The 70,130-nt window shown below is 53.7% G+C and overlaps 5 protein-coding genes across 6 annotated transcripts; 1 reads left to right on the forward strand and 4 right to left on the reverse strand.

Annotated features, from left to right (window-relative positions):
• Window positions 1-1,345: 1,345 nt before the first annotated feature.
• LOC119100624 (uncharacterized) lies at window positions 1,346-3,068 on the reverse strand. The gene is made up of 5 exons (XM_037223701.1): window positions 3,057-3,068; window positions 2,135-2,359; window positions 1,916-2,062; window positions 1,656-1,837; window positions 1,346-1,583 (listed from the first exon to the last, which is right to left on the reverse strand). The coding sequence occupies exons 1-5, from the start codon at window positions 3,066-3,068 to the stop codon at window positions 1,346-1,348; spliced, it is 804 nt and encodes a 267-aa protein (XP_037079596.1).
• A 19,106-nt stretch (window positions 3,069-22,174) lies between these two features.
• LOC119100965 (uncharacterized) lies at window positions 22,175-30,130 on the forward strand. The gene is made up of 2 exons (XM_037224192.1): window positions 22,175-22,264; window positions 29,296-30,130. The coding sequence occupies exon 2, from the start codon at window positions 29,311-29,313 to the stop codon at window positions 29,866-29,868; it is 558 nt and encodes a 185-aa protein (XP_037080087.1). The 5' UTR covers window positions 22,175-22,264; window positions 29,296-29,310; the 3' UTR covers window positions 29,869-30,130.
• A 2,496-nt stretch (window positions 30,131-32,626) lies between these two features.
• Window positions 32,627-35,271, reverse strand: LOC119100967 (ubiquitin-associated protein 2). 2 transcript variants are annotated; one of them, XM_037224196.1, is made up of 3 exons: window positions 35,239-35,271; window positions 34,170-34,308; window positions 32,627-33,853 (listed from the first exon to the last, which is right to left on the reverse strand). In XM_037224196.1, the coding sequence occupies exons 2-3, from the start codon at window positions 34,233-34,235 to the stop codon at window positions 33,275-33,277; spliced, it is 645 nt and encodes a 214-aa protein (XP_037080091.1). In that variant the 5' UTR covers window positions 34,236-34,308; window positions 35,239-35,271; the 3' UTR covers window positions 32,627-33,274. The 2 variants fall into 2 exon arrangements, with proteins under 2 accessions (XP_037080091.1, XP_037080090.1); XM_037224195.1 differs by having other exon boundaries at window positions 34,164-34,308.
• A 2,524-nt stretch (window positions 35,272-37,795) lies between these two features.
• LOC119100625 (protein lingerer) lies at window positions 37,796-49,058 on the reverse strand. The gene is made up of 8 exons (XM_037223702.1): window positions 49,018-49,058; window positions 44,480-44,688; window positions 40,657-40,800; window positions 39,842-40,028; window positions 38,950-39,477; window positions 38,243-38,400; window positions 37,882-38,032; window positions 37,796-37,809 (listed from the first exon to the last, which is right to left on the reverse strand). Exons 2-8 carry the CDS (start codon window positions 44,615-44,617, stop codon window positions 37,796-37,798), a joined length of 1,320 nt encoding a protein of 439 aa, XP_037079597.1. The 5' UTR covers window positions 44,618-44,688; window positions 49,018-49,058.
• Window positions 49,059-51,233: 2,175 nt separating this feature from the next.
• LOC119100794 (regulator of nonsense transcripts 1) lies at window positions 51,234-69,428 on the reverse strand. The gene is made up of 21 exons (XM_037223932.1): window positions 69,021-69,428; window positions 67,115-67,213; window positions 66,051-66,200; window positions 65,331-65,503; window positions 64,618-64,830; window positions 64,183-64,355; window positions 63,492-63,699; window positions 62,779-62,938; window positions 61,602-61,730; window positions 61,093-61,247; window positions 60,575-60,677; window positions 60,148-60,303; window positions 59,179-59,392; window positions 58,214-58,521; window positions 57,442-57,551; window positions 56,927-57,062; window positions 56,215-56,368; window positions 54,095-54,256; window positions 53,476-53,651; window positions 52,547-52,738; window positions 51,234-51,322 (listed from the first exon to the last, which is right to left on the reverse strand). The coding sequence occupies exons 1-21, from the start codon at window positions 69,186-69,188 to the stop codon at window positions 51,314-51,316; spliced, it is 3,348 nt and encodes a 1,115-aa protein (XP_037079827.1). The 5' UTR covers window positions 69,189-69,428; the 3' UTR covers window positions 51,234-51,313.
• Window positions 69,429-70,130: the final 702 nt, after the last annotated feature.

Raw genomic sequence — 70,130 nt, forward strand, 5'->3', positions numbered from 1 at the left:
TGCGGCCAGCCGGCGGCCGCCGAGCCGCTGCCAGTGACCTACCTGTCGGCGCTCGTGCTGCCCGAGCCGACGTCCACGCTCTACTACCAGGTGGTGACGCCGGTGACGGCGGCGCCGGCCGAGAGCGAGCCGCCGGCCGTGGCTGCGCCGGAGGCGGACCGGCCGCCGGCCGCCGCCGGTCAGGTACTGGTGCCCTCCTACTGACAGGGGTCGGCGCCGGCGGTGGCGGGATGGTGCGCCCGGCTGCCGCGAGAGGATTCACCGCACAGACCTTCCTCGGTTGTGAATCTTGACCGCGACAGCGCGAGCGGACGCGAAGCTTCAGCTCGGGTTGGGGGCCAGCCACTGGCTTCTGGCTAAGGATGTTACAAACGTTGCAGCTATGTCAACTCGTATTTGGTCTTGTTGCTGATGCGGCCGTCTCTGGCGAGTGTGGGGATCTGGTCCAAGTGCATGTAGCATTGAGTCATTGCGTATTTATTGGAACGCTGGTAACCGTCTCAGTCGTTGGGCAGACACAGACGGAGGTCGCGAACAACAGTAAGAAAAAAGACGACTGAAGTTCTCAGAAGTTGTAAAGATTACGTCAAGGGTGGCGGGGTACGAGCCCGGATGCCAGACTTGACGCGCTGGCACTCGATATCGCACTATTTTTGTCGCATACCGGGCCGCTCGTTCGTTTTATTGCGGGCGTCCCGAGCTTCTCTGCGGCGAGTGTATCTGGGCGTGAAATATTGTCCTGCCGCGTTGCCCCCCCCCCCCTTCCGAAGTTAAGACGTGCATGGTCATGGTGTGTGAGCCGGTGTAAACACGCGACGGTAAACAAGCCTGGCTGCCGTGCTTGTATCGCTGAGGTATAAGGGCACATGATATGAATTATGGCTTTGACTTGTTGATTACTCTACGACCCGGATCAGACCACTGATTTGAGTTGTGAACGACTCCTGAGTATCAGCAGGGCCTTTGTGTGCAGGATTTATGACAGTCCTGAGCACAGTGACCGCGGCACTAACGGTCTGGAGTGATATCATGTGTTGACAACGTACATCTCACGTTTTTACAGGTCTTTTTTCATGCATCGTCACTCTGCGCAGTGCGAGTGCGAAATTCACCCACTGTCATGTCAATATATATTTTGTATAGAAATGGTCGTGTTAGGCAGACAATCGACGAAATCGCTCTCGAAAATGACGATTAAAGAGTCTTGCATTTTAAGCAGACTTCCTTCAGAGAAGTCCAGGTGTCATATAAGCATATCACACACGCTCACCCACGGACGTGCCGTCTTCCGGAGCTTGGCCAGACAGACAAGACGCTTCAAGCCACAATGCAGTCGCATCACTCATCACGCATTGTCAATCGATATTGGCCTATCTTTGCGCCGGAACAAGTTCCGGTAAAACTCCGCGAGCGACTTCCGAAGCCGCTTGTTAAAGAGTAGATAGAAGAGATAGTTGGAGCTGAAGTTGGCGATCTCGAGCAGGTTGGCCGCCGCGATCGCCACGTCGAGCGCCTTGCTGGGACTGGTGACGTACAGCAGGTAGAGCGTGGTGACGGTGCCGGGGATGAGGCCCACCACCAGACTGACCATGATGACCACCACCAGCCGGACGAGGGCGCGCTCCTCCGCCGCCAACTGCGAGCCGGGCTCCGGCATGCTGGCCACGCTGGCCTCGCGCTGCGCATGCGGCGGCGGCGAGAGTGCCGCCGCACGCGTCACCATCTGCTGGAAGCCCGCCGCGATCCGCCAGTTGAGCGCGACCAGCGCCGTCATCGGCAGCAGGCGTGTCAAGCACTCGCCGAAGATGACGTAGCCGTTCCAGGCGGCCGAGCTGGCCTGCTCCGCCTGCCAGCCGCCCGGCACGGCGCGCGCCGTGCCGCGGAAGAACCACGGCACCGCCGCGGCCGTCGCCACGCAGAAGACGACGACGACGCGGCGGAGCGCCACCTCGCGCCGGTGCACGAGCTTGAACTCCATTTGCCGGCAGACGGAGACGAAGCGGTCGACGGTGAGCGCCACCACGGTGCCGATCGACGCGCAGGTGGTGACGGCCAGCAGCCACTGCTCCACGTGCGCCGCGTACACGGCCAGCGCGTGTGAGCTGAGCAGCGCCGACGGCGCGGCCAGCCGCACCAGCGTCGGGATCAGGCACAGCATGATGGCCGTGTCGACCGAAGAGAGCACCACCAGGAAGAAGCGCGTGACGCCCCAGCGGCGCGGCGCCGCCAGGCACGGCAGGCAGACGACGTTACCGACGATGCCGGCGGTCACGAGCAGTGGCGCGATGACGCCGTACGTGACGTGGTGTAGCCGGCGCGTGAAGACCGGGTCGGTGACGTTCAGGTACGGGTGGTCCATCTGCGGGTGCGGCAGGGTTTGAGGTGGCGGGTGTAATCATCGGCAGACACACTCAGTTGGAGTTGGGAGGGGATGCAAGAAAACGCAAAGCTCCGAATGCAACGCCGTGGCCAGGGACCTCGGTTGGAGCTTCGACCCTCGGTCGGAACCTCGGTTTTCGGTCGAAACTTTGGTCCTCGGTCCTCAGTCTGTATGAGACTAAACCTTCACATTACTAATATTTGATTATTATTATCAGCTGTGCTGGTAAAAGCCTTTTTGGCTGACAAACTCTCAAATCAAAGCGGCGCACTGCTTCACCGCAGCGTAATGCTGTAACACTGGTGTTACCATTTCGGTGGTAAACTGGTTTGCGAGCTTGTTCGGAATGTCAGCAGTTTCGGAAAAGACGCGTTGCTTTAAGAGCAAATCAAGACCAATGGGTTTGATTGTCACGAGGCGTGCCCAGATTTTTGCAACGGAGGAGCAAACTTCTAAATTTTGTGTCGAAAATCCAGTAAGTCCAGTTACGGTCTAATTTAAAATCCAGTTAAAATCCACATTTTTAGATATTGAAGCAAGCATCAGTTATGATGAAATGAGCTCACTTATCACGGTTGGTATAACTTTAAGTGAAAACTGCTGTTTTAGACAGCACGATTTCGCTATTTAGTAAACATGCTCCTCCACACAACATCGTTGGACTATGCCATCGTACCTTGTACAACATTGTTGGCGAACCAATTGATGGCCGTTACGTCTGGAAATCATGCTCACGAGCGTCAGATATGGACGACTCGAAAATCGACTTGGCCTTGGTCGTCGCATAACCGACGGGGTAGCAAGACTTAAACGACGTTATTATGGGGTCATGGATGCCTCGGTGACCTTGAAATAGTCTCCGAGAAAAGTCTGCACATCTTCGTGGGCTGTAGCTCAGAAACTAGAAGGATTTAGGTCTTAAGAATGACAGATTTGTGAACTGCACCAAACGATCTTCAAGATTGCCATTTCATTTCAAAACCCCACGGAAATGTGGAACACTCTCTTTGGCAAGCCGCAGGTGCGTGTAGTTTATCGCGGGCCGTAAAACAGCATCGTGTGTTCTCGATCTTCTCATTTTGCGTGTTTCTTTCGCCTTTTTAAAATCGATCCATTCACACTAATTAGTAAATGCAATACATTTGAAAAGAAGATGGGGCACCTGAATTTTTAGGCCCCAGAGTATTCAGCGGCGCATAAACTAGCATGTGTCAGAAACCTTCCCAAAGTCAAATGACGGGGTCACATGTCACCCAAACTTTGCAGCCCGACTTAGGATGCGTAGGCGCCAGAATCTCGTTCACCACATCCAGCAAAATGGGCATCATTTTTGACGTTCGTGATATCCACTTTCGTCAAATCTGCAATAAATGACTCTCATGGTAAAAATAAGATCACGAAAAGTGTGGTATTTCGGCACTTCTTCGGTTCCCAAATTGATGCAAGAAATCGGTATCATGTTAATGCTCGTGATGTCCACTATTCGAGTGAGTCTAACTTACCTGCTCGTATGTTCCGCACTATGGTTGAAGTGCAGGGCAGACCCACGGGGCGGACAATAATCTGTTTACACCCCGTTCGCGTACTGAGATGGGAAAACGACGTTTCTCTATTCGCGTATCTAAGATGCACACCGAGCTCCCGCAAAAAGACATATGAAACACATGAAGATGGAAAGACCTGTTTGTACGGCGGAGTCGTGACTAGTGTGTCTGTGCGTGTGTTTCAGTGCGTTTGCTTTTGAATGACTGTCTTTGTCCTCATGACCTAGCCGTTCATCTACCTGCTAACCATGGGTAGTAATAGCCCTGAGTTTACTCGGAATTACCGAAATACACGTCAATCCATCAATCAACCTCCAAAGATGTCCTCAAAACGTCAAAGGTCCTTGTCAAGCAACACGGGAGGTACCCTGGTAGTCACACACACGAAAACAACGTACATGAACACCACGACAGAAGTTCAAGGTACATGCGGATCATGCTTCAACGGAGCACAAGAAATTAATGCTTTAATACGATACGCGTCGTTGTCGTAGATACCTGGCGACTTGAGACCACCAGGTGGTCCCTACTGCTTCAAACTTTTCATATGTATCATTCCCAGCCCCAATTCTATTGACTTCAAAATTGTTTCCCCATATCATACCAGCCTAAAAGCTATGATATACGCACCTTGCGTATATCCTTTAAACACGCTTAATTTATTTAAGTGCAGGCCAACTCATCAAACTCGCTGCAGCGTAGTACTTGGACATGGCTATTTATTTTATGATGATTATCTCATCAGGTTGTTTTGCTAATTTAAGGACAATGAAAAGCTGTTTTTGTTATCTGAATACGTACTTTATGATTAAATAGTGACCTTGGGCTGTATATAGCCTTGGGATGTCCTTGACGCATAAAAGCATTGCATAATTAGCAAATTTCTTGCAAATTTTAAAGTATCACGTTGTCAATGGTTTTTATGCCTTCCCTCGCGTTTTTTCCGCTGTTGCAAAAATGGACAGTGACCTGAGGTCAAACAGAAATAGTAAACCACAGCATTATTCAATTTGTCTTGTCTAAGGCCTGTGAATGCTGTTTAATTGTTGCTTTCATTAAAAAAATATGTGTTATAGGGTGTGCAAGATATGCCTGTCTTAGCATAATAGGTGCCGCGTAGTAAGATCCGTAGTGGCCTTGCGTTATTCGATTACATTTAGCGTTCAAGTCTTTGAAGGTGCATGATCCCCAGTCCTGTTGAATTGTACGGAAACTGAAACTACTGTTCCATCTCATTTCAGCCTGAAGTTGTAGTATAAGCACGGTGTGACCCTGATGACCTGCTTCTATTTCAACAAACCGATCGATTAAATTTCCTACCGAAAAGCTGTGTTATTTACATGCTGGTGATTACCTTTGGAATATCTAATATCAATCTTAACTTTACAAAAAAATCGTTTGCATGTGAATGCGCATCTGATAATTGTAAAGAACACTTAATTGTAATTGACCTTGTCATGTCTCGGACCCCTCATAGCACTGTTTGATAATAAATGCCTGTTTATGCTATAAACGCACAATCTGCTTTTTTCTTGCCGTAGCATGCACGCGTTTATTTTTCAACTTAGCAAACATCAGCTGTGACCTGAGGTCCATATGGTATTGCGTGCAGAGAAGCGTGACACTAACATAACATCGTGCGAAGCGTGACACTAACATTCTCCCCCCCCCCCCCCCAGCTCTAAAAGGGTTCCACGGTCACTGAGAGCCTATGGTAGTCAACTAATGTATAGGATTGAGCACCGCACGGAACGCGCCCATTGATCCGGCCGGCACGTGAGATTATTCGAGTGAATAGATGCCCCGAAGCCGTAGAAGCACTGGCCTGTTTTCTGTTCAAGAGCTGCAGGCTGCTATTCGATGTAGATCACAAGGAAAGTGGTTGGGGTCAAAGGCGTAGTTCCTTGTTCAGTTGCGGGGGGGTCGCAACTTGTGCTCCAACCCCCATTCGAGAGAAGAAAGTGGTCCAAAGACGAGGAGAAGCCCGTTTCTGACTATTTTGCGGGTTGGTTTCGTCATTTTTCACTGTTCGATTCTTCCCACACACACCCATTTCGTGAAACTAAGCCTCCGCTTGGAGGAACACATTTTCGCCTTCCGCCATGATCAGGTGGATAGATGGGAAGGGAAAGACAGGAAAAAGGAGGCGATGCACCCACCGCCGGCGCTGGACCGGCGGCTCAAAACTTCTCGCCAGTTAAAATGTCTCTTTGTCGCGCTGCTCCGTGTGTGAAGTGAAGTGAAGTGAAGTGAAGGCTCGCAAAGCCTTCTGAGACTTGGAACTTTGGGACTGGGACTTCTATACAGCCTTTTTATATTGGGATGCGCGCACGTAAACGGTAGCATAATCGATGCGGTCATCGGTATAAGAACAGCTCTCTGCTGCAGCTGCTACCTCTCTGAACTGTCATGAACGTGTCATGAAATAGAAGGAAATCTTAGGTTCTGAATGCCTGTGAGGGAAAGGGAGGCGACTTTGTACTTTCCGTTTCTGTAGAAGGTTATTTTTCCTCAGTAAACGTATGAAACAGCTGTAAGTTTACCAGAGGAACGTATATACGCTAAATCATTTGTTGTCCGCCAGGGATTCCAATTAACTGACCGACATTAGTTTTGAACATTGCTAAGTGAATGCCAATGCATACTGGCGAGAATTCGGACAGGCAGATTTTGAATTTGTAGGTGAATCGCTTGAGCACTTTGCGTTTAATGCTGATAGTCTGAAATGCCATAGAAATGTCCCACTATGACTTATAAGCTATGTCTTTGGGCCTTCCGCATCCAGCACGCATCAGCTATGCCATAGATGGGAACGAACAGTTGTCCTCCACCCCCCTCTCCCTCCTCCCGCCGCGGCATTTTTCGTTATGCCTAAATGTCATCACTTACAGAGAAAGCTTTCGAACCTTATGCTTCACGCTTTCCCGTGCTGGACACACTGCATGCGTAAGCAGCAGTAGCCATGAAGACAGAACGATATTCTCTAAATTTGAAATTTGAATTTTTAACCAGTGACAGCGGAGCCTCTGCATGCGGAGATTGTGATTGGGTAAAAGTGATTCTTTTGCCTCTTTTCTTTTCGTGCACCGCCATAACAAGCATGTTTAATGTTGCCCGGAGTTCGGCGGAAAGGAGAGGGGGGGGGGGGGGCGGCAGCTCCCTCCCCTCCCTTATACGCTTCCCCAGGACTTATCCATTAATTTCCGAATGTGTGCGCTCTGCCTAAAGTTGTGTGGAATGCTGGAACAATAATCTTCAAAATCTAGGCCTGTTAAGCGTTAGAAGGAGTCACGGCGTGTTGCGTGCGGAAGTAGCGGCAAAAGGCTAGTCTCGTGCGGAAATAATTTCTCAACTCGGTGTTTTCGCTAAGTGTTGTGTACAATTAAGCTGTTAAAAATATGCACAGTTAGGAAATGATCTTATTCCCAGGATGCGTGCCAACGTGTTACCTTCTCAATTTTGATTAAGTTATACAGATATAAACGTTGATCTATCAGACAGCAAAACTGAGCAAGACCTTCGTGGGTATGGCCACCTCTAAACTCCCGCACGCCTAGCACCCATCCGCGTTCGTGAACCAACCACGTGACGCACGGAGCAAGTACAAGATTGCAATATGTCCAGCATATTCTTTAAGCGACGGCTTACGGGACGAGACTATCGCATCAAAGTATTCCGTTTCGCTAAAAGATGTCAGATAACGTTGCAAGACATTATCACATCCGACACATGGAAAGGGAACTTTGACCAAGCATGCATGGAGACGATGACCCGAAAAACGGGCCGTTTCATGCCATTCGAGATGTTTTTCTCTCTTCTGTTGGCAAGCTTGCGTAACAACTTGTGCGATGCATCGCTAAATGTAATGACATTCCGGGATTTGCAAAACCTATTCAAGGACGAGGTCAATCCTACGATAGCGAAGCAGATGGACGAAGAAAACCGCCGGTACTTAATTCTCACCGTCAATCAACCAATGATGTAAGTAAGCTGAATAGATTAGCTAGTTAGTAGTAGCGTAGTTTCCTATGCAGTTTCGGGCTCCACCCCTCTCGCCCCCACCAACATGGGTTCTAGTTTGAGAAGCTACTTTGAGAAGCGCTTGCACGAAAAGAAGCCTTTTCAATGCTCAGCCCCCCCCCCCCCCTCCCTCCCCCGCCCAATTATTTTTGCGAAACCACGCTTCTGGTAAACTACCTATCTCTCGGCAAATATATTGAACGTCTCACGAAGATATGATGTCTTATTCATCCACCGTCTTTATCGGAGTGCGTCCTCAATAAATGGAGACTTCCAAATGAACGTTGCACCTTATCCCCAATCGATTCTATGACAACACTGTCGTCTAAATGTACGCTTCCCGATTGAAGAGTGGAGTTTCCTGCTCAATGAGTGAGGGATGGCTTTTTTTGTTCTTTCTAAGTTGGTTGGATAGGACGTATGGAGTCTCCCGCCCCCCTTCCCCACCCAGCTCTGAGATAAAATCTGCATGAATTAGAAAAGTCCGGTTTTTCGTGCATTTTGGAGCAGTTTTAGCCATTTTTATGCTCAGTTCTGAAGGATATCTGGAGAAACCATGTCCTTGCTATGAGCGGTACGTTGCTACAACTGTCATTTCAAGAACTAATGTGCAGGTCAGGTCAAGCGAGGTGCAAGTCACACCAGGTAAGGACTAACTAGACAAATACGATGTCCTTGAGCTGCACTGCGACAGACATAGACTTATCGTGTTGCTCCAATGATGCTCTTATATTTGACTCTGAACACGTGTTTCATCTTAACTGTGGCATGAATTGTCAGCCAACACCATCGCACGGAAGAGCATCTAAATTCCTCTGTTACAGAACGCACTACCCTCTACCGCTGTTGTTCTCCCAGCATCCCGATTCAGAGCTGAGCAGTATAACTAAGCAAGAACTTCAAAATAATATGGCTGAAGCTATCACCAACCAGTCAGCCTCTAGCCCTCAGCAGTCCCGACCCGTCATGAAACGAAGCATCCGGAGGAAGGAACGCGGGACTGAGCCTCCAAGGTCACGCTCCCGTAAAATCTCCTTCGGCAAGGGCGACTTCCTCGAGCGTGTAATGGGTGAGCAGATCGAGAAGGCGCTGAACGAGAGCTTCGGCCACGATACCGCCGAGCAGGAGACGGTTGATTCCCTGAAGCTGGAGCTGCGGGAGCAGGCTCGCGAGTACAAGCGCGTGCTTGCCCGGCTCCGGCGCGAGAACGAGCGACTCCGGCGGCGTGTTGAGGAGATGAAGATCCGAGAGATGGAGATGACATCCGAGATGGTCCGGCTGACGGAGCGTCGGCGGCTCAACCTGCCACTGCTGCCGGAGCGAGCACGACCGAGCCAATCCCGCTCGTCCTCGCCGAGCCAGCGTCGCCGCCGCCAGCAGGGATCCGAGAGCACCGCCAGTCTGCTCTCCTTTTCGCCTCGACCGACCTGCTCTATGTTCAATTTTTTCGAAACGGACGAAGCTTCATCGGGCCGGCGGCGGCCGGCGGCCGACCGGCGCCGCTCGTCGCCGGCCATGCGCAGCCAGTCAGTCGAGCGTGGTCGTCGCCTACACAGCCAGATGCGCTCCAAGTCGCTGGACGACACGCGCTCAGGACGTGGACCTGAACGCTACGTGTGCTCGCCCGGGCGCCGCTGCTACCGCACCACGGAGCCAGCGGACCTGCCCTGGGGCGACGCACCGCGGCCGCGCGCTTGGGCCCCGTTCGACCCGACTCAGTACGTGTCGGAGCGGCGCGAGGCGCTTCGCCAGCGCAGCCTGGAACGTGAGCTGCTTCACCAGCGGCCGCCGGTGCGCCCGCCCTCTCGCGCCAGGGTTCGTAGGAAGGGTGCGATCAGGGTGGCGCCTCCCCAGACCGACCCACCGCCTGAAGAGGCCTGGGAGGAGGTCGGCGACTCGGCCGTCGTTGGCATGCGTCAGCTAGAGACGAGGCTGAAGAACCTGCAGCGTATGCTCGCGGAGAAGCTGACCTGACCGGACGGAAGCCTGTGAAGCCTGTTTTATGTTAGCACTAGTCCGATGCTTTGGCTTGCGATGAGGATAGGAGAGCTCTAGAAATGCCAACGTGCGTTGAACGATATATGGTTCTAGCAGCCGGTCTTTCAGTGGTCATGTCGTCACACTAGTGCTGCTCAGGAGATGAATGCAGATCATCGAGTTAACTGTAGATTTTTCATATCTAACCACAGAGCATATTCACAGGCGAGATAGCGCAATACATGCACTGACAAGCTTTCAATATTTTCCTTTTTCGGCCGGAACATTGGCTTAAGTCGCAAACCGCTTTCATCTGAAAACGGCAACCTGTTTCTCGTAGTTATAGTATTTTTGAAGAAATTATTTGCTATTGAGATCTTTTCACACAGATTTCGAGTAAGTGAGTAGGAAATTGTCACCACAAGGTGCAATGATACATACATACATACATACATATATATATATATATATATATATATATATATATATATATCAAGTTACATATATGGATATATATTAAGTTATACCAGTGGTTATCAACCTTTAATATATGCCATTTTTGAACACGCACCCGAGTGGCGGGCTAGATACCTTTCGCTCGGGTGGGGATCAATTGTCCCCCTGAGATCTCGGAAACTAAGAAAGCTAGAGACCTTAAATTTACAGAGTGTATTGACCTGCATGTGAACTCACTTAGATCAAAGTTTTAGATTCCTAGGTCATGACCTTCGGGTCAAATAAGGTTAAACAAGGTCAATTTCCAGGTTAGTCTCCAACGTATCCCCAGAACCTAGATAACCGTTTCTAAGCAAAAGGTCACATGCTCATTTAAGATCATTGGTCTTGTTTGACCTTTTGAAGGTCAAGGCGACCTAAATCATGCAAGATTGCTGTGAGTTTTGCATCTGACAAAGCGACAAAGATTACGCTGGGCTGAATGTTGACCTGGGTCATTTTGGGTCAGTGACATACTCTGACCTCAAAGATGTCCGTGGATGATGTATAATGCGGTTCCTGCTATCAGTAAATTCGAAATGATCACAAGAAACTGTCCCATACAGCAAGTCCTAAAGTAACAAAACAGGTTGGTTTTGACCTTGGTGTGACCTTCATAACTGACCTTAGGCCAATACAATCCGCTCATTCAACTGTTGTGTTGCCTAAGAAAGCATCTCAGAGATGTATGACTTTGCCTAACACTCCGTTGTTGGATGAGATTAAAGGATTCCCTAGAAATTGCCTTCGCTGAAACCATGGTCTGACTTTGACCTGCCGTAGGTCAGCGACCTTACGAAGCGCATCTAAATTTTTGACGCCAAACGATCCGCTATTAAATTGTCTACAGTTAGTCAAAGCTTGGTGCGGCTGCGCAGCGCCGTTCGAAAACCATTCTGAAAAACCCTTCGGGGGTTCAGTTTGACCCCCACCCGAGCGCGTGTTAAACTACCTGCACACCGTAACCCATATCTCTGCAGAAATGTATCGCAAACTCATCTTTTGCTGTGAAACGTATTGTATATCATCATGCAGCCTAGGTGCATTTCGAACGAGTGGTGAGTTGACCAAAACTGTTTTCTTCCACGCAGAAACATTTCTATACATATATGCCTTTTGCAAGCATATGAATATATTATATATATATATATATATATATATATATATATATATATATATATATATATATATATGCAGTGTGCACACATATAGTGGGCATTTAGGTCTGCCCGGTTCGTAAACTACTAGCTTCCTGTAAAGGAGTCATTTCATTTCACTCGAATATGCATCGGTTTGGACGAACCGTTATTTCCTTTTCCTAATTTAAAGATAATGACAGACACGTGTGTATTGGGCGTGAGCCTAGAACACTTTTTAACGCATTTCCATGCTATGGTTGGTTTTTATGTTGGATATACTTTGAAGATGCGTTATTTCTAGCATATCATTCCACCTTTTCTCTTTGGGCAAACTATTTACTATACATTTGCTCAAAACTCTTTCCAAGCCAACACATTTCAAATCGTTCTTGGGCTCCCGACATAACGTATGCATCCGTTCACCGTACAATGAACACAGCATATCGCGTTACTTTGTTTGATGCAATCGTTCGATGATACATACGGCATATCTTAGCTTCACTCACCAGAACATGCTTCTGACAATTCGCCGACAGATGGCGCGGTTTTTCAGACTCCCTTACGCTCCTTTCGTGACCGCTTACGCCTTTTCTGTTTTTGCTTTTTTGCGTGTACCAAATAATGATGTCGTGAATGACAGCTTTATATATACAAGTATTATCACTTGTATCACTAGCTGATTGTGACCGAATGTTGAACATTTCCAGACAAACATGGCTTCGCCAAGTATTGTTAACCCACTTTAACCAACAATTTACATTCGTGAGGTCCCTTATATCTATGTAGAACCCATACAAATTATGGCGATGCTTTTAAGTTTCATCGGGTCAGAAAGTATCCTCTGGACCATTGTAAAACGGAGAGTGCCGGCGATTTATTTTTTTGCATTCGTTTAAAGCGTGATTTGTTCAGTTTATTGACCATTACATCCAGTCGGGATTTATCGCGCGGAGCTTCTGGCTTCTATTCTAGTTAAAGAGGAAAAATATCAAGGAAAAGCATGCCCTCATTAACAAATGGGCCGCATCTGGCGATTTATTGGTGGGGACTTTTCACTGTCAGGGCCTTTTGTTAACCCTGTGCCCCTTTGCCAAGACTTTGGCTGCGTGGTTGATCGTTGTTGACCGAAAATGATTGACGTGCAGACACATGGAGCATGCCCGAACGAAGTGTATGAAACAATTTAAGTTGTTCTGGTGCAATTTATGGTGACTTACGGTGTGACTAAAATATGTTGTTATCATTATGCAAACGCTTGGTTCTTCCGATTATTAATATGGGTCCGTGGTGCTTACAGGGTTCTCACGACTATCTCAAGTCACCATGTGTCATTCAGAGCATGTTTTTAATGCTTGCGCTAAAAGCGCAGCGTGCATCTTAAATTTCGGCAATTGAGGTGGATGTGTACTTTATCGGCCTAGCCTTTCAACGCACTGAACGCACCTTGAGCTATTTTAAGTATGGATCCGTGGTGCTTACGGGTGGTCTCAAGACCGTCTCAAGTCACAATCTGTCATTCAGAGCATGTTTTTAACGCTTCCGCTAAAAGCACAGCGTGCATCTTCAATTTGGACACTCGAGGTGGATGCGTACGTTATGCCTCATTCCTCCGACGCACTGAACATGCCGTGAGGTATTGGCGACGGAACGGGAAAACCACAGCCACCTAATGATTGGCTCCACCCATATATTGCCAGGCATCCATCACACATTCGTTGGACCGTCAGGATGCCGCTTGGAACTGATAATGGCGTCTCTTAGCGCCACCAAACTGCCGCAGCTAAAATAATAGTTTGAATCATGTTCTACCGCGGGCTTCCGTGCCACCTGCTTTAGCAGTGCCTTCCTGGCAGTTAACACCACGCAACGTTTTTTTTTTTTACAAACTTTAAATGTTCCGAGACAACAGCTTATGCTGAATAAAGGTTCAACGGTGACGTGTCTGCTTGCCGAACGTCCTTATTTTTGCATTATATTCGCGCTGTGTGTATGTGGATCACAGGTGGATCCAGGTGGATTCAAGACCCAACGCCTGACAACCACATTGAATGTGCCATGCTCTGTGACACACACTACACATAAAATGTCGATTACCGCATGCCACGTCTGAGTATATTGTAAAACTAAAGACCCTTTTCTTTCTGTGCAACATCTCAGTAACCAAGTCATGCGTCGGAAATGATAGTGATCTGCTCTTATAAAAGGTGGCTTTGCAGTCACTATCGATGACGACTCAGCTTACTGCGTCATCGTCAACATCTTAGATCTGTATCGCTTCCTATCCACACAAGACACAGACAACAAATATTTGTGGATCCCACGACATAGCGGCATCACAGGGAATGAGCAAGCCAACCAATTGACTAAGAAAGATTGGACGTTCTCTTGCATCAGAGCCATCCCTGTTGATTACGCCCATATAAATTCCTCTATTTACAGCTTGAAAGACAACTTCAATATCAGCAATGAACAAACGATAGGACCCAAATGTGTGACAAAAAAGCAGATATTACACCCTCGCCATCTGTAGACCGCACTGACAGTGTGGAGAGAGGCTTTGACCAGCCTGCGAGTCGGACACACAAAGTTCACTCACATGATTCATATGTGGAACAGGACGGCGCTTTGGCTTGGGGGCGCATTAACTGCATGGCTATACAGCCACATGTGTAACAGCCCCGCCCCTTTGTCACCTGAGGGGTCTGTCTCCTTACATTTAACACATTCTCATTGCATGTGCTGTCTCTTTGCCATTTGCCCTGCGTTTGATGTCTTTGGTGGGGCCAATTGCACTTTCGTTCGAGTCTCTTGTGCTGATGACGAGAACGAGTCCGAGACGAACATGACGAAAACATGCTAAGCATGCTTATTAGAATGCTTGACATTCTTTTTTTAAATCCCTTTATTGTTGGGTATGATTCAGAGCTTTGTGAAGAGGTGCGGTACTCCTGCATATGAGGGACACACGGCGTTGAGAACGCTCTCCGGGGGGGGGGGGGGGAGGGGGAGGGGGGAATATGACATGCTCGGCTGTTGTGTCAACGAACTGCTGTGCGATCACTTAATAAACCGTTTCTTAAAAGCTAAATTCATGTGATTTCTGTCGTTTCACTTGCATGGTGTTGGGCACCAATTTCATTTTCCATTCGTGCGCTTGTCAACCGTGGTTTATGTGCAAGTTTTGCGTCCGCTTTCTTTTTTTTGCCTTCCATTTCCATTGAACGGAGTGCTTCACATTTGTGTGGGATTTTGAACTGAAATAGCATCTTAAAGATCATATGATGAATTTCACAGCCCTGCCTTCTTAAGACCTAAAAACCTCCCGCTTCTGAGCTAAAAACCCGCGAAGATGTGCAGACTATTTCGTGCAGATCATTGCTGGGTCACTATTTCGTTCCGATCATTGCAGGATCACTATTTCGTGCAGATCATTGCAGGGTCACTATTTCATGCAGATCATGGCAGGGTCACGCTGGCAGGCAATGACGCCATAATAACATTATTCAAATCCTGTCATTGCAATGGCCGTGTGGCGACCAAGGCCAACTAAAATATAATTAGGGGGTCGTCCATACCTGGCGTTCGTGAGCACGATTTCCAGATATGACTAGTAAAAGTTAATTGGATCTCATTCAGTGTTGTGCAAGGTACGACCGAGCAATCGAACAATGACGTATTAAGGAATATTTACTTAATAGAGGAATCATGCTGTCCTGAGCAGTCTTTTCCACTGAAAGTAGAAAAGTTTTGTAGTTAGTTTCAATATTTTAGAAAAGTTCCAGTAGTTATAGGTGAGTTTATTTCATCATATCTGATGCTTGCCGTAGCGTCTCGAAATGCGGAACACTTGCTTTAGCTGATTAAACCAGCAGTGTGATTCGGTCGTCCATCCACACGAAATGGTTGATTTCGTTTATTCACCGGCGCCTCTCCGAGCTTTTCCATGACGTCATCGAGTTGCCAGTCTGCGGCTACCGCCACCTACGGCTTCGCTTGAATGAGAGCAGGTCTGTCTGACCCAGCGCTCAGTGATGAGGTGCAGACACTGCTGCTGGTGACGGGCACCACGGCATCGATCGAATGAGAGCAGGTCTGTCTGACCCAGCGCTCAGTGATGAGGTGCAGACACTGCTGCTGGTGACGGGCACCACGGCATCGATCGAATGAGGGCAGGTCTGTCTGACCTAGCGCTCAGTGATGAGGTGCAGACACTGCTGCTGGTGACGGGCACCACGGCTTCGATCGCACTTCAGCCTCTCTTCGCTCGAATGAGAGCAGGTCTGTCTGACCCAGCGCTCAGTGATGAGGTGCAGACACTGCTGCTGGTGACGGGCACCACGGCATCGATCGAATGAGAGCAGGTCTGTCTGACCCAGCGCTCAGTGATGAGGTGCAGACACTGCTGCTGGTGACGGGCACCACGGCATCGATCACACTTCAGCCTCTCTCCGTTGGCCTGGGGTATATTTCTTGTTACGAGCTAATCGAGGGTTGATCGTAATCTGGCAGCATGATTGCGGACCTCCAGACCAAATTCCATTGCCCTTTGTTCAGGTATTAAGGTCAGGCATAGGTTAAAGATAACCTGGTTTTTTACTGGAGAGCTTGCTTTATTTAGTAGTTTCTGGTGCTCATTTCGGATTTCCTGATAACAGGGACCGCATCAGACACCATTCATACACTTTCCTCTTGGGGTACTCCAGTAAAGTATCTCTTTAGGCTCTATGGAACATCTCCAAAGAGCATTTCGAGATGCTCCAGTGGCCGCATTTGACGTATGGTTCTATGCCCCTCAGAATTTGTTGGAGAGTCTCCGGGAGTCGACGAATTTTTCAAGACTGTTGTAAAAGACGGTTCTTGGATTCAGGTTTGTTCAAAATTTTGTTGAAGTATTTGCTCGGATCCCAGTCTTGTTTTGAGGAAGGACAACTGGATGTAAGATCTACCTGTTAATTGAAAATCATTGTAATCCGGAAAGCGTTTCTGAGCTCCGAGGGGTCAAATTCATGGACAACGCGGACGCCTAGATGTGAGAGGCCATTTGGCAAGTCCCATTTCTCCACATGTAGCACCCGATCAACCCTAACCCCGCCACTCTCAGCAGTCGTCCGGTTACGGAGCTTACCTTGCCGGTGTGTGATATTCCCTGCCGTCTCCGTCCTCCGTTCCCTGACCCCGCGGGATGTCCTCGGAGGACTTCCGCTGGCCCAATGCCTCGGAGGCTGAAGCCATGGGCTGCGCGAGGCCGCGATACGGCACCGTTAGTCAGCAGAGCTCAGACTCTGACGTCCTGTGCAAACCGATAAGATAGGTATGGCGGTAGCATGCCAGTCATAAATGGTTTTAGGGTGTTTAACAGCGGTAAAGTTTGCCCCAAATTCGGCCGCAGTAATTCTTATGTGTTGCGACTTCGCTTTTGTCGAACACAATACCGATATCGTCGCCAAGGGCGCAACCCGAGTCTTGTCAAGGGCGGGGGGGGGGGGGATAGAGGGTTGACAAACGCCACTCCCCGACAAAATTAGCGGGTTATTTTGCTGATTAACAATGGGGGACTTTATTTCGAGCTGGCACACTTTTCTTGGTTTCATTCATATTCTTACCTCGTTCAACTGGAACAAACTCCAGAGTCTAACAGAAGATGCAATTATGTTGGCATCTTGAAATCAAGAAACTCACGGAAGCCGGGCGTGAAGTGTCTGCATGGAATAAATCGCCTTCAGTATTGGTTTTGAATTTGGGGTCTCTGGGACTCGACTGGTCTTCAGCGGACTCTTTCAGCACCGAGAGCACACAGGAGCTTTGTAAGAATCTGTGTGGGTTCTTCGGAGATATTGAGGACTCCGTGAACGTGGTTTGTAGATCAAAATGGACGAAAAATTGTACGAGCATGACCAATTCACGTTCTTTTGGAAAGCTAAAAATTCGTCCAGAGTTGATTATTGAAGCAGATTTTGTGACATAGTTTTGATCATGTACACTCGCAAAGCATACACAAAACCGACGTCCGGTGGTACAGTCTCCATGCATAGCGACTGTGTCATGTTCCCGTCGCCTTTAACATCCTCTTTTCGACTGGGCGATTCCGTCGGTCCATGAGTGGCCTGTCCATGGCCCTCGAGATCAGTCGTCGCCTGGACGTGGAAAGGAGTGCTCAGCAGCCCGGCCCGCTCTGGCAGCAGTCGTGACAGCATTAATTATATATATATATATATATATATATATATATATATATATATATATTTATAGTGAGGTCGTGTATCCTGGGCAAGATGGATAAGTGAGGCCGAAATGAAGCTCCTACACCCTCACCCTGGCGCGTGTCAACGCCTTAATTCCAGACCTGACCAGCCACAGAGATGGTGCTGCACTGTTTCAGCGCGGGCACGGTATACATGTGCCGTTCAATGTCCTGCGGCTCATATTCGCTCCTTTGTATCGCGTTTCTGATAATATGAAATCAGTTTCAGAGACGATCGATTTCAACAGCTCACGCCACCTGAACCACCACGCTCAAATGAGCTATTGTTTGCCGGCTTAGGACCACAACATCTTCTTTGCCGGAAAGGCACTGGACGACTTTTTGTTGGTGGTACCTGTCAAAGACATCAGCTTCCACCTGGATACATGCCAAAGTACACCAGCCGGACTGATTTGCCCCATATGTCACCTAGGGTGACTGCCCACTCAGCGCGTGTTGTGTGTACGGTGTGTGTACTGAATGGTGTGCCCACACAGTGTGTGAGACACTTGCGGCAGACGGTGTCGTCTAAATGTGGTTGCAATAAAGCATGATCAAATGCATTACCTTTTCCCCATTGAGCATTAATTTAGAAGTGTGCGCATGCCGATAAGCCATCAACTCAAATGCTCCAACAATTTTCTGTGGCGTTAGGTGTACAACGTGGTTATGTTGAGTGAGTGCGAATTGGCAGCGATTTCGATAAAAAATAACCAATTTGTTAAGGAGTTTAAAACCATTTCGTATTTCGATACGCGACATGCTCCTAGTTCGCAGCGGTTTACTGTTCGATAGAACTGGTGCGCTGTGTTTGCCTCGGATCACTGTAGGCTGCATGCTGTTTGCAAATTGCTGCTAAGCTCATTATGAATTGTTGCTAAATCACGAACAGCCGAGCACACCCTGGATTGGTGACGCCCGGCAGGGATGGTGTGACTCCCTGACACCCATCGCTGATGACACGACTCCTCAATTCGTCCTGCACGCATGGAGAGAAGAGTCATGTAGCCGATTATTTACCAATTACAACTCCTGAAATTGACGACCTGACCCCCTCATTGGACATCATGACTCCTCAAGCAAAACCAATTCTAAAGCGGACTCCCGTGAGGAGTGTCACATGCGCTCTCATGGTTATCATTTGGGGAGTCACAAGAGACTGCCCTGGGAGCGTCCTGACTCCCGACGAAGGTGCCATATGGGGAATCAAATGCAATTGAAAGACATGGTTGGGGAGTACGCACTTCCCGTAGGGGCGGACTTTTTGACATTTTGTGTAACTCCCTACAAGGGTGTCAAAACTTTTTTCAGTGTGGGGCGTGCCTCCTCTGCCCGGTGGTTAATATAAGATGGCGACCAACAGACGATTGAAAATGGTGACGCATTTAAAAGAAGCTCCTTTGAATGCTTTAGGACATTGTTCGCACGTTCAGAAGGTAGTCCGGGCGTATACGGCATGTGTGCCATTTCTAGATTTACAATAGAAACGCATCAGCGTTTTCAGACCGCGAATTGGCGTTCAAATCTGCTGGTGGAACTGGACGAGTGAAGGTCCGATGTCTATTTTCCGCGTTGCTGTAAATGTTTATCTGTTCACATGCCAATCTCAATTTGAAACAGGCGAACCATAAGCTTCGGTCCCATCTTTGAACTGCACGCAATGATTTTGAATGGCGTTAGAAAACCTCGCTTTACGACGGTCGTCCTCGCACGCCCGCCGCTCGCGCCTGGTGCTATCTGCAAGGGGCAACGCCATTCTTGTTGGCGGAAACTACAGCGTTTGCCATAGGCGTTCTTGCTCCCATGTGCCGCCCCACACCGCATTTTTCACGTAGCGCGGCGGCGCGGCGCGGCGCGACACAACAGGATGTGACCTAATGCGGCAGACCGCGACTCGACGCGGCCTGACGCACCTGTCGTCTATAGCTGTCGCGTGTTAGCCGGACGACGTCACTCACGCGGCTCGTTGCCATAGACACCGAATAGCTAAATAATTAGATATCGATGCACTTCTATCCGGGTTTTGGGTTTGCTCAACATTGCTGGCATACTGTATTATTCTTATTTTTTTGCTACGATATTGCATATTTCGTTCAACCTACATATTATAAATGTCGCCGTGAGTACCTCACATCAGCGTTTAACATGTGAGTGCCACACCAAAAGAGCGAGCGTAAACAGCGATGCACTATGTCGGTCAGACAGTATCAGTACCGAACAGCCGGCGCCGTGGCGGCCTGGGACTGAGGGTCAATTTCCAAAGTAGCGACAAACCGGTTCTGTGATTTCCATCGGCCGGGACCTCGGAATCGAAGAAGAGCCCCCTTTGTCGGCCAAGGGACCACAGTGCCTAAAAGGGGTTCCCGTGTCGACAAACGCCCGGAGTCGGCAAGGAGTCAGGGAGCAAAGGGCTTGAGTGGGCCTGAAGGGAGCGAAGAAGGCTGAAGAAACCCTTCGCAGACAGAGATCAAGGCCCCGATTGGGCTCAACCCCGGTCCCTCACCCATGAGGCCGTGACCCCAATTATTAGTAGTAAGCGCTCTTGAACCGATTGCAGACACCTTCGGCAATGCAGGCTTCTATTTCAGCCAAATCTCAACACTTAGGGGTGGACCCAGGATTTCGTCGAGGGCGAATCCATGCTTCAGTGTTGTGTCCCTGGAAGTTGGTGTCCTTCCCCCGCAAAGAAGTCCCCAGATTTCGGCCACAGTTATCAGATCCTTATCTTTTAACCGGTAAAATGTTTTCTTCTGGAATGGTCCACCGGATTTAGCCTAGGGTGCTCCTACGGGTCAATTTTCTTTTGTCTTTTATTTTGAGCTTTAATGTTTTGGGGTCGTTTGGGATGGCCCCTAAACTTTGGTGCATCTTGAAAATTGAGGTTATGTGTTCCCGAGAGGATTTCAATGTCCCTTCACCACAAGATTGTGTTCACCCTTCTGCCCAAGAGGGACTCTGGCCCGATGCACTCCCTTTCTGGATCCGCCACTGCCACCACCACCGAAAAGTCGGCTCTGAGTCGGCCTGAGCCCATTTCCCAAGCAGGGACATGTCCGAGCTCTCGAGTTGCATTGGATGGGGCCCGTGCAATTTTGATCAGCGATCTACGTTCCCAGGGTGCGCGATACCTCTGTAGATCCCATGTACAATTATGATGCATCATCTGACATCAGAAAAAGTGCACTGAAACATTAAAAGATTGATAGCGTCAGCGAATTATTCCCTATAGTCGTTTAATGCCTACTTTCTTCAATCATCGGCTTCAAAATGCAATCAGGTCCGCATCTTCCGGTACCTTTCGGCTTTCGTTTCAGCTAAATAAGGCACAAACAAAAATACAACATGAAAAATCGCACTTTTCAAGACGAGTGGGTCGTATCCGGTGATTTCTTTGAAAGTCTTTCACCATCAGGGGATCCTCTCACCATTGGGGAGCCATTCTAGGATTAAGCGGGTCGTTGACCCTCAGGGTCCTTTGAAAATATTATTCCTTCGTGCCAAGACCCTGGCTGCATCCTTGCTCTCCGCAAGATATCACTTATAGGCTATGTGACTGGAAGCCTTGGCAACTATTTTTGCAATTAACCCTTTGACAGCATAAGCGGCATTGTACAGAAATAGTGCAACCCAAAGAGCAATCATTGTGTATTAAATCTGTTGGTTCGAACCGCCGGGGTGGGGTGCGGGGGAGGGGAGCATAATGTTCCTGCCCTATAATTAACAAATATGACAATAGCTCTATCGGGGCCAGTAGACTTGTTCTCTCCACTTCCTGAAATATTCAACCACTCTTGCCATTGCTTCCCCCCCCCCCCCACTTGCCCTTCACAGACAACCAGTGGTTGCTGGTGGTCTCACAATCACCAAAGGCACAGCGCTAGTACTGGAACTCTTGGTCACTCCCTCTTTTATATTTAACACGCGCTGGAGTGTGAGTTAAATTGTTCCCCCAAGGTTTTCGCAAAATGATTTTCGAACAGCGCAACGATGCCGCGCAAAAATTAAATAGCGAATCTTTTGGTACACAGTAATTAGATGCAACTCGTACGGTCGCTGACCTGTAACAGCTTAAAGCCAGGCCGTAGATGTCAGCGAAAGCAGTTTTTGTGGAATCAAGCAATCTAATGGGGCAACATCTTGACTCGGTTCGATTCGGCCCGGTTCGGTGCGGTCCGGTGCAGTGCGGTGCGGTGCGATGTGGTGCGGTGTGGTGCAATACATTGCCCTGCGGTGCCATGCGGTGTGGTGCGGTGCGGTGTTATCACTGGAGTAACTTGTTTTTGTTTGCTTTTCAGTGACGTCATGATATATTTTAAAACACATTAAATACAAGAACACATTTCCTTATCCTTGGTACAGCGTGGTAATCGGCGCGTGCAGCAGAGCAGCGCCAATTGTGAACGTCGTATTGGTGCGGTCGGCGTTAGACATTTCGGATGAAGCCATACTGTATGGGTTTATAAACATCGTGAGTATCGTACCTCCACGGTGTAGGCCTATATAACAACACCTTTATACTAGTTGTTGCTATCGTTGTCATTGTGGTCGTTGCAGTCGTCGATTATCTGTTGGTTTAAATTGGTAGAAAGAGATCCTCTTCTGCTAGTAAGCAAATAGGGGCCCATTGGGTGCGCGACGTGCAGACTGCCAAACAGTCCCATTATGTGAGCATGTACCATGTAACCGAAACACGGGAGGAACACTGTCAGTATATCTATGTAACGAATCCAAGCATTCATAGTTAGGTGCCTGTTTTGCACCAATTTTGTCCCATAGCGCCATTGTTTCAAGACATTGTGGTGTTACCCAGTTATCATCAGGCAAAGGTAATTTTCAAAACAAATTAACACCAGAAATTGCTTGATTATGCACCACAGTCTACCTTGGCCTCAGTGTGCATGATCCTTGGGTTGAGCACAGTCATGCTGCTTAGGTATGTGGTGCAATGGTTGAGCTTTTTGCTGACTGGCACATGCCCATGCTTATGAAAATTAGACATATATTTATGTATGTGTGGCCCAATTTAACAAAACATGAGGTTAGATGTGGGTAAATACACAAGGCACATAGGACATTAGCATACCAAGACCAAGTTATGCTTTATTGAATGTTCCAAGGCACAGTAAGCTCAAACACTTTATTGGAATGAACACCCTTGCATGAATTTATGTTTCATGTCTGATGCAATGCATTTTTTCCAATAAGCTTATGATTGCATTTTCACTGATCAATGCTCAGTCAATGTATTTTCTGGTCAGTTAAAACCATCTTGTTGCATACATGGTCCTCCTTACAATTCAGGCTGGTGTATCTTGTGGCATGCAAAATATAAAAAAATTGGCTTGCAGGATGGCAGCAGTAACCAGCATGGAATGGTTCCAAAGTTGCATGCCACAGTGTCTTATGTCCAAGAACTGAGCCCTGTCTTGGTTCTTGGACATATATTGTATGGTATATCTCTAAATACCATGCAAAGTGAGGTGGATTACAACCTTTAAGTTTGCAGAAAGTCTGAAGGTGAAGGTTACAGTTTGAAAGAAAACAAAAGTGGTGATAGCCTGCTGTAGGCTGATTAAGGCCCAGTAAATAGGTGATTGGTTAAAACTTTGTGGTGTTCATAGGGCTTACTTATTAAGCTGAGAGATTATAACTCTTTTTAGCTTTTTAAATGGTGTGAAGCAATTTTAAAAAATAGGAGTACCACTTTATGTGCAGGTAGAGAGCATACAAGAAAGCATGTGATATTAGTGTTCCAAAGTCATAGAGTGTTCCACATTTGTATTGGTTTTTTGGCTGAGATAAACATTTTGAAGATCATTCAGTGCAGCTCTCAGCCTTGCCTTTTTTGAGGCTCAAAACCCTGTTGTTTCTTAGCTTGATACTTGCATACTTAAGCAAACTCTTCCATGCAAACTTTCAAGGTCACCAAGGTATGCATGGCAAATGGGGATCAATTTCTCAAAATGACTAGGAGGGGGTGCCAGAGTCTTGGAAGTCGCCATAGGGGCCGTGTACGGAAAACTTCTCTGACAGTTCACTTATGGTGTGGATTTTACAACATATATGCTGCTCACCATTAAAGTGGAGTCAAAAAGGCCTCCACCGAAAGTAAATCTTCCTCGCGGGCACAAGATCTAACTGCATCTGCGGAAGCCTTCTCCCTGGCCTTGAGCACCTTGTGGCCGGTGGGTGGCAGAATCCGAGTGGCATTGCTGCGAGAGAGAGCAAGACTTCCGTTGATGCAGCCAGATCTAGTGCCAGCGACGAAAATTTACGTTCAGTGGAGGACTTTCGACTCCCATTTTATGGTGAGCAGGTCTTAAGTATGAAGCTTTTTAAATAGTTCAGAGCCCTTTCGACCAGAAATGATCATTTCAGGGCTATGGGTTGAAGGAAAATGACTAACGGTTGGGCGGACTTGCATGCGCCTGGGGGCGAGGAGAGGCAACTACCGGGTCTAGACCCGCGCATGCGCGCTGGTTACATGGTCGAGGTCCCCACCCCAGGGGCCTCTCGGCCCGCTTGTGGCTGACGCATGCAGGCTGCCCCGGACAACCGGAATATCGCGAGGATGCGGGGTGAAGGGAGATAGAGAACACAATGGTCAGATGAACTATGGAGCTTGAATCATTTTGTACCACGTAATGTGAAAAGTTGGTAATGGTTGCTAGTTACTACGGAAATGAGACTTGTAGTCGAAGAACGTAAGGATTGCGCCATAATCAAGCACGTGAATGCGAGTTAATTTCTTGAACTCACGGATAGCTTTGCAAGAACACTACGAGAAACGGCAAAGCATGGGCACAACAATATTTAGCTCAGCGAGTACTTTCAGCGCCGTCACTACCACCTCGCGGCGAGTTGAATTACTATACGTGAGTGCTTGGGTGACATTCTCGCACGGCCTGTTTCACAGCACCTCATCGTCATACAAACGTACCATGACGCAGTCAAGCGACGTTCCCAGTAACCATTCATGTGACCAACAAAAGCGCACCTGCGGCATGTGTACATGACTAAGTGTTGACAGCTAAAATGGCGGATAAACGCGTACAAATAGGATGGATGACATGTGCAGTTGTTTTGCGAACACAAAATGCGTGCTAGCCTCGGTTTTCAGTGATTTCTTGTTTAAAGTTTTACACCTTCATGTGGAATGGTGCTCACGCCTCTAATGAGTGATGGTGGAATGCCAGGTGTCAGTGGGATTTTGAATTTATCTTAAAATTACTTGTAGATGAGACTTTGACTGATGCTAGGAGTCTTGTTCCTCCTAGAATAGCGGAAGGAATGAGAGATATATGTATTTATATTTCGTCTACATGCCTGTTTCGATCGAGGTATGTAGCCGAAATATCAATGAATCCATGTCCTGATGCTCTTGATGAAGAATAAGGCTATTAGTACTGTCTTATTTATATGCATAATGTTCCTGGCAATATATATTTATCACCTTACGACCTTCAAATAGCTTCATTTTTTATCCGCAGCTTTTCTTTATTGCTCTCTCACAGAAGCATGGTAAAAGAATAGAAGCAAAGGCGGTGAAATTGGCCTATCTGTTTTTTCCTTGTAAGCAACCGTGAATGGTGCAAATGGACGTGATCCGAAGCTGTCGTACTGTAACGTACGTCGCGTAAAACCGCGCGCCAAAAACTGCTAGAGGCAAAATTATCTGATGGCATGAATACACGTGAAAGCCTTTGCTTACATAGTGCTTTGAACCCAAAGCCACCTGTGCATAACATTTAAAGGGTGCGTTCGTCGGTGGGAAGGTTAACCAACTGATGATTATCTCTCCGATAATCATCCACGAAGATTCTCCAATAGCGTCCAGCAGGTCGGGAAATTACCCGCCAGATTCGTCTCCCATGCGTTATGCAGAGTCGACGGTCATAGCTATGCGAAGAGAAAACAATATTTTCCGTGCTGACCATGCTCTGAAAATTTTCCGAGATTCTCCCTTGGCGCGAAAATTATCTGGTTTACGCCAATTATGTTTCATATTTGCTGTACCGAACGCCATTCCAGAAAATTTTCAAGCATTCCGGAGAATTTCCGAGATTATCCGCCGGACGGACGCGCCCGGATTAAGTGTATTTAAGGAAAGCATGCGACGCTTTGTTCTGCCTCATCCAATGCTTGGCCTATTCCCTTCGCCGTCATTGTATGGAAATTGCTTCCCTTGTGGATGTTTGACACACCGTCATTCTTAGAAGCCACTGCCAGTGGACGCTGGGCTGGATATTAGGCAAGGAAGGACTTGGCTCATTTTTGTGGGACAGCAACTGATTTCCAATGCCACAGTTTTTCCTATTTGACTTCGCAGACACGGAATGGCAGACAAGGAACAGAGCGTTCCCAAGCATTCCGGATATTTGGGTTCTCAAGTCAAGGGTAGTGATGCTGCTGATGCCGCACAAGCAGAACGTGCTGAGCAAGAACATCCACGTGATATCGACGCCGGGCTGTCAGCGTGTAGCGCCAGTGCCACACAGCCGGGGCCATCAGGGGCCAAGCCAGCGGAAGTGGCGGCGGCGGCCGCGGCGGAGCGGCTGGCCGACTTCACCAACCCCTACCAGCCGACCGTGCCGTTTACCTGCCACCTATGCGGCCTGGCCGAGCTGTGCCACTACAAGGGGACCCGGCCCGGCTTCACGCGCTCCGTGCAGCCGGTGGAGCCGTCGTACGTGATGCGTGACCCGTTCGCGCCACGCGGCGCCGGCCAGCTGCTGCTGCTCGGCTCCGACTGCGCGGCGTGCGGCCGCGCCGTGTGCCAGGACGCCGGCTGCAGCGTCTTCTACACGCGTCGCTTCTGTCGGCCGTGCGCCAGACAGCGCGCCGACGAGTTCCCTTCGCAGATGCGCTCCAAGATCACGTGACGCCTGCGGGTTTGCGGAGTGTGGCGAGTGGAGGGCGTCGTGATCACCGCAGTGATCGGCGTTTGGACAAAATGTCTACAGTGATGGTTTGACATGCTAGTTGTAGGCCATTGTGGTAAGGGCCACCACATGCTGGCGCTGTGGCGGTACGCACAGTAAGCCTCGGAGCCTTTGGTGTGCATGTATTATTGCTGGTGGAATGATTAGCTAGGTGACGCAAGAAGATTACCGTTACGTGCATGTCAGGGTGGTCGAGGAAATGAAGATTCAACATTCATGTTTGCGGGAGCTGTACCATGGTTCGTGACCAGGTACTTTACAACGTTCCCACTTTATTTTGCCCAAATGTGTTTTCCTGATATGGCTCTGCAGTACAGTTCGGTTTATAGACGGCTTAAAGAGTGTTAAAGTTGTGTATGAAAATTATTATGCGCAACACGAAACCAATCTTACGTGACTGCTCGATGCAGGTTCCAAGTCATATCCGAAAATATTAACCGTGCGTTAATATTTTGCTTTCATTTGCGTTAAAGGGAATGCTCCACATTTGAAGATATTGAATCAAGTATCAGATATAATGAAAAATCACTTGTAACTGTTGGCATGTTTTTAAGTAGAAAAGGCTGCTCTAGACAACACGATTTCTACATGCAGTAGATATCCTCCTCAATGTGGTATTGTTTCATTGCGTCATTGTACCATGCATAACACTGATTGACAGCCAGTTATCGGCGGATATGTATGCAAATCGTGCTCACGAATGTTACATATGAACAACTCGGCAATTATATCTTTCTTGATCTTGATCGGCGCATCGACAGTGGAATGTCAGGATTTAAAGGACGTTAGTATGATGTAACGCAGACCAGGGTTACGTACCTAATGGCTCTGCCACTTTTTTGCAGTATTTAAGCTCAGAAACCGGAGGATTTTAGGCATTGAGAAGGGCATGGCCTTAGCTACATCGAAAGGTCTTCAATATGGCTATTTCTGTTCAAAAACCCCATGCAAATGTAGAACACTCCCTTTAATATGTTGTGCAATTGGTTAACATCATTTCATATCGGCCACCACTCCCTCTGGGAACATCTAAGGCAGCTGCTTTCTTTCATTATAACCCAAAACTAAAAAGGGCCGATACCTGAGTTCGTTAATACTCTCAAATGCCTGACATGTCCTTTGCTTAAAACGTACAAGTTCTTTTCATCATGTCCGAATTCAGACCAAAGTGGCCTTACTGATGGTAGATCTTCAGTTGTGCGAGTTTAGAGTTCTGATGTTGACAATAATACCTTACCTTAGGCCTTAGACACATCAAGACCTTACCTTAGACCTTAGATATACCAAGAGGTACTGGGTAATCGACGTTTTGGAGCAAACATTTGTTGTGCCAAAACCCGACGTTTCGAGCCGCGGTCATGTTCACGAGTGAACAGGGTTAAGCCAAGAATTGCTCTAAAAGTTCTGCATTTTAGATGGCGAAATTAGATTGAGTCTTTGCGGGGCCTGCCTTTGAAAATGTATCAAAGTAATGGTATCGTTCAAACTCCCGCGCTCTAACTGTCGGAACATGGCGCAACGATGAAAGCTGCACGAAACACAGGCTGCCAAACAGGAGTTAACGGTGTCCCACATCGAGTGAAAGGTAGGAAATTGTTTGCTCTGAATACCGGGCATCACGGACATTGCGTCACCATCACGAACATTCGAGCTCTACAGGTTCTCGGGTGCGAACACAGAACAAGGCGCTGCGCTGAGGGGTCTCCGGAACACAGGCTCCCCAGTAGACATATTCGGATGACCCGTAACGAATATATATATATATATATATATATATATATATATATATATATATATATATATATCAGCTATTATATCGTTATCTTTCGTGTTCAGGCTCGGACGAAGACGTCGAATGCACCAGTGTTCCTAACATATTGAGGTCTGCGTCGTCCAGCTGTTACTGATATTTTTTCCTTTAAAGTTGCTACTGGTTGCGCTATGGTCAATTGCTGCGCGCCGGTCTACCATGTGTTGGCCTACTGGTGTGTACGTCCTCCGTAAACGTGCATCTCCCAGGTGTTTGTTGTGCTATTTTATGCTATATCCGAATGCTATGTTTTCTTTTCTCCCACAAAAGTCACGGCAGGGGTTACAGGACATCACATAGGCTACGTTCTTTCGTGGGCATTGTCCTTCCAGCCCATGCGTGCGTGCGTGCGCGCGTGACAAATCGGACACCCAGCTGGGTACGCCAAGGTGCCCAGGGCTGATTGGACTAGCATGGACATTTAAATGGGATCAGTAGTCCACAGCGAACTGCACGTCAAGAAGTTAACGTGCGTCGGGGTCATCTGGTCCAGTGGTATCTTGCTGATGAAAGCACCGAGATAACTACTACATTTTGTACCAGTCATTTACCAGGGATCCACGGATCATTGGGTAACAAGTGCGAGTCAAGCAGCGTCGACAGTACATTACAGCAGTGTATCATCACACATTACAACCTTGCCCACTTATTTGGCCCCTTAAACAGCGGGGTTTTTGGGGGCGCATGTGTTGCTGCGCACCGCGATGTGTTCAGCGATCCGCTGGCCGACTGTGCTCTCTCCGGCAGACGCAGCCGGCGGTGATGGCCCGTGTCGGCCTGGACAACTTCCAGCGGGCCAGCTACCTGTACCAGCTGGCGTGGGCGGCGCTGCGGGCCGAGCCGGGCCGGCCAGCCGCCTCACGTCTCTACGCCCACATGCTGGCCACCTTCTCGCAGAAGGCCGTGCTGCGTCTGGAGCGGCGGCTGAAGCGCACCGCCTGCCGGGCCTGCCACGCGCTGCTCGCGCCCGGCGTCACGTGCACGGTGCGCACGCGCTCGCGGCCGCAGCGCTGCCAGGTGTGGACGTGTCGGGCGTGTGGCCAGAACCGCCGCTTCCCGTGCCCGCGGCCGGCCGGCGGGCGTCGCCAGTCGGCAGCACAGCAGCGGGCGGCAGGCGGCGCTGCACAGGAGCTGGCGGGGTCGGCGGGGCAGCGGCTGGAGAACGGCGACAGGCGACGGCTCGATGCGGAGGGTGTGCAGACCGAAGACGATCATGGACGGCCGACCGAGAGACAACCGGAGCTGGAAGAGGCGCGAGTTAGAGAAGAGCAGCTGCCAGAGGCGACGGAGCGGAACTCTGCACTGGTGCCCGGGCATTAGTCAGCAATGCGTCATCACTCGGAGCGCCGCTGCGCACTGGTCGTCAGCGGGCTGATGGCATGCGAGAGCCCACGCTTGCTATAGCTCTGTCGCTATTGGTGCTGTTCACCTTAAAACCACCGAGTTAGCCTGCTGTGGTCCACAGTGTGGACGATCTCGCCTTATACGACTGCTGAATGCGTCCCGGTTTATGCTCGGTTTCGTGAAAGTCGATGAACGTGCCAGCTTGCTCGCAGAGTATCAATACCACGCGCGCATCTGATGCTACGCCGCTGTTACCCAGTGGACCAGGGAGGTGGGGGAGGCGGGCCAGCGACGACAGTCTGACGTCATTGAGGTCGGTAACGCGTGTGTGCGAGGCCCAACCGAACGAGCCATATGACTTACGTGTTCTTTCGCCGAAGCCCTGCCCCCTCACCAGACGGCCAGTCGTCGACGCATAGCGTCCACGATTGGTGCGATGTTCTCACCGAAGCCCTGCCGCCTCACCAGACGGCCAGCCGTCGACGCATGGCGTCCACGGTTGGTGCGATGTTCTCACCGAAGCCCTGCCCGCTCACCAGACGGCCAGATGTCAACGCGTGTCGTCTCACGGTTGGTGCGATGTTCTCACCGAAGCCCTGCCCGCTCACCAGACGGCCCGATGTCAACGCGTGTCGTCTCACGGTTGGTGCGAGGCAGCGGGACTGTTCAAGCGGGGCCTTCACGTATCCGCGCGCTAATGTAATGGCGGAGCGGACGCGTACGGCCGTGGTTTTGTAAATAAACGAACCGCCGCTTACGCAATGTCCCTTGAAACGGGCAAGGAAGACCGTTGGGGCTGAGGATTCGCTGTTTCTGTGGTGTAGGAACGCGGGGGGGGGGGGGGGGCGAGGCGGCAGGGAGCCAGTGCCCTCGACCCACTTTTCAAGGTGGGGGAGGGAGTGCAGCGTGTGGTTAAGAGAGCAAACTCCAAGCGAACGATCAGGACAGTTCGGAAGCGTAGTAGCAACACTCGAGTTTGGTTACACCGGAGTGTGCCACCCGCCAGACGACGCCCGAATTGATCCGCCTGCTGGCACGGATGGAACATACGCAGAAAAAGTGTCAGCGCTGCAGAGCGTCACTCAGCGGAAAAGCCATAACATGTGTATTTGGAGGGGAGATGGCACGCCGGCTGTATACCTACAATGCTCCATTTTCTACCCGCGGGGCGCATCGTTGTCAGACTTCTATAACCGTGGAAAACGCACTTTTAGCTTCCTATCGTTGGCTTCCTCCCACAGTTGTGTGGCTGCCACACCAACTAAGTCATTACCAAGTTGACAACGCTGCGCCGATACTCACTGTACCCGCGCGAGGGACTTCAAATGTAAGGTGTCCCTGCAGGAGGCCTGTGTTAGAGCCGCGACAAGGGCCTTGAGGCCGACAGGGGCCTGGCACGGCCGGAGGACCCCGTTTGCATAGTCTGGGGGATGCGTGGCATGAAGTCCCCCTTTCCGAGGTCACGCGTAGTTGAGAACCCGAGAGTAAATATTTGCCGTTGTATGTTGATTATTAAGATACTCGCACTGAAATACCGTCGCGGAAAATACGGTTAGGTTAGTTTGACCAACATCAAGTCTTGTCACTTCAAGATCAAGCCTTGATCACTTCAAATGTGCCAAATGAATGAACGTTTATAATGTACCGTTTCCTCCAGTCATGACACACCCAGACCTAATGTTGGCGATGTTGATATTTCTGCTGGCTGATGTTTGGGCACCGCACTCCCCGCCGATCTGCCTCACGAAGGCTGGAATTATACCCTTATCAGGTGCCTGTTGGTGGAATTATACCCTCATCAGGTGTCTTCATGTCGTGTGACACTCCGCTTCCTGCTGACGAAATTGGCTGAATCTTGTACCAGCGCGTTCATGCTGAAGGGGGACGACGCATGACCGTTCAGCGCAACCCGACAGAGACCGCGGGCAACTGACGCATCACTGCCCATACCCAGCCTGACGGCAACGCTTACTTGGAGCCGGCGCCAGCTGCTGCAAATGTCCCGTTCAATTACACGTGGAAGCTATCAGGACGTTGAGGGTGCTAAGTCTGATGAAATAGCCTAACCGGCGCACAAAATTGCGGCGGCCGAGTGTCACACTACCCGGTCATTTCTGGGAGTCGATCAGAGGTTTTTAATTGCTTTATCCTTGTGTTCTATCTAGCCCAGAAGCTGGGAGTCGAATGTATTGAACCCTCACCCCAAGTCATCACCCCTCGTTCCTGCATTACCGGTCCCATTTCCCAGGTCCAATCCTTCCCCCATTACACCCCCTGTCCCGCAGCCTCCGGCAAACCTGTGAACCGGTGCACCTTACGCCGCTCCCAAGCCTCCGCTCAAAGAAAGGAGTTTCGCACATTAGCATACGGAGTTCGATTTGGAATATTTTTCTAAAAACATTTAGAACTCAGTGTTGTCACAACATTCTGGACGCGACCGGCACGCTGCTCGTGTAGACACGTTCATCAGCGGCGACACATTGCCAGCAATGTATAACGTGACGGCATCTGCCACATCTGTAGTCTGCGGGGTTTGCCGACTCTCGGCCAGATAGCCAGACTGCGAGCGTGCTATCGCACACGTCCACGCCGTGCACACCCATCCACTCCGCGTGTTGTCGGTTCCCTTTCGACCTGTCCAGGCACCAGTCCGGTCACAACCCAGCCGCGTAACAGCGACCCCAGGCGGCGACGAACATCCCATCATCGCCAGCGCAGAGCCGCAGACGCCAGCACGTCTTTGTTTTGTATTGACGGCGAAGTACCTCCAAGAAAGCTTTACAAAACACGAAAGTAGTAAGTTATCGCGACACCTAATTTTCAAACGGCGCGCTGGCGCGAACCGCGCAGTATATACAACCAGCGCAAACTCGGCCGCTCCTCGAATGCCCAATGTGTACGGAGCGCGTGGCGCATACCCCTCCCCAGGACACAGGCGTCTGTCGCGGTTGTCCGTATCACAGGTCTGAAGGTATAGGACCGCGTCTCCGGACAGGCTGAGGTTAAAACCATGGTACAGGGCTCGGACTGGAACCAAGTAAACTGGCTGTCGTTCGGCCGTAATACCTTTGTACCAAAAACACATGATTATCTGTCAGACAATTTGTGCCCGTCGTGCCGTCCTGCGAAGCACCTATATACAAAACCGGTGTCGACACCCTACTACATATTTAACATCAAACATCAAAGGTCAATAAGCCGTTTTTGCGTTTCAAATCACACGAGAGCGAAAAATAACGGTACATTTCACCAATGTAGGTACAGCGAGGGGGCGGGCCGGCTGCGCCCGCCAGAGACGGCGCCAGACGCCGGGGCTCGGGCAGCAGGGCAGCCTCCTGCCCGTGAGAGGGTCGCCGCCCCCGCGACGGCCGCCGGCGCCCGTCTAATTGCCCGGCCAGTAGCCGCCGCCGTAGCTGTTCTTGGCGGCCGCCTTGCTGGGCTGGGCGGCGCGCTGCGGCCCGCCCACGCTCGAGTCCTGGTGGCCCGGGTGCACCATTTGGTGCTGCGGCGGCATCGTCTGGATGAACATGTGCGGCGCGTAGCCGCCGGGCGCCGCCAGCGGCGTCGTCTGCGCCTGGCCGGCCAGATTGAAGGGCGGTGGCGTGGCCGCGTGGAACCCCTTGTTATCGTACTTGTTGCCCAGCTGCATCTTGCTGTAGACGGCGCTGAGGTCGGCCGCGGCGCCCACCGAGCCCGAGCCGCCCAGCTTGTGGCCGGCCGAGCCGACGAAGCCCGCCGACTTGTAGTCGCCGCCCGGCGCCGACGCCAGCGAGTCGTACGAGCCGCCGAACGAGGTCGCGTTGTACGCCATCTTGGGGTACTGGCTCGTGCTGGACGCCTGGTGCGCCGCGTTCGTGGCCGGTGGCATCGGCGTGTAGATGCTGTACTGGGGCACGAACGGGAAGTACGTGTAGTTGGGCGGGATGGCCGCCGCGTTGAAGAACTGCTGCTGCTGCTGCGACTGCAAACCACAGGACGGCGGCGTCACTCACCACAGGCGACTCCGTCTCATCCGTCACACCGCCCAGCGGCACCAAAAGCAGCACACACCACGCCACACCGTCCACGAGCGTCTGGCAAGCGCGGCAAGGCGGCCTCCACACACGTAGCACCTACCAGAGCACGCCACGCAGCTGATTCTGGAACGCAGCCTGGCAGCGAGCGAGCGCGCGCAGCAGGCCGAGCAGCATCGCGGGCGGGGGCGCGTCGCCGCTCGCCGCAGCAGCCGACGGCGCGCGCCAAGCAGCAAGCGCAGAGGCCATGGCACACACCTTTACCTGCTGGTTGAGCGACGATTGCACGGGCGACGAGGCCTCCTGCCTGCTGTACTTGGCGTCCGCCATGGAAAAACGCCGCCGAGGCGCCCAGCGCCGAGGCCGCGTCTCCGCGCCCCTGGTTGTTAGCCGCCTGCTGCTGCTGCCGGAGCGACAGGTGACGTCACAAGACGCAGCAGCAGCAGCGGAACGGCGGGACGTCACGAGCATGGCCGGAGCGGAATGGACGCGTGACGCCACAAACACTGCTGCCGCGCGGCCGGCGGTGGGTGACGTCACAAGAGCTGCTGTTGCGGCGGAGGGGAAGCTGACGCCACAACACTGCTCCTGCGGCGGGGAAGTGACGCCAGAAGCCTTGCCGCAGCGGCGGGGACACTCGGCATTAGAAGTGTCGCCGCCAGGCGAGTGATGCTCATAACACTGACGCAACAAACGGGAAGCCAACGTGACAGTGCTAAGGCGGGAGGGAAATGTGACGTCACAGACCCAGGCGAGTGATGCTCATAACACTGACGCAACAAACGGGAAGCCAACGTGACAATGCTAAAGCGGGAGGGAAATGTGACGTCACAGACCCAGGTGACCTGATTTGGGACGGAGACATCACAAACATTGCTGACCAGGGACGCGAAGGAGACAGCACAGCTGCCGCCGAAGTGAGTATGGGGCGCACGACGGCGCATCCAGCTGCAGCGTCAGCGACAGGGGGCGCCACGGTCGCTGCCACAGGGCAAACGACAGACGACAGCAAACGGACGCAGGAAGGGAACACGGGGGGAGGGGGGGAAGGACTTACAGGCATTACCACCGAAGAAGAGAGTGTGCTGACGTCACAAACATAGGCGTGTGGAGGAGAAGCCGCAGCGAGCAGCACGGAGACGTCAAAGGCTGCGAGAATCGCTCCCGAGACGAGGCAACGACCCATCGCGCATTCCAAGTAAGGCTGCCGCGTCCCATTTCAAAGTCCCTGATACCAGCCACATGGCACGAGCAGCTACCGAGGACAGCCCACCCGGTGCCGGCCCCGTCAGCGCACCGCGGCGGCGGCGGCGGCGGCGGCGCCTCGACTGACCAGGTGCGGCAGCCGCTGCTGTAGCGCCTGCATCTCCTCCTCGTAGCCGTAGATCTGCTGCATGCCCGGGTAGAAGGTGGGCACGCCCGTCTGGCCGACGAAGTACTGCAAATCGGCACGCCGGGGCGGCACACTTGGCATGCTGCCCGACCGCGCTGCGGCAGGGCGGGGGCGGCGGTCAGCCGCTGGGGACGACGGCCAGCCGCTGGGGACGACGGCCAGCCGCTGGGGACGGCGATCAGCCGCTGGGGGCGGCTGTCAGCCGCTGGGGGCGGTAGTCAGCCGCTGGGGGCGGCGGTCAGCTCCTGTGGGCGGCCGGTCAGCTCCTGGGGGGCGGCGGTCAGCTCCTGGGGGCGGCGGTCAGCTCCTGGGGGCGGCGGTCAGCCGCTGGGGGCGGCGGTCAGCTCCTGGGGGCGACGGTCAGCTCCTGGGGGCGGCGGTCAGCTCCTGGGGGCGGTAGTCAGCCGCTGGGGGCGGTCAGCGCTTGGGGGCGGCGGTGTCAGCCGCTGGGGGCGGCGGTCAGCTCCTGGGGGCGGCGGTCAGCTCCTGGGGGCGGCGGTCAGCTCCTGGGGGCGCGGTCCGCTCCTGGGGGCGGCGGTCAGCTCCTGGGGGCGGTAGTCAGCCGCTGGGGGCGGCGGTCAGCCGCTGGGGGCGGCGGTCAGCCGCTGGGGGCGGCGGTCAGCCGCTGGGGGCGGCGGTCAGCTCCTGGGGGCGGCGGTCAGCTCCTGGGGGCGGCGGTCAGCTCCTGGGGGCGGCGGTCAGCTCCTGGGGACACCCGCCTCGCCGTGACGACGGCAGCGCCCGGCGGCCAAGGCTGGCCACTGTCTGACCCCGCTCTTACAACATCAGGGCCGGACAGGCTGGATCTGTCAGCGATACATGTGGCATCGTTCCTAGTGCCCTAACGCTAGGGACATCATTGATGTTCCCGACACTCTGCGCTGATTTGAGCGGTCCAGCGCTGGATAGGTTTTGCAGGGACAAACGAGGAGCGTTGGAAACATTAATATATAAACAGCTCGTGTAACGTAGTAAAGGACATAACGGCACCGGCCAGAGTAGTCACTCAAATTTTCCGTTCATAACAAGCAACAACACGGAGGCACAACCGATTTACTGGAGGGTCAACCGCAATATTAGGCGCCACCACTCGAGCCTGACAGCCACACGCCGTCTCCCACGAGCGCAGCGGCCAGGCCCCGCGTTCTCGGCACGTACTGGTGGCGGTGTGGGAGCGACCAGGCGCCGAGGCTGAGCCGACACCGCCGGCCAGGCCCGCCGGCAGCGAGGAGGCGGCCGTCGACACGCTGGACGCCAGCGAGCTGGCCGCGTTCGACGACTCGTACTGCGGGCGGGACAGCCAGACGGCGATGGGTCAGCCGCCGGCGCCGGACGGGGCGGGGTACGCACGGCTGGTGTTGGGAGGTCGGAGCCAACACACGCCAAGGCCCCGCAGCTGCGATGACAACTGAATCGAATCACGACTGCCAGCCTGAGTCTGCGACTTCAACGTCAAAATGCTCATGACGACTTAAATTCTCAAGTTTGATTGCTTATCTAGGCATTAAACTATCTAGGCCAGTGACGTCATCAGTCCAGATGGTGACGGTTTCCTGTATCGGGAGGTCAACCCAACTCCCTGGATCGAGATCGACGGCACCATTCACGCTTAAGACTAAACGGGTCCAAACACGACCGACACCAGTCACAACACGGCCGCACACGAACTGCGTGTTATCACTCGTTTTAGCTGCGCACACGACACGCACCGGACCACGGAGTGCGGTTGCGATACGGTGCGAGCCAGGTCAGGTCAGGTCAGGTCAGGTCAGGTCAGGTCAGGTCAGGTCGGGTCAGGTTGGGTGGCAAGCAATCGCCTCGGGAGCGCACACAACACTGACCGCGCGCTGACGACGCCGCCGCCTGCCGCCCGCAGACGTCACCTACCTGGCTGGCCTTGCCGCCACTGGACAGCGCGTTGGTGAGCTTCTCCTGAAGCGAGTTACCGGTCAGTGTGCCGCCGGCGCCGGCCGCGTACGAGCCGTTGTTGTAGGCAGCGCTGTAGGCGGCGGCGCCCGCGCCAGCATAGCTGCTGCTCGGGTACGAGCCGGCCGAGCTCGTCTGACTGAAGGAGGAGGTGGGCGCCGCCGACGAGAAGGCCGGCGCGCTGGCCGTGCTGAAGGCGGCCGGCTGGCTGTAGCCGGCCGGCGCCGCCGCCGCGCCGCCGTACGAGGCCGCCAGCTGCGAGAACGAGGCGCCGCTGACGCTGGGCGCCGCCGGGAAGCCGGCCGGCCCCGGCGACAGCTTCTGCGACGAGTAGAGGCCGGGCGCCGGCGGAGCGAAGCCCGTGGACGGCGCCGCGTCGTCGCCGGTCGCCGCGCCGGCCGAGTACGAGGCGGCTGCCGAGTCCCGCGCGCTCTGTCGGCGGACACGGCGGGCCGGGGGCTAGAGAGCGAGCGGCGGAGGGCGCGGCGAGGCCCGGCCGACTAGCACACCACGGCACGCCGACGCGGACGACGGGCGACACACGCACACGGGCCGGTTAGAGGGCGGGGCGTTACGGGGCGCGGGCTGGCGGCCGCACGGCACCCACCTTGACCGGCTGGCCGGCGGACGGCAGCGAGCCCAGCTGCTGCTCCGGGCCGGACGACGCCACGCCCGAGGAGAAGGCGTCCGCGTCGCCGTCCGGCGTCTGAAACGGCTTGCTGTCGGAGGTGCCGAAGTCGAGGCCGCCGAACTTGACGCCCAGCGACGAGACGGGATCGCCGGGCATCTCCACGGCCGACTCCGGAATCTGAAGGCCGACAAACCGCGCGTCAGCACGCCGAGCGTGGCTACCCTCCCCTACGCCGCTGGAGCCAAGACACGTATTCCTCAATGCCATCAAACGGGAATGAACGGCATCAGCAGATAAACCAAGCTGCCATGCCCCGTTTCTGCCCGATGACAACACATAAACCCAGCGGCCCTCCACGCTGCAGCCCGTCGGCGCTGCGTCACTGACCTTGGACGGCGGCTGCATCCGCGGCTTTTGTACTTTGCTCCTCTGCGGCAACGACTGCGACATGCTGGTGGCCGTGGACACCGGCTCCGACGGCGCCAGCGACGACTTGAGTTGGCTCGCGAAACTGTCAGACGTGTACCCCGACGAGTAGCTCAGACCTGCGCAGAACGCACGGAGACGCTGCGAATCAGACCTGATGAGGCGGAGACCAGATGACCAGACCAGACCAGACGAGTCACAGCTGATGGGGTGGAGACGCTGCATCACGCGACCCATCGTGAGAAGGCATCGACAGCGAGACAACGCTTGATCACAGACCCAGCCCAGGGCCCGAGTAATTTGTGTGACAAAAACAAGATTTTGTTGCGGTACTTGGTCTGCCAAGCCGTATAGTGCCCTAGTCGTCAAAGGAAAGCAGACCGATAATCCCAGGCACGAAACCAAAACCAGGGAGGGGGAGGGGGAGGGGGAGGGGGAGGGGGAGGGGGGAGGCCACTCGACGCAGCCTGTCGGACGCCTCAGCGGTCCGGCGGCGACAAATGGGGCTCACCTGGTGGGTTGGTGTAGCCGGACGGGTACGAGGCAGCCGGCGCGGCCTGCTGCGCCGCCGGCCGCGCCGTCGCGCTACTATAGCTGTACACCCCGGGCGCGTTCGACGCCACCGCGCTGGCCGCCGGCGCCGACGAGCCGATGGCCACCGGCCGCACAGCGTCCCCCATCTGCCGGCGTCGCCGCGAACTGCGAGTACGTCGGCGCGTCGCCGCCGGCCTCGCCGGCGGCGGGCGCCTTGCCGAGCAGTGCCCTTAGGTCGAGGCTGGGGCCGAGTGTGGAGGCGGGCGGCGGCGCAGGCGTGCTAGACACCGGCGTGTCGCCGGCCGCGGGCGCCGCCGGCTGCACGGGCGCGCTGGGCGTGAACACCTTGGTGTCGGTGAGCGAGCCGCCCCACTCCTCGTTGTCCCAGTCGTCGGCGGCCGGGAAGCCCTGGTCCCAGCCGCCGCCGGGCTGCGTCCGGCTGCGGCCGCGGCCGCCCCGCTCGTCGCCCGGGTTCGTCCAGGTGTCGATGGCGGCGAAGTCGTCGCCGCGGCGCGTCTGGAAGCTGCGCGAGCCCAGCGCACCGCGCCGGCCGCCACGGCCGCCGCGTGCGCCGCCGCCGCGGCCCGCCCAGCGTGGCCGCCCCTCGCCGTCGCCGCCGTCCGCCGCGTTCTTCTCGTTCTCCCGGCTCTCTCGCGCCTTCCCTGCGGGCGGTGGAGGGGCAGCGCGGTTAGTGGCATACTGCTTTCGAAAAACGCCTGCTGCCGCCATGTCCGTATTGAGTGAGCATCTCGAACTCACGGTCAAACAAGCGGAAGTACGTCAGCTATTTAAAGCTAGGTATGACAGAAGTTCATCATACGTCATGCACACATTAGCCCAACTTTGGCCCTCCCCGGTTGATTAAGTCACATTACGAAGTTCGCCATGCGTCATGTATACATTACACAAACTTTGGTCCCGCCGCTTGATCGCGCCGCATTACGAAGGTAACGAACCAGCTCGTCCACCGAGCCATGACTGCTCGCGAGCCCGCCGCGGCCTCCGGCGGCCCTGGCCGGCACTCACAGCTCCTGTCCTGAGCGGCGCCCCGCCGCAGTCGCGGGGGCTGACCGCCCCGGCTGCGGGACCGGTCCCGATCCCTGTCCCGGTCCCGCTCCTCCTCCTTGGGGCCTGCGCTCTCCTCTGGCACCTTCTGGTCGGCCGGCGCCGGCTTTGGCAGCTTCTTTTTCTTCGTCTTTTCCACCCACTCGCCCTGGACAGGCGAGAGCAAAAACGGATTTTAGGCTGGACGCCGGCGCCGTGGTTACTTCGGAGGCGTGACACTCGCGGAGGGAAACTGTCTGTCCCTGTCTTTTACCCTTACCCTGTCTGTCTGCCTGTGTCTGTGTCTGTGTCTGTCCCTGTCTTACCCCGACGACCCTGTCTTTCTCTAAAACACACACACACACACACACACACACACACACACACGCACGCACGCACGCACGCACGCACGCACGCACGCACGCACGCACGCACGCACGCACGCACGCACGCACGCACGCACGCACGCACGCACGCACGCACGCACGCACGCACACGCACGCAAAGAGCCATTCCACAGGAATCCCAAAGCGGGGCAACAACGTTTGAAAGTTTGAAATCATACCTGTATGACTTAAGAACAGCTGCTAGCTGCTAGATCCATTTTGATGGTACACATCGGAAACAAGGCTGCGAAATGGGCGTTCAGGAGTGTTTTAAGCCGTTTTGTCCACCGTGACACAATCTGATAGCCGACGATGATGCGTGCAGGACATGAAATACATGCCAGATGTCGAATTATTCAACGCTAGTTCTTTTAAAACCAACTATCGCCGACAAAAAAAAGAACGCCGTACCTGATCGTCACCTTCCAGGAGCATGTTGATAGCTCTCGTAGGGTCGTAATCACAGTCGAACAAGGCGATTTCTGCCTCATCTTTTGTTTTGCCTGTGAGCTGTATCACTTGGCTGATTTTGTCTTCGAACATTTTATCTTCTCTCTGTAATATTCAGCACAATACGTCAACCATAAACATATCACAGGACAGATCAGGTCAGTTGGATGCAATAAGTCGGCGACATGAGTTCGTTCATTCGTTCGTCGGCAGGTGTTGATCACCAAATTGTATGTATTGGTACCGCGACTGTCGATGCGGCATGTGACAAGAGGCGACAGCAGATGGCACAAGAGGCGACAGCACATGGGCCAAGAAGCCACAGCAGATGGGACGAGAGGCGGCAGCAGATGGGACGAGAGGCCACAGCAGATGGGACGAGAGGCGGCAGCAGATGGGACAAGAGGCCACAGCAGATGGGACGAGAGGCGGCAGCAGATGGGACGAGAGGCGACAGCAGGTGGGACAGGAGGCAACAGCAGGTGAGACAAGAGGCGACAGCAGATGGGACAAGAAGTCACAGCAGGTGAGACAAGAGGCGACAGCAGATGGGACAAGAAGCGACAGCAGATGAAACAAGAGGCGACAGCAGATGGGACAAGAAGCCACAGCAGATGGGACGAGAGGTGACAGCAGGTGGGACAGGGGGCGACAGCGCATGGGACAAGGGTGACAACGGGTGGGTCGAGAGGCGACAGCAGATGAGACAAAAGGCGACAGCAGATGTGACAAGAAGCGACGGCGGATGGGACAAGAGTCGACGGCAGAGACAGCAGAGCTGGCCACAGTGACCGGGTGTCAGACAGACGATGTAAAAATGAAGCTTATGACGTCAAGACTTTCTGAAACCGACACTAACAGATATCATAAATGATATCATACGAAAGCCTAACCCTCCTTAGAACTGAACAGGCCGAGCTACACTGACGTAGCATTCGCGCACTTATTGACAAATAGCGGAGCGTGAAAATGACTGACTGCAAGCCTAGCTTCGCCTGACAATTCCAATCGAGGACATCGATGGATTTGCAAAGATTTGCGGTTTAGCTGTATCACCAAACTAGTGCGATAGATGTGAATGTTTTAATGGGACGATTGACACATCAAACAGGGCTTTACGACTGAATGTTTTTCATGATCACGTTTATATCGGTTTACGTCACACTGCGCCGTAATCTAGATGGATTTTGGAAATAGTGACGGCGGCAGCGTGCGGGCATGTGCTAGGCGCACACATATGTAGGACAGATTTCAATAAATCGCTATGTTGAAACTGGCCAATTTGCCTACATTGTGCATTAGTTTCACATCTTGGGCCTTGGGTTCTATAACCATGGTGTATTCCCCACACGTGTAACCGAAGATGAGAACACCGGCGATAAATCACACCCGACATGGTGGATGGCAAAGCGCTGGCGGTACACAGCTGCCGGTTCATTTACATCGCGGCCTCGCTTGGAGACCAAGCGATGCCAGCCGAGGTCATGCGGTGACGTCAGCCCAAACACGGTGATGAACTCATACGGCCGATTGCACGGCTCGGCCGCAAGTTGGATCGGCACTGCCGCTCACAGCCCGCGGGATTTGACGCTCTCCGTGCCCTCTATTCGACGCTGACACAAAGGAGAATGCCTACATCTTTAGCCTGCTCAGAGGGACTGCGTGCGCAACGAACTGACCGTGTTGCGGTACTCTTCATGTTGAAAAAGCATGGCACGTTGCGCAACAGGCAACATGCGGTCTTGACTGGCGTGAGGTGACCTCGGTCACTACGTAAACGATCATTCCACGTCAGTGACGCCTTACGCAGCATGAAACGAGCGAGGCGATACAGATATGGTGAAGTCATCAATTGCACTTACGTCCATGAAGCCCAAAGCACGGCTGCTGGAGCCCTACATATTTCGCTTGCCATGACAATGAGGTCTGACGAATGCGTTGGAGAATTCACCTCTCATGAGAGACCAAAAAGCGGAAACCCACTGATGTGGCACGCAAACATTATTGCGAAGGACATAGATGAATTTGCACAGATTTAAGGCTTTAATAAATGCGACCAAGAGTAGCAGCATATGTCAACATCTTGGGTAGATATGGGTCACAATAAACAAGACCAAATGTCTGAACCAGTGTGGCACAACTCTCGGTTTGGGCCAACGTGTCTTGCCTTCGAGATCGGTTTCGGAAAATGTGACATTGGCAGCTTTCCCAACAAGTCGTGAGTGGTCAGTGAGCTGCGCCCGTGCGTTAGCCTACAACATGCCGGTGGTCTCAGGTCTCCACATGCTCTGGCCGCTGAGATCTGATATCACTCCTTAAAAGGCTCCAACACGGACGGATCCAAGGTGTGCCTGGGACAGATGCGTCATCTACGTGGCCGCCGGCACACATGGCGCGTGCGACTGTCCGCTCTCCACTCCGTCGAACCATGTTCGGCCCGTGCCGCTGAGACGCCAGGCCGTTGAGATCTAGACCCGTTCGTCTCGTGTCCCTGAGCACTTTTGCAACAATAAGCAATGTCGAAACGTTGAAGGAAAACCCTCTTGAGCAGCCAGTGTATATGCCAGTATCTGTCTGCCATCCTGCATGCGAAGATAGTGTTGCGTCTATGCATGCGTCCAGCCTGCATGCAACAATTCGTACTTGACAACTTTTAAGAGTTGCCGCTCACGCGGCTGAAAACTACATCGTCCTGCGATCACCGAGTGCAAATGCACCAGCCAATAGGATGTGCGACGACCAGCCCAGCAACACTGGGCGCTTAGTTGAAACCTTTTCCATAGCTGAAGCAAAGCTCACCCAGTCCGCGACCTCGCTGGTGATCAATGTGTCCTGTGTCACCTGAACGACCTCAAGATCACGAACGCCCCCCTGGTACCCAAAGTCACAAACGCCCCTCATACCCGCTAGTCCCGCAGGCTGCAGTGGCCATGACCGGTGCCTTCGTCCGCGACAGCGTGGTATCAAAATATACGCTCATGTTTCGACGGAATCTGCGTCAAATCCGGAGCTCACGAGCTTTCAGCAGGAGAATCTGGTCAATTTCATGCTTTCTGGCGTTGATTGATAGCAGAGGTATGACGCAATAGGTAGAGGCTTGCATGGCTTTGCGAACTGATGCGGTATGTCAAATTTTCCTTCCGTGTTTTACACTGTTTTGCCGCCATATCTCGACTGGTTCCGTGTTTCCTAGTCATACTAAATAATTCAGAATGGTGTCAGGCCGGGTCGCCAACAAAGACCAAGGCCTAATTACTGCAGGACAAACTTGGACATACCAAACACGAGCGACCTGTAGTCCCCATTTGCGATCAATTGGCAATGATAAGCGGAGTCGTTGATTACTACCCACCCTGATATGGTCAAGCGACGCAGCGCGGCTCAGAAGATACACGATACAAATACAAATACAAGGTGAGTAACACCAACTGGCCATAACCATCTAAAATGACATTCACTACCGATGGTTAAGCTGCAGGGCTTTTAACACGCACGCCATGCGGCGCAAGGAAAAGCCTGGTAACCTAGGATCTGTTTCGCCTGACCCATGCCATCACCAGCTATGCGGCAGCCGCCCACGTAGCACTTTCTTGGTACGAACGTCCAGGCTTACCGGACCGCTCGCCACCTTAATGTCGCTGACGCAACGAACAGATCTCAAGTTGCCATAGCAGGGGCAGGCTTTTAATCCGCCTCGCACCCCCGACGGTGGGGGTGGCAGACAGCCGTCAGCGCCCAACTCGGGGCAGAGCGGCACGCGGGGTCGGCCGGCGCGTGGCCTCACCGGTTTGGCGTTGGTGTGTGGCTTGAGCTTGTCGTGCGGCGCGGCCGGGTCGGCGGCCGGCCTGGCCTCCCTGCCCGGGCCGCGCTCCGCCTTGGAGCGGCCCGCGCTCCTGGTCGAGCTGCGACCACCGGAACTCATCGCGTTCGCCGCCTGGGACGCCCGTATGCTCTGTCACGCCACTGTCCGCTATGTACAGTATGTACATATATCTGCCAGAGCACAGGACCCGTGTCAGCATTACCGGGCATACACACATGTCTGGTTGGAAGCTTGTGAATTTAGAGACAGGTTGCGACCACTGCACATTTCCGAAATCCGGGGTGTGAGTGAGACGACACTGCGGGTTCCTTTGAATTCCTGAGCCAATTACACGGCCTTCAATGTATGGTGCATTGTTATGTACATACACATTTGTGGCACATGTATAGGATTCTGACTTCCCAATGTTGACCACAAGTGAGCAGAACCATCAACACCAAATGCGTACACTTAAAAGGTAAGTGGGGGATGGGGATGGGGGGAGGATCTGCATGCGCTTTACAAGTATATGTGACGAAGTCGTCACACACTCTCTTCACAGAGCACCAGGAACTGTAGCAGTGATAACATTTGTCACGGCGCACCCGAGATTTGAAACCCGGCCCCCACGCGCGAGCCAACCACTCGGCAATCACGGCCAAAAGAGACCGAGCTTTTTAGATGTAACTCATCAACACTCATCAGCAGCATTGCAACAGATGTTGTGGTGCAATGTGAGTTAACATTGCAGGTCAGTATCCTGCACCCAATGCTGAAAGAAGGTAAAAAGTATGCCAATGGGCACAAATACGGAGGCACGTCTGTGTGGTCTGAAATTTTCACATTCAGACTCATTGTACGTGCAAACGCGTGAAAAACCAGCAACGCATAAAATATCTGAACAGATACTGCATTCCAACCACAAGCTAAACAATTTAACAGCAAACTTCATATTTCATCGGCTATGAGGGAGACCACCGACATGTCGTGTTCTATTTGGGGGTGATACAATTTTGGGCTTGGGCGGACCAGGATGGCAGTCAGGCCGGCTCGGACGGCACACACTCTAGACGCTGGTACTTTGCAGCCGCTTACTGAGACATCATGCCCGTGTCAGCAACGAGCGGTGTAACTCCCGACAAGTCAGGCAGAATACTTTTTACAACGGTTACGCACAAACGCTTTCATAAGGCACAATTTCCCTGCAGCACTGTTATGTGATGATAACTAAATCCTCCTTTCATGCAAACAAGCCAAACGTAGCCCTGAGACCTGCCGTAAGCTAAGCTCCATGGTAACCCTACTGAACACGGGCCACGGCCGCCCGCAGAACCCGCCGGCGCGGCGTAACAGCGACGCAAGGAGACCTGATACCGCTCTGACACAGATCGGAGCGGTCTGATCGCGCTGGCACGGCGCAACAGCGACGCAAGGCGACCTGACACCGCTCTGACGGAGATCAGAGCGGTCTGATCGCGCTCGCACGGCGCAACAGCGACGCGAGGCGACCTGACACCGCTCTGACAGAGATCACAGAGGTCCGATCGCGTTGACAAGAGTGCGGGGCGATGACGCGTACAGCCGACCACACACGTGCGAGCATAAACCAGGGTCCGACTATCACCAGGTCTCAGCGACTACGGCCATTGAGCCATGAACACATCAGTAGCTCATCACAGTGCTGTCCCACTAGTGGATGCGCCGACCACCGGCCGAGGCGCGAGCCATGTCACCTGCTCGGTGACATGCGAGCCATGCCACCAAGCCGGTCTCGCGTACACAGGTCACCGCATACACCGAGGGAGAATGGGACAGTGGTGGATCCCAGAACTCATCAAAGGGGTGGAAACGCAGCATTGTGCCCCTCCCCACAAATCCTCGGATTTTGGCACATTGTGTTTACAACAAATTTTAACACTTCAAATTTGCTTTGATGAACAAAAAACATTTTCCTGTACATAGCCTTACAAAACTAAGCATGGCATGTGTGTGCACACAATGAGCATGTTTATTTTCTCCAGATCAATGTGGGTCCTGTCATTTAGAGGCCAACTACTTCAGAAAGGATATGGTAAAAAAATTGAAGTTTGCTTCTGAATATCATAATTTCAGTCCTGACACTTCATCCCAGGCTGGTCACAGTAAACCAGTCTCTGGCACTGAGTCAGTAAGTCTATGCTTTGATCAGATGATGGCTAATGACTGAACCCGAGCTTGTGTCTTGACAGCGATAAATAACTAGAGTATGACAACATTCAAACTTTGTTAAGAATGTGCAGTGCATGCAGCAGCATGATAATGCATTATAAATGTCACAGTCAACAGTGCAGGATTCTCCAAGCAAACACAAACCCAAAATCAATGTGGTGGGCCCCTGAATAATCTGGAATGCCACAGGAGAAAGGGTTCTGGCCAGAGTGCAGGGTCATCTGGACAAATGTGAAGAACCGAAGACCACAGTGGAAGGCCCCTGAGTGATCAAGAGCACCTTGGCAGATAACTGTAGATGGGTTCCCAACAATGGTGTAGGGTCCTGAGGGTGAATATGAAGAGCACAACACCAATGTGGTGGGCTCTTGCACAATCAAAAATGCCCAGGCAGGCTAACAGGCAATAGTGCTTCATCATTTGCCAATGAATGCAAGTAAAACGGGCTCTACACCAATGTGGAGAGCCCCTAAGCAATGAATGTCTCTGAATTATGGGCCCTGAGTAAGTGGAAAGAACCTGACACCTTCACTGAATTGACACTTTGAAGGTTCCTTCATTAACTGAGAATACCCAGGCAAGGGGCTCCAAGCAAGTGCAGCAAAATCAAGGGCAACATGGAAGACCTCTGACAGATCAGATTGCACCAGTAAGTGGACATATCATGCTCTTGGCAACAGCATAGGGCCCTGTATAGTGTAATGAACCCTGAAACTCTCATTACAGCCTCCAAAACTGTACCCACTAAAATTGCATTCATATCAAGTGAAATTGCCAAGTCTTTTAGACCTACATACAGACAATTTCCAAGCAATGCAATTTGGGAACCTGCAAGTAGCATGTTAGTGAAACTCTCCCTGTTATAACTTTGTCCAATAAGAACTTTCATGCGGCCCATCATAAAAGTTCCCAGCAGGCTGTCATCCTGGTTTGGACATATAGGAAGTGACCTGTGCTGTGACCTGTGACCTATTGTTTTGCCTGTCCTGTGCCACCTCAATGCTTATTGTTTTGCAATGGGCTTTGCACAGTTTCTTCACATACATTAGCAGGAGGTACAAAAATTAAACCTACATTATAAGGTATGACAAATTAACATTTTAAATTAGATCAAATACAAGCTACCTAGGGACAAATGGACATAATAATCCTGGATTTGGACCCCAGCCTACATACCCTGGACCTAAATCATCATGGACATAGATCTATGGATAAAAGGAGGGTGGAGATGGAGGTAATGGTTGAGTCACCCCTGAAATCCAAAGATATCCCTTCCTTAGCCAACTTTGTGCAAAGCCCCCAATTTCGCTGGGTGTACTAAAGCCAAATTACACAGCAGAACAGCAAATCAGGAAAAACAACTAATTACATGACTGGCATGGCAGAGCAGCACAAAATTCTTAGAAGCAAAGCAGGGTCCAAGTAAGCTCATGCCCTGATGTTTTCAGCACAACATCCAAAGTGCACTGAAGTTTCTGCATGCCATCCACCTTGTTGAAGTTTCACAGCAGTCTTTTGGTCAAAAGTGCAGGCAGCAGAATGCAGCAACATCTGACTTAGAAAACTTTGAGCCATAATGATATATACCCACATTAATGATATACCAAAGGTTATCCAATGGTCACCCCAACATCCCAGAAATTGGTCAAAGCTTCCTGTGAACAGTGCAGCACTAAATAATTGCAATCTCTGCAGCACTCTTTATTCTAACCAATACCATTCAATTCTAAATCTGCATGATTCTGGTTGCATCTTGCTAGTTATACTATGTCCACACTTCAGTCTGAGTACTTGGGAAACTGCTTTATGCCTTCCCAGACTAATTATGGCGAGATGAAATTGCCCACTGCAAGCCATCAATCACCAGATACCAACAAACCTTACATTTCAAAGCGCGTACAACATTGAAAGTCCACCAACTGCGACGCACAACCACGCATGCCCACATGCCTTAAAACAAAGAACTTACTGCGCCAATATCGTCTCGGACCTAACGCCACCCATTTCAATGCGCACACACGGCAAATCGGCAGAATAACACTTACCCAAACTAGCCTAGACTTAAGCAGAATTATAAGACCTAAGTGAAATATCTGGTTGAACCTCGATGTATTCCCGCGTATTCAGTTCAGTTGCATAACACTGACATTGCGCTCCGGTGTGCCTTCGGCTTTGTCCCTCTATGAAACAGTCATAACACAAATTCCATATCAAGTGAAAGCATGGGTTCCACACAATCGTGCAAATAGACCTTAACAACACGTCACTTCGACCGGCGTCAACACCGACAACCACATGAACCCTCCACCTACCAGCAGCCCCTATTACACGAAACCGATGCGTGCGTTGACCAATGTCTCATGGTCACGTGACCCGTGCGCATGCGCGCCTTATGTACGGTTCTATCATCAAACGTTTCACGTCAGGCCCAGCGCGTGTCCAACAGCGCGAACAAACTTTAAATGGACCGTTAAAACACATGAAAAGGTGACCTATGATTATGAAATATGGCTTAGGCGTAGACCAGGTGGTAAAGAAATACTTACAAGGATGTTGAAAGTTGAGCATTATGAACAACCCCCACTTTCAGCCGTAGCCTATCTGCAGGCGACGGGTGATAGGCGGGGTATGGCCTGGCTGATAATTCGTAAGGCTCTGCTCCCCTTCATTCTGCTCAGCATTCCTCCTCGTTGTTAAAGTTGTTTCATCATCCAGCCTACGTCCCGGCCAGCCACGTATTGCCTTTGCTTACGTGATGTACGCTTAGTTTTGCCACTCTCAACTCGAAAACTCAGGATACCATAAACTCATGATGCCTTTCGACAAGTAAAGCACGAAATTTTGCATAGTGTGGAAATTACATTTTTACGTCCACATTGCAGCAATATTGCGTGACTCCGATTACACACGACACACTAAGCTATCAACCTGTTAGTCCGGGTTGTCAACACATGCATCGTCGTACCGTACTTCGTGCTTCGGGATATGGAGCAACGCTCATCCACCACCCCGAACTCCATCATTCAGATGGTTACAATTGTTTTAAGACCTCAGGCCCTCGCGATTTCGATCTGCTGGCGGCGTCACCGGCCCTGACCGACGTAGACTGATCATGAAGCCTGTGTGATCTCAGTTATCTAGAGCTCTCATCCTTTCCAGACACTGCCGTCAGTTACCGGAACTTGTCAGTGACACTGCCGGCAGTGCCGGAACCTGTCAGTGACACTGTCACCAGTGTCGAAACCTGTCAGCGACACTGCCGCCAGTGCCGGAACTTGTCCGTGACACTGCCGCCAGTTTCCGGACTCTCCGGTGTGCCCGACAGCACCGAGGGCAGCTCCACCCATCTCATAAGCTATGGTTGAAGCGTGGCCATGCAATACCGCCTCGAGGGTTTTCGTGAAGCGGCGCGCCTTCACAGAGCTTCTAGCCACGGTTGGTGGTTTTGAAGAGTACTATTTAACATTCGCATGGCCGATAATTTACTCCTCGCGTAAGGACTATTAATTAAGTACCATGCGCCATGTCAGGCGAAGCGCCACAACACTTCAGGGATCATATCACAAAAATCGTTCCCTAGCCCTAACCTTTTAATGCATTGTAAAATACAAGAAAGTACGCAGCGGTAAAATGCGACCAGTTGGCACGAAGGAAAGCCTACCTTTCGGAACATATCACATAACGCTCCATTGTCCCGATTGTGCGGTTCAGAACAGCCATCCAATAATAATGGCACCCAATCTGGCAAAAAGGGACATCACCTGGGAAACTCATGTACCCATATACCAGAATAACTAGGTCAGTACATCGAATCCTCTGTGTAGGCGACTGCGACCTTACGACATCTCGCGGTCGTGCAGATGTGGTATTGAGTGATCCACAGTCAAAATGCTGAAGTCAACACTCGAAAGGATTAAGGCAGCATGCCTTTCCAACCTCCACCCCAGGTAAACACTGTCTGCTAAACTAAATGTATTCGAAGCGACAGCAGGCAAAACGAATTTCCAACCGCGTCAAAAAGCCGTGAAGCACCCAACAACCTACTCCAGAGTCGCGGTTGCCACCGCTGCTTTTTTTAGTGAGAGCCAGGACAGAGCAGCTGAGGTCCCCACAGCCCGCAAATAAAAAGGAACCTCGAAATCTGAATCCGAGCCCGACGGGCCACGACGCGCGCCAGAACGCGCGCGCGCGCGCGGCGCCGCCGGGCCGCCACTCGACAAGAACGCAACCCGAGCCAAAGACTGCGCCGGCGCGGCTGGATGTTGGTCGGCTGTCGGCGCCGCCGCCGCGGTGTCGGCCTGCCCTCCTCCGCCGGAGGGGCGCGCCCCGCGCCCCTCTGCCCGCCGGAACGGCTCGCTCTGGCGCCCCCGCCGGCGCGCTGCGTCGCTCTCGCTCTCTCCACCGCCGGCCGGGCGGGGTGGCGCGCGCCGCAGCGGGCGCCACTCGGGCCGCCCGCGCGCGCTCTCCGTCTCCGCTGGTTCGGCCGTCCGCCGCCAGGTGGCTGCCGCGTCCTCGGCGCGCGCGCGCGCCGCCGGAGATGGACCTGAGGTCTGTTCCTTGGCCGCGGAAACTCGCTGGCCGGGCCGTGTTCGTGGGCCACCGATGTTCTCAGTAGGGCTGCGAGGAGACGTCGACACGTCAGCATAGCCCGGCGCGGCCGGACCGGGCCGGGCCGGGCCAAGCCGAACAGAACATGGTCCCCGGTGCGACGAGGCCAATGACGTAGCTCAGTCAGCCGGTCAGGGCTACACACGGCTAAACACGGCCCCGCCGAGCCGATGGCTGGATGGCAAAGCAGCAAGCTATCCAATTCGGTGGCCTTTTCCCTGCTGCCTTCGAACGCTACAGTCCGGATGCTCAATGCATTAGATACACAACCCTGATGAATAAACACGAAAATGCACACAGGCCGTCCCGGCACGGCTCACAAATATTTCGCATTTGACATTTGACATGAAAAGGATTCCACATTTGAAGATATTGAAATAAGCACCAGATATGATGAAATAAACCCACTTATAACTACTAGGATACTTTTAAGTGGAAAAAGATGCTCTAGACAGTATAATTTTCCTGTTTAGTAAATATGTTCCTCAATATATCGTTGTTTGATTACGTCATCCTTCTTTGCACGCTGATTGAGAGGCAATTGACGGTCGCCATACTTGGAAATCCTGCTTACGAACGACAGAAAGCAACGACCCGACCATTATATTTTCATTGACCCTGACCGCCGCATGATCAAAGGAGTGGCAGAATGTGAATGACGTTATTATGGTGTCATGGATGCCTGGGTGACCCTATAATAGTCTCCCCCAAGGAGTCTACACATCTTCGCGGGCGTGTGGCTCAGCAAATAGGAGGGTTCAGGTCTTAAGGACAGGGCTGTGAACTGCACCGAACACTATCCAAGATGCCTATTTCAGTTCAAAACCTCGCACAAAGGTGGAACACCCCCTTTCATCCCAACTGAACCTCGGCGGTGCCTCCACGCCTGGCCGTCCCCTTTCCAAACACGACAGACGGCCGACACATTCACAATCGGCTGTTGGTGGGGCCGCCGCCAAGCAATACAAAACATCCGGCAGATGACCGCACAGACAGCGGGAAAAACCAGCGCGGTCGAAACAGGAAATAACGCATCGCTTCCAGATAACGACGGAAACTATCAGATGCCAGACTCAGGTAAAGCGGTGAGGACATCCCACAACAACGCAACGCATGGAGCACGGCCACTGAGCCGCCCACCATGCGTTGCGTTATTGCGCCACCACGTCACACCGTGCAGTGAGCTGCTGGCGCCTCTGAACAGCGCCGACCCCGGCTGTCGGCGGGCCCCACCTGGGAGAATGGCGCGCCCTGAGAGGCGCCCGGCAGAAAGGCGCTGCGGTCGCCCTGGTAGGTGGAGTCCTGCGACAGCAGGCCGTCCGCCTGCGAGTGGAACTCGCCCATGGCGTACGGGTCCTGCGACAGCTCCGGCTGCGACAGGCCCGGCTGCGACAGGCTGAAGCCGCCGCCCGGCTGCGACATCGACTGCAACGACGCCGGCGCGGGGTCAGTGGCCGGCCGGAGACTCCCGCCAACACCGGACCCGCGCAGCGTGTACCGGACGAATCCGCGCCAGGTCACGCTCCGCATGCACGGGACACACCAACTCGCCTATGTTATGCGTGAGCTGTACCCGCCTGTGACATGGTCTGAGTGAGCTGGACCCGCCTGTGATATGGTCCGCGTGAGCTGGACCCGCCTGTGGCATGGTCTGCGTGAGCTGGACCCGCCTGGACATGTTCTGCGTGAGCTGGACCCGCCTGTGGCATGTTCTGCGTGAGCTGGACCCACCTGTGACATGTTCTGCGTGAGCTGGACCCGCCTGTGACATGGTCTGCGTGAGCTGGACCCGCCTGGACATGTTCTGCGTGAGCTGGACCCGCCTGTGGCATGTTCTGCGTGAGCTGGACCCGCCTGTGGCATGTTCTGCGTGAGCTGGACCCACCTGTGACATGTTCTGCGTGAGCTGGACCCACCTGTGACATGTTCTGCGTGAGCTGGACCCGCCTGTGACATGTTCTGCGTGAGCTGGACCCACCTGTGACATGTTCTGCGTGAGCTGGACCCGCCTGTGACATACTCTGCGTGAGCTGGACCCGCCTGTGACATGTTCTGTGTGAGCTGGACCCACCTGTGACATGGTCTGCGTGAGCTGGACCCACCTGACATGTTCTGCGTGAGCTGGACGCGCCTGTGACATGTTCTGCGTGAGCTGGACCCACCTGTGACATGTTCTGCGTGAGCTGGACGCCGGCCTGCTGGGTGTACGGCTGGGTGCCGTCCTGGCTGTAGCCCTGCTGCGACAGGCCCTGCGAGCCCTGCGAGCCCACCGGGCCGGCGCTGGGGCGGCCGCCGCGGCCCCGGCGCATGCCGCCCCGACCTCGGCCGGCGTCCCGACCTGACGGTAACGTCACAACCACACGTCACGCGTCACGCTGTGCACGCGGCTGGCGGCGTCGAAGCCGCGTCAGGTCACAGTCACAGACACAGACACAAACACAGACGAAAAGAAAAGAAAAGAAAACTGCTGAGCGAGGTTCGTTCCATGGACCCCTGAGCTGGAACGGCTGAGCGCGCCGTCACTCCCCCACAGACGGCCGAAGGGCATGACGTCAGTGGCTTCCGCAACCAAAGATCACTGTTCAAATGTGCCACCCAATTTCTATGCATCGTAACGCACTTATGACAACCACCACGCGTTCAGTGAGCATAAAACCTGGCGACTTCAAAACAGACGACCGGCTCCATCGCAAGTCCCGTTAAATCAATATAACCCCCCATCCCCCCCCCCCCCCCTGGGGCGCCTCCGCCGGCGGCGCCTGGCACAGCGCGGCCACTCACCCTGCATGCTCTGCTGGTGCTGGTTGAAGAAGCGCGGCGGGATGTGCGACATGTTCATGAACATGCTGACCGGCAGCGACACGTTGAGCGCCGCCTGCGCGTGCTCGGGCGATATGTAGCCCATCGGGTCGTGGGTGCGCGAGAAGTCCACCATACCCATGCCTGGCGGCGGCGCGCGGGATCAGTCGGCGGCCGGCTCGGCCGCGAGACGGGGCCGCCCCACGTGCGCTCGGCACGGGCGGCTGCAACGACAAATCGCCGGCCTTGGCGGTACCGGGGCCCCCCCTGTCAACTTCACTGAGTCATTGCCCGGCTGCTACTGTCAGCCTAGGAGTCACTCGCTGTGCCTTCAAATTTGTAATGGAAGGAGCCTATTACTCACTCGCTATGCCTTTATGAGTGTAATGGAAGGCACACATTTCATCGAGGACATGTTACTTCATGATGTGATCAGCCTGATAATCATAGCTTTGCTGTTACGGAACTGTGGACTAGCAGTCTTACAGAAATGGCGTGACGACGAGCGTCTCCAGGACCAATGTGGGGACAGATGAGAGGCGCGGCCGGGAGGCACACATCTGACCGCAACAGTTCCACCAACGCGAAGCAACACATAGGAGAGCTCGGCGCGCACACTCGGCATGAGCTTGGGACAGCCGCGGCCGGTCGTCGGCTGTCCGCCGCGCCGGAAGCTCGGGCGCGGCGGGACATCCGACCACGCGTTCCTGCGACCCCTCGGGCGCCGCGGGACAGCCGACCACGCGTTCCTGCGACCGCTCGGGCGCCGCGGGACAGCCGACCACGCGTTCCTGCGACCCCTCGGGCGCCGCGGGACAGCCGACCACGCGTTCCTGCGACCGCTCGGGCGCCGCGGGACAGCCGACCACGCGTTCCTGCGACCGCTCGGGCGCCGCGGGACAGCCGACCACGCGTTCCTGCGACCGCTCGGGCGCCGCGGGACAGCCGACCACGCGTTCCTGCGACCGCTCGGGCGCCGCGGGACAGCCGACCACGCGTTCCTGCGACCCCTCGGGCGCCGCGGGACAGCCGACCACTCGCTCCTGCGACCCCTCGGGCGTTAAAGACAGCCGACCACTCGCTCCTGCGACCCCTCGGGCGTTAAAGACAGCCGACCACTCGCTCCTGCGACCCCTCGGGCGCCGCAGGACAGCCGACCACTCGCTCCTGCGACCCCTCGGGCGTTAAAGACAGCCGACCACTCGCTCCTGCGACCCCTCGGGCGCCGCGGGACAGCCGACCACGCGCTCCTGCGGCCCCTCGGGCGGTAAAGACAGCCGACCACTCGCTCCTGCGACCCCTCGGGCGCCGCGGGACGGCCGGCCACGCACGCGCTCCTGCGGCCCCTCGGGCGCCGCAGGACATCCCACCACGCGCCCCTGCGAACCCTCGTGTGCTGCGTGGGTTGTCGACAACGCGCACCAGACGCCATGCCACCACGATCAGTAATCAGACCATCAAATCAGTCACCCTGATTCGCGCGACGCCGGTGTCACTCCAATCGCAATGTACCGTGCACTTCACGAAACGGGAGCCAAAGCGTGCGAACCGTTCCGTTTTCCCCGTATGACCAGTGGCCGTCACGGACGGCGACACCGCCAGCCACGGTCGTTGGCCGACGCGCCCTGATACGTCTGGGCGCGGCGAGTGTCCAGCTGGTCAGACACACGTGCGGCAGAGGCATCAGGAGTACATCGTACTGGACATAAATCAGACATGCGATTGGACCCCTCCCCCACAAAATCCAACGACGCTATAAACAATGAACCCAATTTGATCCTGGATCTACGCCTTTGGGATCTAGGCTCGTCATGAGCCCACGATCCCACGCATGTGATATGCGTGTCATATCAGGCATGTGCGTGTTCTTCATGCGAGCGGTACCGTCGTCACCAAACTGCTGACATGTAAAACAGTTGAACGCGTAATGCTCCCAATGAGTCCGAATGAGACATCACTACTCCACAAGAAGTCAATACACGAATCACCGGCGCCTCCCGAGCCAGGCGGCCCCTGAGCCCACACTGACCAGCCCGGCGATGACCTGGGCTCTGGCTGTCTCCCTGGCGGGGCCGCACGCCGCCGCCGAGCACGCCACCCACCTCGGCCCATGTAGGGGTTGGCCATGCCGTTCATCTGGCCGCTGCGGTCGTACATGCTGCCGGGCACCATTGCCTGGCGAGCGTCGTAGGTGGTCGTGCGCATGAAGTGCTGGCCCGGGTTGATGGTGTTCACCAGCGTGCGCGGCTTGGTGAACTGCAGCACCGGGCGGCCGTCAACGGAGGTGCACCGTCTCAGCCACAGGCCGGCGCGAATCGGTCAATTCCGGCGTAGCTCGCGCCGCACGCGGGTCAAGGTCTTTCTGGACCCGTGTGGAGACGGGTCCAGAACTCCGAACGGGTACGTAACTCTGAACGGGTACGTAACTCTAAACGGGTACGTAGCTCTGAACGGGTACGTAGCCCTGAACGAGTACGTAGCTCTGAGCGGGTACGTAACTCTGAACCGGTACGCAGCTCTGAACGGGTACGTAACTCTGAACTGGTAAGTAGCTCTGGACGGGTACGTCACTCTGAATGGGTGAGCGGGTACGTAACTCCGAGCGGGTACGTAACTATGAGCGGGTACGTAACTCCGAGCGGGTACGCAACCCTGAACGAGTACGCAACTCTGAAGCATATGTGAAGTGCGGCGCTATACCCGTCAGAGAACGCGCGCGTGTTAACCGCCCTGAGGTGTACTTCACCAGCCGCACTGCCTGGTCAGGCGTCAAGGCCTTGTGGGCTCCTGATCCTGCTCCTGAAGTCCACCCACCTGGATCATGGATTCCTTGAAGCTGTTGAGCGTGCCCTCCACCAGCACCTTCTGCTCCTTGTAGAAGGTCAACAGGTGGTTCCACAGCGGCTGCTTGGAGAGCACCTTCGGGTTGCCGATGATAATGATGCCGAACCTGAGAAAAGATTCGCGACGTGCGATGGCTTTCGTCGTAACAGCCCACATGACGAGGACATTTCCGTGTCATCGGTATCAATCTCACTGCAGCAAATAGCTACCTTGGTCAGAAAATGCTGAGCACATATTTCGCCACACCTGACAGCTTACGCAGATACAGCCAGCGGTCCTGTAGTCGAATAGGAGCTCCGGCACGGGGCTGCTCGGGTCCCCCCCCCCCCCCGTGCCACAGTGGCGTCCTGTCGCCGTACGCTGACCAGGGTCACTGGCGTGACGCGTGTCAGCGCCATACTCGTACGCCGCCCCCTTAACGTCACCGAACTGCCTCGTGTCAGGGTCACGTTCACAGGGCCGCCGCTTACAGCGGGGTCACTGACCTGGCACGTGTCAGGGCCACGTTCAGGCGGCGCGGGTCGTTCAGGAAGCCGATGCCCTGGTGCTCGTTGGAGCGCACGCACGACATGATGATCACGTCCTTCTCGCGACCCTAAAACAACACGCAGCTGTTACCACGGCGTGCGTTTGTTCGCACAGCTTCAAATCCACACTCAGAACGGGGTAGAGATCTGGACTTCTGCATGTAGCCAATCCTGAACAAACACAGCAAAACACGCCGGTGAGAATAAAACGCTACCTCCGTGTTGTCACTGTCACGGCGCTAACCCCTGCTGTCGAACACTGGTCTAGTGGACGGGCAGCCGTCAGACACGGCTCCCAGCCCGTTAGACCGGCCCTCACCAGACGAGCCCGACGCGGCATAAAGCCCACACAGGTGACATGATGGAACCAAATAACACACCGCCAATCCTGAGGTCGAGAACCGCCGCCTTCGGCTGAGACGCGAAGCACGTCGGCAGATTATGTCACTGCACATGCACCACAAAGCGGAACAGGCAGGAATCGCGCTACAGGCTGACACCTATTCTATCACATGTGGGACTATGGTAATATCCACAGAAAAACGCCAAGGAATCGCTGACTTACTGACACATCTCGTCGTAAAGATAAAATTGTAGCATTCACAAGCATACAGTCTGACAAACTAAGTGACAGCATTTCATACCATTCCCACCAGATTGCGTCCAGCCAAACGCCTGCAGGCCCGGCCCCAGCAGCGCTCCCGCCAGCCGGCCGCGTCCGCGTGCTCACCTGGAAGGCGTCCACGCTGGCCACCTCCACCTCCTGGTACAGCTTGGCATGCAGCGAGCCCTGGTACTGCATGTTGGTGACCAGGTAGCTGCGCTGTCCCTCGTACGGCGTGATGACGCCGATCTGCTCCGGCTTGAGGCCGGCCTTCAGGAAGCGCGTCACCACCTTCTCGACGTTGGCCGCCTCGGTGCGGTTCAGGTAAGAGGTGCCCGAGCCGGCGATCTCCTCCTGGCCCGACGTCACGAAGAAGAACATGGGCGTGTCCGGCTGCGGCCACGGGAAGTCCACCGCCTTCAGCTTCCGCTCGTCTGCCGGCGGGGGCGCAGAGCGGGGTCACGGCCAGCCGGACGTGTGGACGAGGTGTGTCGCACGAGGCAGACCGGTCTCACGTCGCCGGCCGTGTCAGTGGCGCCGAGGGTGGGGACCTCCCGGACCTCTCCGCCGGCCGGTGGAGAGATCTGGCTTGTACGCGCGGCCGGCGTGTCTCAGCACGGTGTGCGGCACAATCGTCGCTTGCGAGCTACTCCAGCGACGTACACGCAACCAGCGGTGTCAGAACCGCACAAATAACATACCTCGCCTTTATGCTGTTGGATCGACTCGACTCCAAGGGTACCTCGGTGGCGTCCTCTTACGGGAAGCGAGAGCTGCATTTATACTGATCTGACGTCACTTGATGCGGTACCGATGTCATTGCGCGTGTCGGCGAGTAACCAACGAAGCGCGACGTCACAGGAACGCGTCAGACCAGCACCCACAGACTAATCGGTCCCCTGCGCGTGGCCCACGCATAGAAAACGCACAGCCCACCAGCCAGCTTCTCCACCGATAGATGACTCCCGCGGCGCCTCCCCCGCTCCCGGGTGGAGCCAGCCGGTGCCCGCCAGCCGCCACCGCCGCCGGGACACCCGGCCCGGACCCGGCACTGCCCCGTCCCTGGCCCAGCCCGGCCCCACGTCACCCACCGGGCACGACGCCGTTCTGCAGGCTGCCCTCGTAGAAGAAGTCGGAGGGGAAGCGGCTGAGCGCCGGGTGCATACGGTACTGCACCTCCAGGCGGAACGGCCGGATGCCCAGCACCACCAGACGCTCGAACAGCGACTGCGAGAGGCCGGCGCGCGCCGCCTGCTTACACATCACCACCGGCCCCAGCTGGCAGTGGTCTCCCACCAGGATCAGCTGCCGGGAGCCAGACAGACTCACGTCAGGAGCGGGACACACGCATCAGAACCATGACATACACATCAGGAGCGCGACTCAAGCCAACAGCATGCCATACATGCCAGGAGCGGACCACACACGTCAGGCATCGGTTCGGGGCCCGTGACGGGACCGGCCAGTCAGCTGCACGGTCTCCAGAGCGGCGAACCACCCGCACCACAGCCGGGCTTGACGGAGCCCGCACGGCCGCACACTGCATCACTTGGCAGCCCCACATAACGGTCCGGCCATACCGGTTCTATGCAGTATTTCCCCCAGCCTTGGGAGTGACCGCGGCCACGTCTCGCGTGCGACCCACCCACCCACACACGCACACGCGCAAGCGCACGCACACACACACACACACACACACACACACACACACACACACACACACATACACACACGCATACACATACACACGCACGCCCACATACCCACGCACGCACGCACGCACGCACGCACGCACGCACGCACGCACGCACGCACGCACGCACGCACGCACGCACGCACGCACGCACACACACACACACACACACACACACACACACACACACACACACACACACACACACACACACACACACACAAACTCGGCAGCTTCCCCGCACCATCCGCGCTGCTTCTGCGACCTGTCGCCGGCGCCGACCCCGCCGCTAAAGCCCGCCCCGTCACCATCGGCCTCCCCGGGCTCCGGCGGCGGCCCGGCCAACCGAGGCGACGCGCCGGCTGACCTGTTTGGCGCCCAGCACCACCGGCACCATGCACTCGGGCTCCGTGGCCTGCATGCTCTCGTCGATGAGAATGGACTGGAAGCGGAGTCGAGCGAGCCGCGGGTCGCCGGCGCCCACGCACGTGCAGCAGATCACGTCGGCCGCCTCCAGCAGCTCCTGCCGGCCGGCACAGGCGCAGGTCAGGTCAGCGGTCCGACCTATGCCCGCTGTTGGCCACGGAGAGACCCTGTCTCGTCTCTACACGACATCCGCAGTCGCGTCACGGAGGCCTCTTGCGCCATGTTTTCAGCAGCTGATAACATCCAAAACGAGGTTGCGATTATGCTCCTTGCATTATTTCCCTACATGAAAATCGTACCGGAATATGAATATCCTAAGGTCTCGACTCGGAGCACGTATAGACACTTTGTCCAGAGGTGGCGCGCACCTTTTCGGCCGTCTTCTTGAGGATGCGGAAGCGCTTCTCGTCGGCGGCGGACAGCTCGCCAGCCTCGTCCATCAGCTGCTGCAGCTTCAGCAGCTCACCAGAGCTGAAGCAGAACGGCCGGGTGATGGGGCGGATCGGTTCTGGGCGGCGGCAATGGAAGCGTGCGGCGCGAGTCGATCGGGCGGTCGTAGCACACGCACGAGATCATTATCCCAATACACAATAACCACAATTAGCACGACGCGCATTGGCTATGCTGTTGTAGAACCTGACCTGCATTGTAGACATCTTCCCATAAACTCCTCGATAAACCACTTCATCAACCAATATGCAACACAATTATTCTTCCCGAACTCACCAAACGTCCTCGCATGCCTGCATTACCATTCACGCTGACAGCGATGGGACTCTGGTTGTGGCAGCACTGGCACATCCAGACTACTGAGGGAGGGAAGGTCCTGCGGCGACCGGCTCTGTGACCCGCCGCGCGCACGACCGACCGCATGAGCCGGACTGACCTGGGCAGGTTGCGGACCTGGATGTGCAGCGCCAGGTACGACACAGGACTGTCGATGGCCTCGCGCGACTTGGCGCACACGCGCACCACCTTGAGCCCCGTCTGGTGGATCTTCTCCGTCAGCTGGTCCACGGCGATGTTGGACGGCGCGCACACCTGCCGGCGCGCAGCACGCCGCGGTCAGCGGCGACGAAACGGGCGGCGATCCTTTTTGTCAGCAGCGCGACTGCCGATTCGTTGGCAGGCCGGTGCGCAGAACACACAGAGCTGACACAACGTCCGATACACCTCAGGCTCAGCTGGCTCAGCTGATCCAAAACATGACAGGGTACGTCAGGGTGACACGGCGTTTCAACAGACGGCGGTTACTACCGTGACACCCATGCGGGTAGCCTGAAGATACGCGCACCTTATCACGAACAGGACAGATATCTAGACTGCACCGCGGACCAAACTGCGTCGGAGGAGCCCGAGAAAGGGCGCGCCGCCACGGCGGCGGCCGGCACGCACCAGCACGCTGCCGTGGGTCTGCTTGACCAGGTGGTACACGATGGTGGCCGAGGTGACCGTCTTGCCGGTGCCGGGCGGGCCCTGGATCAGTGACAGTGGACGCTGAAGGGCCGACTTGACGGCGAACACCTGCCGGGCGGCGACACAGTGGTAACGTCAGAGTCAGGCCAACACCTGTCGGCCGGCGGCGCAGACGTCAGGTCAGTGGTCGGCGACACAGCAGCCAGGTCAGGGTCGGGCCAACACCTGTCGGCCGGCCACACAGCCGTCAGGTCAGGGGTCGGCGACACAGCAGCCAGGTCAGGGGTCGGCGACACAGCAGCCAGGTCAGGGTCGGGCCAACACCTGTCGGCCGGCGACACAGCCGTCAGGTCAGGATCGGGCACGGTCACCGAGACACACGAACAGCTGGCGTGGCGACAGACCCCCCCCCCCCCCCCCTCCTTCCCACCCCCGCCACACCACACTCGAGCGACGGCCATGTGTGAGGCAGTGTCGCGGCGACAGACGCCGGGCTCGTGCGATGACGGTCCCAGCGTACATCCGCTGCCCTCTGTGGTCCGGTGCTCCTGGCCCCACTGGCTCGCCGAGGCCCAAACGACCGTCTCACACATGGCACGACAGAACGCGCTCGCTCTCCATCGACGCGCGGTGCCGACATCCACGTGGCGCGCCGTCAAACAGGATCTCAAGGTTCCCACTTCGCTTCAAAGAAGGCGCCACCATTGTGACGAAACAGGTCTGATGTAAGTGGAAATCGATGCAAATCCATGACACACGGCATGCAGATTTAACCACGTACAAACTATGCAACAATGCAAACTCCGGACTGGACGGCGACCTGGAAACGATGCGCTACAACAGGATCCGAACTATTTCAGCTTGACATGGACCAACCCGCCTTCAGCTGCGCCCGTGTGGGGTTGATTTCGCCAGACAGGGTTCGGGCTCAAAACCGGCTAGACCTGCCATCACGGCTGTAAACTGGAAACAGATGACGCCAACAGGTTCCCACCTGGGCTCAACGGACACCAGCACGGTTGTCACATGGAATCCACTGTCGCCGACACGGTTCCCACACGGGATCAACTGACACACACACACAGTTGTATACTGGAGCCAGCTGGCCGTCATACGGTCCTGAGCTGACCCCAGTCGACCTGAGCGCGGCACTAACCTGGGACCGGTTCAGCTCGGGCAGGTTGGGCGCCGAGAAGTGTTTGGGCAGGTGGCAGCGGAAGAGGACCTCGTCGATCTCGTGGCCCAACAGCCGGTGGTAGATGTAAGACGACACCGACTGGTCGTCCACGGCGAACTTCTTCAGCGCCGCCTGCATTCTGTGGCACAGAGGGTGACGCGGCTGTCGGCCACTCCTGCATGGCGGCTTACAGTCGGCCAGCGCCGGGGTTCAAACGCGGTCACTCGTCCCCAGACGCATACCGGCAGCCCTGATGTTGAGTGTAACACTGGCCTCGTGCTGCAAGCTGCTGTTGCGACAGTACGAAATCACGAAGAAAATATATCAGACCTGGGAACAGCCAAGTTAACAACAATCCGTCGTGATACGCTGCGTGTGGATACTCGGTTTGGACACGTTCACTGTCACCACAGGGCGGATGGCGACTAAGGACGGTCGGTAGCGGACCCCACGCACAGGGACGCACGGGGAGCGGACCCCACACGCAGGGACGCATGGGGAGCGTAGCCCGCGCACAGGGACGCACAGGGAGCTAACCCTGCGCACAGGGACGTCCAGGGGGCGGACCCCACGCACAGGGACGCACAGGGGGCGGACCCCACGCACAGGGACGTCCAGGGGGCGGACCCCACGCACAGGGATGCACAGGGAGCGGATCCGACGCGGGAGGACGCACAGGGGCCGCGGCTCACCTGTCGAACGAGGTGGACTTCCAGACGAAGTCGACCACGAAGTTGTGTGTGCACTCCAGCGGGATGCCCGAGTTGTTCTTGAGCTCGATGCCGACCTCGTCGCCGTGGTTGTCGGACACCTTGATGACGTGGCCGACGCCCGACCAGGGCTTGTGCATCTCCCCCAGGTAGCGGATGCGCAGCTCGTCGCCGTGCATCAGACGCATGTCTGCCGTCACGGACGCGCCGTCGGCCACGGGTCAAGGCGCGCAGCGCCACACGCGCAGCGCAGCACGCAGCGCCAGCGCTCGTGCCACCGCATGAGTCAATTGGACGATAAGGCAACATGTACAGGTACACATGGACGATAAGGTGTATGGATAATTATGGACGATAGTGTACCAATAATCCATTGTGTTTCAGAGTTTAATGCCAGATGAAAAGCCCACAAGTTTTTTCATAACTGTCACGTGTGCTACGGTGACCGACAAGAGAAGCATATTGTTTAAATCAAAAGGCAGTGTTATCTGTATCCTGCCAAAAAATACAAAAGCCCTACAAAGCTGGAATACAAAGAGACTGATGCAACTGCTCTAAATTTAGTGGTTGCTGCATGCACTGTATCTTTCAAAGCACAATAAAAATTGTGGCGTGTCCTGGGAGCAACATGAGTGCTCCCAATCCCCAATTTGGCCAGGGCAGAGCCACTGACCTCCATCAGTCTTGGCCATGCTGAAGTAGGCGATGGTCTTCTTGTTGAGCCCCTGGTCCCAGCGCACCTCGATGTTATCCTGCGTCTGCGACTCCTTCAGCTTCTTGTCATAGTCTGCTTCCAGCTTCACCAGCGGGCCAAAGATGTTCTGGTACTGGTAGCCGTCCTCGTATCTGCAGTACGTTGGCGGAGGGTTCACAGCACAGTACACACATGTTGACTGACGTTCATTCAACACCAGACAAAAATTATTAGAAACTCTTGCCTGCAATGGTGTACATCAAACTGGGTATGATCATAAAGAGAGGCTTATTCCCACGGCATCTCGCTCCACAGATCATATGTATGCTCCCAAATCAACATGGAGGTTTTTCGTTGACATGATGCGCTTTCGGACCGATCTATGGACTATCAGCTTGTATGACTTAGTGATACCTGAGCAGGACTTGGTTGGGATCCTCGTCCACACCCGGCTTCTCCAAGTCCTGGAAGGTGGCGTCCACATTGTCCTTCCACAGCTCCTCCAGCTTGTTGATCTGCTGGGCGGAGATCTGGCGGGCGCGCAGCTGCTCCTGCTCCGAGGGCACCTTCACAAGCCACGAGAGGAAGCTCCGGTCCAGGATCAGTGGCTTCCACTGTTCCGGATCCCTGTGACAGGCGAAGCGGTCACCGCAATGCAGCTAATCGCTCCATGCCAAGTGGCTTATCATACACTCTCGATGTATGTCAGAAATTACGAGGCCCACGAATGGGTAACGCAGCCAGGCAGTTGTGAAACACGAAGTACGTAGCGAGTCTCAGCTAAGCCAATAAGACAAAGCCAGTACGCTTCTGAGTTCGCGTGAGCCCATGCAAACCAGTCAGCGACATCCGGTACCACCAGTGGAAGTCATCCGATTATCGGCAGTTTTCGGATGAGGTGACTTTGGAGGGCTGAAAGACCCATCAGCCACACGTGCATGGGCCACTGGCGCGAGCTCGCCGCCGCTGGACCGCTTCCGTGGCCTGATGGCACACGAAGGTTCGGCTACCATCGCCAGGCCCCGCTCAGCGCTAGACAAGACGATATCTGTGGCCAGCCTCCAGCCCACAGCCTGCTGGCCCTGCGCCGGGCAGTGGCCGACGGCGGCAGCGGCGGTCCGACCTACCAGTTGACGTCGCGGAGGGCTGTCTGCGCGGCGCACGGCTGCCGACACAGCAGCACCACCACCGAGTTGGCCTTGGCCGGGATGAAGCCCATCACGAACACGTTCCGCACGCCGCACGAGTAGCACTCGAGCACCGTCTCGCCCAGCGGGCCGTTCCTGTGCAGGGTCACCTCCTGCGGACGGACAGACGGATGGACGGACGGACGGTCAGGCGCCGGCGCAGGGGAGGCACTGGCCCCTCGGGCAGGCTCCTTCAGTTGGGGCATCACTGGACGCGGGCCACGCGCCGGGCGACCGGCGAATTATGCTTCTTTTGGACACAAGAGTTAAAAGCATAGACTGTGCACTTAGCCTGACTGAACATGTCAAACGGCCACTGGAGCAATAATTACAAAACAGCAAACACTGACCTCGTGGCACGAGCTCATCGATCACGGTCACGCCACACACGGATCGGAAATCCGCCCAGTCGACCACAATAATTCATACACAAACGGGAGCGACGCAAGTGAAATACCGGTCTGGTACCGATGGCTAACACATGTCAAACGCCATCGCCAGCTAAAACGACTGCTCACCTTCAACCTTTCTGTAAGAAACATCTCACCTGGAAGACAGTGGAGCATTGCCAGCACAGTCACCGGCGGGAGGCACCCAGACCCCGACGCATCTCACCCCGCGCAGCAGCGAGCGCGCGCCGCCGGCCGTTCGGAGTCTCACCTTGTGCTTGGCCCGCACCAGATGGTTGACGATGTGCGAGCCGGACGTGTTGCCGCGACCGTTGCAGAACCAGCGTTTGCAGATGTTGCACATGACCACGCAGCCGGGGTCGTGGATGCCGCAGTACTTGCACGCGTGCGCCGGCAGCTCCTGTGCGACGACGAGCGGAGCGGTCACGACAGACCAATTAAGGGAACGACTTATAAACGAGCGATAACCGAAGCTAGCGCTCTCAAAACTCAACGCGAATACGTACCATCACCCACGGGTAATGACCAAATGCTACACTTTATCAAACTGTTGCTGATAAGGATATCTGTATTTTTATCGTCGCTGATTAGGATTATCTGTACTCCTAGGCATCCAAAGAGAGCATTCACGCCGGTACGCACAAACGCACGCACACACGCAAACACGCACCCACACCCACACCTGTGTGCACATGCACTCACATGTGCGTGTGTCACGGGCTATAGACCGCTAAGACTGGCATACTAACCATCATCTAATGAAATGGTAACAGGCACCCGGCTAATCTTGACCTTTCTCCCCATAAAATAAAACAGACCTTGATGTCAAAAACAGTACTCTCAGCTGTGGCAAAATCATCACATGTCTGCACTCTAACTTTGATTTGTTTCCTCACCTGCCTATTTTGCATGTGGTGGAAAGTCATAAAAAAACACCACCCTCCAGTTGACCTCAGCTTAGAGCTCTGCCTACCAATCACTGTAAACTGTGCTTTGCATCTCCCTGTCTTTCTCCCAAATGCACTACATGGAAAAGGTCAGCACCACATCTGATAGCACAGTCCAGACAGTTCACCCATAGTTCTGGAAATTCAGAGAAGTGGGAGGGAGCATTTACCACAAAAAGCAGCTTGCTGCTGCACAGCTACAATGGCTGATGAGTGAAATATGACTGTCATTCAGTGGTAACTGGCTTTCACAAACAGTACAAACAGATGCATACATGTACATGATAGATGATAACTGTCAACTAAAGCCCAATGACAATCTTGAAGACCCTGAGCTCATGCTGCCCTTGCCCAAGCTAAAGCCAACCTTATTGTAGAAACCATCTTCATCTTCCTCTTCAAACTGGAGCTCCCCAAGCTGTGATGTCACTTGACTGATGTCTCCATTCAGGCTTTGGCCATTCAACTGCAACGTCACAATAATAAAGAATATATGTGACAACACCCTGAGATGCATCACCAATGCAGGGCATGGCTCAGAACTTGCAGAACACTGATATTTTAAGAATCTGTCATTAACCAATCCAGTTGCTAAGACTTAATCTTAACTGCATATGTTAAGTTTATCAAGCATTAGTAGGAGCAAAAGGATAGCACAACTGAATGAAGACATGCCAAATTTTGTTCTTGCATTAAGCCTTGAGGTTTTGCATTTAAATTAGACAGGACATACAATGCAGCACTTACATATCTATGATAAGCTTTTGTTGACAGCAAAAAATGTGGACAACCCATTTGGGCATTGGAATAACATGGATTATCTTTTCCTTAGGTAGGCATTTGTTAGAGTCACACACATACAAGCCTGCCCACATAAATGAGAGAGTGGGGATTATTTAGATTTTTATCAACTTCTGTCTTGAAGGGATCCTCAGACACAACTTTATGCCACTGCATATATGGCCCTAAAAAGGTGTGATTGTGTGTTTTCAGGGCGTTTCGGCATCGGGGCCATTTTGCGCCCTAAAAAGGTTTTAAGGAATGCATGGAACTGGTTCCTTGCACTCCAGTTGTAGCATGCATAACATACTGGCATGTGTTGCTAACCATTACATGTAAAAACTGCCAGCTTCACATGAAAGGTGCATTAAATTTCTATGGCAACCAAATTTTGGATTTTGTTGCAAACATTGCTTTTGATGTCTCCTCCACATAAGTTTCCCAAAGGTACCACGCAAACAACTTCCAATGAAGTGGTTGATCACCAAAAAAACTGGAACAAGCATGACATGCCATGGTGCCATTGCTAAAAGATTCTCCAGGCATCTGCATTATGTGCCACAGCTAAGTGATTTTGGGAGCAGCAGTAGCTCATGATTTACACACCCAACCTTTTAAAACTCAAGCTCTGATTAGTTTCATCAGCAACCTTAGCCTGTTGCCTACATTGATCAGTAAGGGGATTTGGCTTACCAAAACAGCTTTAAGTAATGTCAACCATGCTAACCAGTTATCTGCACTGCATACTATTCACCCACCACAGGCCGAAGGGCTGAACAAAAGCATGGCTCGGGCCTACCAAAACCATATTTATCTAATATTAACCTTAAGAAAACATATTTTAATTTAGGAGAGTAGTTTTAAATCATAACAAATATTGCACACTTGAAATAAGACCTCTTGTGTACTTTCTTGCAGTCTCTACCTAAAAATGGCAGTCTGCAATATATTTATTCACTGCACTAGGCATCTACATAATATTTGTGCTCTAAACCCCATGCTTGCATGCCCCAAACTTAAGCCAGGACAATACCCTGAACTTTCAAAGTACCTTTGCAAGAATCATATGATTGAGACATTCTTGCCCACAATTACCCTCAAAAGATCAAAATTCCCTGAAACATTAACTCTTTATGTAATGAAAGTAGTTGAGAGCTCAAGCCTAGCCCTGAGCACTTAGACTGAATGACATATGTGCAGTGCAGTTTTTGCTGTGATATTGCTGCCATCATTATATTATGGACCATACTGAAACCAGCACTAGTGCACCCATAATGCCAGTGAATTTAAGCAGACTGATGCTTTTCAGAATTATTATGATGGAAGCCCCTGCCACAGCACAGTAAGAGTGCAACACAAATTACTAGGTAATAACCAGACACATGATTAGACCCCCTCAGACAATTTTTTGAGGACCCCATTTTTTGAAGCATCTCCTAGGTACCTAGCAATTAAGTGATCAAGACAGAGATAAAAATAAGTGGGTTTCTTACCTGTGAGGCCAAGTCAATCTGGGAAGCAAGAGTTTGACTCTGGGATGGCACTGTGAAATCTGTGAAGTCAAATTCTGAACCCTGTGTATCTGCTCCCAGCATGTCATTTTCATCAGGTTCCAGGAAACTCAATGGTTGAGAGCTTCCATTGAACGTATCTTCGCTCATTGTTGCTGATGGAGTGCAGCCTACTCGAAGCAGCGCAGCTCAGGTCGTATCAGCCCCTTAGTAGACCGAAACAATAGGTATTGAGCACCACCGGCTGTTCCACTTTCATACTGCACCCTACGCAGGGCAACTTTCAGATTGTTGCGGAAACAGCCCAAATGCTGAACACCCGCTTAGGGCGCAGAAACCAACGGGTCACGGCCCCGCAGCCACCCAAAGCCCGACCCAGATCACAAAAGATGGTATTGCGCGTAGTGCGACGCAAATCATACGTTCGCCACGTTCGCCAGCCTCGTAAGGCAACGGGACTAACAAAAAGACTGCCAAAAATTACATGCTTCTTCGTTCTCGAGGCCTGTGGATGCGTGGTCAGCGTGTGTTATCTATTGCGAGCACTAAAATTAAAACAATAGTTCATTTTAAGGTACAGAAGACTCCAGCTTCACGAAGCACTGCAATTTATCTGTTAAGGACGTCTTCATCTGACTGAAGCTTGAAACCATTACAAGGACTTATAGCGACTTCACGCTCTCAATCAAGAAATCTTCAAATCCTCTTTCCTCTTTCAAAAACATTTGAAAGCCCATCCGGCCGCATTGAGTTACCTGACATTTAAGACATCTGTGCCGAGGTCATTCCCTTCGCTGGGGAAAGAAGCAATCGTCAGAAGTTGTGGCTGCTTGGGTACCACGTCCTACCAAACGAAGACAAATGCACGTCAAGCCGTCCCAAAAAGCCTCTTTTCCCAGGGGACAGGGGCGTATGTAGGGAGTGAGGGGCAGATAGACTCATGTGCCGCACCCTTCCCTTGGGAGTCGCCGACCAAGGCTTGGTTGCAGAGTCCGAAGGAACCGAGGGTTGACCAGGGGTCGTTTTCAGGGATCCGGGACTAAAGCTTGGACCTTAGCGCCCATCAGTTAATGTTACGTGTCGGTGTGTGCC

This window comes from Pollicipes pollicipes, unplaced genomic scaffold (assembly GCF_011947565.3).
Source record: "Pollicipes pollicipes isolate AB1234 unplaced genomic scaffold, Ppol_2.1 Scaffold_4881;HRSCAF=5763_pilon_pilon_pilon, whole genome shotgun sequence".
NCBI lineage: Eukaryota > Metazoa > Arthropoda > Thecostraca > Pollicipedomorpha > Pollicipedidae > Pollicipes > Pollicipes pollicipes.

Coding starts and splice junctions, on each gene's coding strand:
- LOC119100624 (XM_037223701.1), bottom strand. Junction 2,063..2,134: donor TGTGCCTGATCCCGACGCTG/GTGCGGCTGGCC, acceptor CACGTGGAGCAG/TGGCTGCTGGCCGTCACCAC. Junction 1,584..1,655: donor GAGGCCAGCGTGGCCAGCAT/GCCGGAGCCCGG, acceptor CATCATGGTCAG/TCTGGTGGTGGGCCTCATCC.
- LOC119100965 (XM_037224192.1), top strand. CDS start 29,311: ATGGCCCGTGTCGGCCTGGACAACTTCCAGCGGGCCAGCTACCTGTAC.
- LOC119100967 (XM_037224195.1), bottom strand. CDS start 34,235: ATGGCGGACGCCAAGTACAGCAGGCAGGAGGCCTCGTCGCCCGTGCAA. Junction 33,854..34,163: donor CGCTCAACCAGCAGGTAAAG/GTGTGTGCCATG, acceptor TGTGGTTTGCAG/TCGCAGCAGCAGCAGCAGTT.
- LOC119100625 (XM_037223702.1), bottom strand. CDS start 44,617: ATGAGTTCCGGTGGTCGCAGCTCGACCAGGAGCGCGGGCCGCTCCAAG. Junction 40,029..40,656: donor TCCTGGAAGGTGACGATCAG/GTACGGCGTTCT, acceptor TCGCCTGTCCAG/GGCGAGTGGGTGGAAAAGAC. Junction 39,478..39,841: donor CGCCGCTCAGGACAGGAGCT/GTGAGTGCCGGC, acceptor CACCGCCCGCAG/GGAAGGCGCGAGAGAGCCGG.
- LOC119100794 (XM_037223932.1), bottom strand. CDS start 69,188: ATGAGCGAAGATACGTTCAATGGAAGCTCTCAACCATTGAGTTTCCTG. Junction 67,214..69,020: donor AGATTGACTTGGCCTCACAG/GTAAGAAACCCA, acceptor GTGACGTTGCAG/TTGAATGGCCAAAGCCTGAA. Junction 53,652..54,094: donor GCACCAGCAGAGCATGCAGG/GTGAGTGGCCGC, acceptor CGTTACCGTCAG/GTCGGGACGCCGGCCGAGGT.